The following is a 72089-nucleotide window of genomic DNA, read 5'->3' as shown; positions in this document are numbered from 1 at the left end:
AGTTTGACAGTCGATATCTCTGACATTTATAAATGTCACTTCTTGTTTTATTTTTATTGTGAAGATACATCCTTATTCTTTCAAATGCATGGTTTGGCTCATGATTACCTTTCAAATTTTTTTAGACCAATTTTTGTAAAACTATGGATAAGTCAAAAATTTGTAATATTTTCAAATATGAGTTCCATCGTGGGACCAAGGATGTGCAGATAGCTCAAAATATCGACGAATCTAAAAAAAACAAACTTGATATTGTAGAAGGAAATATCAGAACCGTGGTTACCAGAGACTGGGGAGGTGGGAGGAGAGGGGAAATGGGAGAGGTTGATCAACTGGTACAAAGTTACAATCAGAAAGAATAAGTTCTTGTGTTCTACTGCACAATAGAGTGATGACAGTTAATAGTACGATGGTTAATAGTACAATTTGTACACCATATTGTCACTTCTGATGAAAATTGATTCTTTTTGACAATCACAAGCATTCTGCAAAATGGTTGGATAAAGATGAAGTGCCAAAACACAGTGCAAAACCAAATATTCATCAAAAAAAAGCTAATGGTGTCTTTTTGGAGATCCAGCACTGGTATTATCCACTACGGCTTCATGAAACCTGGTCAATTGATCACAGCAGATGTCTACTGTAACCAATTGAATGAAATGATGAGGATGTTTGTGATTAAGTAGCTGAGACTAGTCAATAGAGACAGGCCAATCCTCATGCAAGACAAGGTTGGACATAAGTCTCACAACAACGCTGCTAAAACTACCGAAGCTGGACTTGGAAACTCTCTCTCATCCACTGTATTCACCAGACCTTGCACCAACTGCCTACCACTTCTTCCAGGCTTTGAACCACTTCTTGCAAGGAAAAATATTCAACTCTCAGTGAGCTGTGGGAAACGCCTTTTGGGATTTCATTGCTACTCACTCTCTAGGTTTCTAATGGCAAAACTGTGTTGATAGTTTAAGCTCATACTTTGATTAATTGTACTGCTTCTTGTTTGAGATATAATACACTAAACTTGTTATTTGAAATCAGATGTTTCATATTTAATGACCTAATAGCTAGTAGAGAGGCTTTTGAATGTCCTCACCACAAAGAAATGCTAAATGCATGAGGTAATGGTCATGCTAAATACCCTGATTTGGTCATTATACAACATAGGTAAACATCGTATTATACCCCATAAATATGCACAATTACAATGTTTCAATTCCAAAAAAAATTTTAAAGCATAGATATAAAACAAAACAAAAAATAAATAAAAATATATCTTTCCTTCAACCTAAAAAAAAAAGAATCTTTATTGTAGTGGTTGTTACATTGAACTACACGTGTGATCAAATTGCACAGATTTCCACACGCACAAGTGAGAACTTGTATAACTCATGAAATCAGTTTGTAGATTGTACCAGTGTCAATTTCCTGGTATTGACATTGTACCATAGTTATATAAAATGCTAAGGTTGTGGCAGGAAAGGTGAGGGGTACACAGAACCTCCCTGTACATTTCATTGCACCTCCTTGTAAATCGATAGTTATTTTAAAAATAAAAAGTTAAAGAAAAAAAGAAAAGAAAACCAATCCCTCTCCTCAACCTCATATGTATTTCCCAACTCTCCCTCTCTTAAAAAAAGAAATTTAAGGTAACTTCTTCAGTTTAAATATCAAAAAACACAGGCCCATTTTTTTCTTTGCTTATAGAGTTCTATTTAGGTTGAATTACATATTAAGTGAAAATATTCTATTAATATAACACTAGCGGAAATAAATTAGATCTATAAAACCATGTGGCCCAAGTTAAAATGCCTATAATTTACATACTCAAAGAAAGCAAAGCATCGCATAACACTGTTAGACAAATTAAAGTTTCTAATAGTCAGTTAAAAAAAAAGAGAGATTACATGGCAATCAACTGCTTCATTAGCTCTAATACTGCATACATTTAAATGTTTGCATATCATTTCCCAGTTTAATTTAAACCAATTTTTCACAATTTAAATATGCTTTCTCTGGATTTCAAAACTCTTCACTGGGTACACACAGTGAATTAGTTAAAATGTCAGAAAAAATTTTCTCCTTCCCTTAGCTCAAAGGAGTTAAGTGTCTACTTGGATTCATCTCCAACTGGAGAATTCAGGAAGCATTATTGACCTGTAAAATGCATTATAGATAAAGTCTGGTAGAAAACTCAGAAGTAAAAACATGCTGAAACCACAGGGAATTCTTCAAGAGTGGGTATTTGACTCAGAAAAGAGAGTTAGTGAGAAAGGAAAAAAGTTTGAGCTCCAAAGTAATGAATTCAGATGATGCAATGGGAATGAAGACATTTTAGGCTCCAACAGTGAATTATAAACATAAATACAGAATTCCCTAAAAGAGCTATGAAAATGAATTATGAAAACAAGACTGTTTGGAAGTGCTACTATTTGTAATTATCCCCTGGGCATTTTAATTTCCTTCACATAAACATTAGCATAGATCTTCATAAATTAGTAGTCTGTGCTCTCATCATTTATTCAGCACAATTAATTTTATTCCATCTTCTCAAGCTGTCATTTCCTGATGAATTTTTAGCACTCTTCTTTGTTTTCTACTCCCTTTCTTTAAACGAGTGGTTTTAAACCACTACCATTGTATTTCCTAGTGGAAAGAGAACCCTTTTACAGTTCTTTAAAGAAAGGGTATATGTATACCATGGAGTATTACTCAGCTATAAGAAATAACGGTGATATAGAATCTCTTATGTTCTCCTGGACAGAGCTGGAACCCATTCTACTAAGTGAAGTATCCCAAGAATGGAAAAATAAGCACCACATGTACTCACCAGCAAATTGGTTTCCCTGATCATCACCTAAGTGCACATTTGGGAATAACACCAATTGGGTGTCGGGGAGATGTGGGGGCGGGGGAGGGGATGGGGGTATACCTATATAATGAGTGCAATGCGCACTGTCTGGGGAATGAACACGCTTGAAGCTCTGACTGGGGGGGGGGCGGGGGGGATATGGGCAATATATATAACCTAAACTTTTGTACCCCCATAATATGCTGAAATAAAAATAAATAAATAAATAAATAAAAATAAAATTATAAGCATCCTAAAAAAAAAAAAAAGAAAGGCAAACTACCCCATAAACCTAAGCATAGGATCCTTGCACCCTATCTAAGTTGGACCCACATGATTAAACCTCCAGAGATCCAGGAACACGGAATTGGAACTAGCTCCCGAAATTTCAACCTCAAAGATGAAGAACAGCAACCACCTTTCCTCCCAGGAATCTATCTCTCTTTCCATGAAATTTCTCCCAGGAAAATCAAGGCCCCTCCCCGCCTGCTCCCATCTTCTCAGGAGAGTCACTCTCAGTAAATACTAGGTAAATTCCTGACCTCATCTTTACTGTGACAACCAAAGAAATAGAAGTTAATTTATGACAGCCCCTCCCACCAGTAATGTTCCTCAACGCAGGTGTGAAGATCGTCATGTGAAAAATGTCCACAGCACTATTTGCCCCCTACCCCTGCCAAGTCCCACCAACTTTAGTATCCACTGAGGTGTCAAATACACAATGACCAAGAAAGGGACTAGGAATTCGATACATTTCTAAGTTAATTTTTTTCATCACAGAATCACAGAATCCTTGTAAAATTCTGGTTAATTCATGCAGGAGGCCTATTATTTATCTAGTGCACAGCCAGGATGTGGTGTATGTATGCGCTGATGGAGTTCTTACAACGATTTTTCATCCTATATATGGGTTGGAAACCACTGCTCTGGGGAATGTCCCTAGAGCGAGTTGAATACTATTCCCTGTGACAGGAGCAAGTTAGTCTGGGATTTTACCTGTTGGCATGGCCATGGATAACGCATGGGAAATTTAAAATATCACAAAAGATAAAACCACGTACAAGTGATTTGGAAGTTTCACCGAGATGTCCCAGTGTCATTCACAGGAGCCAACTAGCCAGGTAGGTGCACCACACACAGGGTACTTGTGTCAAGACAAGTCTTTTCCAGCTCCTGGGGAGAACTTTATGCCACAATACCAATTTGGGTCTTACTCACTCTGTTTCTATTTCTTCTTTTATGTTTTGTTTCTGAGTGAGTTTGCATTGGCCGCCATTTTTTATGATATTCATAAAAAATAGCCTGGCTTTGATTATATAGTCTAACAACCTCGTCTCTTGTGAGTGGCAGATGACAGAATATGGTCGCGTTCAACGGAAGACGACAAGGAATTGGGTTGTGTCTTTGTGTTTGTCTTGAGGGTTCTGACATCTGGCTGTCTCCGTGTGATTTGTCTGTTGTGCACCGTCACGAAAAAAATCACTTAAGGGGAAAAAATATTGGTCCCACTAGAATGGACAGTAGATTATGAATCAAGGAACAGCCAACAGAGACCTGTTGTGTGTCCTTGTCTTCCTGTCACCCAGCTGCAACTAACCAGTGGGTTTCAATGGCCTGTGCTGCACTTGTGAAACGGAGGCTGGCAGGTCTCTTTGTGTCTATGTGTGCAAATGGAAAAGGCCTTTGCCTTGCTCCACAAAAGGAGGGTCATTAGCCTTTGTAAATAGTTTATGAATAATTGTACTTTATGTCCAGTAATAGTGCTCGCTGGCACTCTCTTGCTTTCTCGTTCTCTCTCTCTCTTTCGCTCAAAAATTTAGGAAATTAGCTGGGCACAGTGGGTTGCTCCTGTAGTCCCAGCTGCTTAGGAGGCTGAGCCAGGAAAGGTAGCTTGAGCCCAGGAATTCAAGACCAGCCCATGAAATATGTAGTGAGACCCCATCTTTAAAAAAAAATTAGGAAATTAATTGATTGTAAAACTCACAATATGAGCAGGAATTGTGCTCATCTGTATTGTGTGAACATGAACATCATTTCCAAAATCCCTAGTCAACTTTGTGACCTTTGACTAAAATTAAATTGAGAAATATTTGGTTACTTGAATAATCTTTAAAATATTAAAATTCATAGAAATAAAAAGAATATAAAATATCCAGCATAGTTTATATATATTACATGTATATACATATATACATACACACAACATACACATACATGCCCACACAAATATATACATATATTTCCTTATTTTTTTATACATTAGAGAGAAGCTATCAGCTTCAGGAGGAGGATGTACAGATACCTCTTGGGTTTATTAATATACCTGTTTTTTTTCCTACCTCGAGAAGGGTGCAATGAATGTCGGTGACCATGGGTAAATGTATAATACGTGTGCATGTGAGGCACAACAGCGCATACTGGAGTTCTCTTGCTCTGCTAAGGCCCTTCTATTGTCAGAATGTTTTCAGCTACCTGCTTCCCAGATGCCTTTATACTGGCTGGGGGGAAGTCAGTTACTTTGATTAAAGGCTGAAACCAATATAAGAGATTACGACTACACTAGGTACGATCATTTACAAAGTACGAATGCATTTGGAAAATAATGAATGTGGTTTGCCTGTTTATATAGTAAAAAGGAGATTAATTAATTTTGGCCTAAAACTGGATCCTACAAGAATGTGAAGAAATATTAAAAAATAAATTTTGAGGGCTTACAATACATTGTAGAAGGTCAGAGGGGAAATGAATTGTATTTTCCTTGGTTTGTAATATCTACAAAGAGTGAGCTTGAATGAAGTAATAAAAAGTGTTAAAATGTTTAATGAAATTGGCTTAATTTTGATAGATATATTAATAAGGTAGAATTCAGGGGCTGGCAAACTTTTTCCTATAAAGGGCCAAATAGTAAACACTTTCAGCTGCGTAGGGCACAAGGTCTCTGTTGCAACTATCCAACTTAAGAGGCCACAGATAATAAGTAAATGGGTGTGGCCTGATTTGGACCCTGAGCCCTAGTTTGTGGACCCCAGAGACAGATAAAAAATTTATGAATCCCTTAAAGAAAAGTATTACATCGGTGAAGTACAAAAAGAGTAAAACTAGAATTTAGTTTTCTTCCTGTGAAAATGGCAAATTGATCTTGGTGTAACAGTTTGCTGTTAGCAAGAAACAGTAAAAAGCATTCTATGCCTTCTCTTTACTCAGCAGCCTCTTAACTCTTTGTGCTTTCTTTGTTCATTCTTGAATCAATCTGAGCAAAAGTCCACTTTTGAAAAAGCTAGAATTTCAGATAATTATATGTAATAGGTACACACTGCTGTGGTCATTTTCTTTCTTTCTGAGATTAATCATTTTTTACCTTTATACACCCATAACTTAAGTTCATACCTTGGTTCCTCTGAAAGATAGTTTGCATATCACTTTGCCTAATGTAGGTCCCACATTCAAAATAATTTATCCTTTATAACCCAAACTAATCTTTGAGATTTTCCAGATTGAATAATTTCAAAGATTCCCCTTCACTTAATAAAAGGAGAATTACTAGAAATAATTGGATATATTTGAAAGTCTCCACATTTTTATCTACCTCCATACTATTTATCAGGGCCCACAGTAACGAAAGATCTGGCATATCAGAAGGCAGTATAACCTCCCTAAGTTAATTATATACATGTAAAATGTTGTTATGAAGATATTTTAGAATTTATTATCTCTCAGACTGAACAGAACATACTGATGGTCAGGTAAGACTGGCATAGTAACTTCCGAAAAACTGATTTTTTTAATTAAAATTTTGTTTCTAGGTTTAAATACTCTTGCTAATTAGGAATAATTATAAAAATTCACATGATGGTATGAATTAAAAGGCCCTGAAAATTTATCAGTGTCTACCCTGTCCACACTATATTTTTCCTCTAGGGGTAATCATGGATTAATGCCTTGTAAATTTCCTAATGTACTATCTCAACAGAGTACTCCACCAGCCCTCTTACTGATACTGCTACTTGTAATAAGTTAACCCAAGCCATTCAATCTTCTCATTGACAAATATTTTCTGATTTTTTTCTCAAACTTGCCTACTGGTTCCTACTACAAATTTCAGATCAGAAATCAAATCTTCTGGAAAAAATATCAAAAGAGACTCAGTAAGTCTCACGTTCTCTTAACTAGTGATGTTAATATTAAAGTAATAGACTAATGAGTGCAGGCTTGTCAGGGTAAGCTGACACTGTCATGACCAACAGACATCTGTCAGTCTGTACCAAGGACCTAGGTCAGTAATTCCAGGACTTATTTAGTCCAGAAGGAGATAAATTTATAAAAGTAAGTTGATAAATAAGATCAGCAAAAGAAGAATGAATTACATAGGAGGAAGTGAAATGACTCAGGTATGATTAATGACATATGTTTAGTGGACATATGAGACAGCCCTTTTATTTCTTCTTGATCTGTCTCTAACCCTCGATTTAATAGGCTATACATGTATTAAACTAGAATAAAATACTCTCCAAATGGTATCTTCAAACTAAACTCAGAATTCAGAAAAAATTCTACAAAAGCTTTTAAGCTTAAGATTATAAGCTAATAAATAATTAGAAAAAATCTGAGATTAATGATTCTATAAAAAGTGACATGATTGTTCTTTTCTACAAAAATCCTCAAAATAGGAATAACAATGGTTAAGTATTATGCAAAGTGCTTTTCTAAAATGTTTACTTTTCTTTTTTTTTTCAAATTTTATTGATAATCTTTGCATCTATATTCATAAGGGATATTGGCCTATAGTTTTCTTTTTTGTTGTGTCCTTTCCTGGATTTGGTACCAGAATGATACTGGCTTTGTAGAACAAGTTGGGAAGGATTCCTTCCTTCTTGATGTTATAAATTAATTTCTGCAGTATGGGTACCAATTCTTCTTTGGAAGTCTGATAAAATTTGGCCGTGAAACCATCTGGTTCGGGACTTCTTCTTGCTGGAAGATTTTTTATTGCTGCTTCAACTTCATTGCTCATTATTGGTCTGTTCAGGAGTTCGATTTCTTCTCGATTGAGCCTTGGAAGGTTATGTGTTTTCAAGAATTAGTCCATTTCCTCAATATTTTCAAGTTTATGTGTGTAGAGATTTTCATAGTATTCAGAGATGATATTTTGTATTTCTGAGGTATCAGTTATATCTCCGTTTTCATTTATGATTGAGCTTGTTTGAATCCTTTCTTTTCTATTTTTGGTTGATCTAGTGAGAGGTCTGTCAATTTTCTTTATCTTTTCAAAGAACCAACTTTTTGTTTCATTAGTCTTCTGTATAATTCTTTTGGGATCAGTTTCATTTAGTTATGCTCTGACCTTAGTTATTTCTTTTCTTCTGGTGGGTTTGAATTTGATTTGCTCTTCCTTTTCTAATGTTTTGAGATTAAGTTCATTAGATTATTAATGTCCTCCTTTACCTAGTAATTGTTCAGCAGTAGGTTGTATAATTTCCATGATTTTCTGTAGAGTCAAGTGTTCCTGATGGAGTTGATTTCTAATTTTATTCCGCTGTAGTATGAGAAGATACATGGTATAATTTCTATTTTTTTGAATTTGTTGAGACATGTTTTGTGGCCTAAGATGTGATCAATCTTAGAGAATGTTCCATGTGCTGATGATAAGAATGTATTCAGTAGTTTTGGGGTAGAATATTCTGTAATTATCTTTTTGGACTATTTGTTCTAGAGTCCCATTTAAGTCTAGTGTTTCTTTATTTATTTTCTGCTTGAAGGATCTGTCCAGTTCTGACAGTGGGGTGTTGAAGTCCCTGGCTATTATGATGCTGCTATTTATCACTTTGTTTAGATCCAGTAGGATATGTTTTATGAATCGGGGTGCACCTGTTTTAGGTGCATAAGTATCTAGCATTGTTATGTCTTCTTGTTGAATTGCTCCCTTTACGATTATATAATGACCATCTTTGCCTTTCTTTACTATTGTTGTTTTGAAGTCTATGTTATCTGATATGAGAATGGCTACACCAACTTTCTTTTGATTTCCATTTGCATGGAGTATTGTTTTCCATCCCGTCACCTTGAGTCTAAATGAGTCTTTGTGGGTTAGATGTGTTTCCTGGAGACAATAGATAACTTGGCTTCTATTTTTTATCCATTCAGCCAGCCTATGTCTCTTGAGTGGGGAAGTCAAGCCATTCACATTTATTGAAAGAATTGGTAAATGGGATGCATTTCTGTTCATCCTGTGGGTAGAACCTTATTGCTTTGTTTTACCTCTTGAGCCATTGTGGTATATGGGCTCCAAGCTTTAACTTTTGGATGATTTTATATTGGTGGATGTCTACTGTGCTGATTGATGTATACTACAGATCTGAGTACTTCCTGCAGGGTAGGTCTGGTCTTGACAAATTCTCTCAGTGTTTGCTTGTCTGAGAAAGTCTTTATTTTTCTCTCATATAGGAAACTTAGTTTTGCAGGATACTAAATTCTAGGCTGGCCATTATTCTGTTTAAGAAGACTGACAATGGGGCCCCAGTCCCTTCTAAGTTGTAAGGTATCAGTTGAGAATTTTGCAGTTAGTTTGATGGGTTTTCCTTTGTAAGTTACCTGAAGTTTTTGCCTTATGGCTCACAGGAGTTCCTCCTTAGTGTTAACTTTGGCCAGTCTGAGGACTATATGTCCATGGTGGTTGCCTCTTTGTGATGAGTCTTCAGGTGTTCGTTGAACTTCTTGTTATCCTGGATATCTAAATTTCTAACAAGACAAGGGAAGTTTTCCTCAATTATTCCCTCAATAGGTTTTCCAACCCTTGTGTGTTTTCTTCTTCACCTTCAGGAATGCATATGATTCTTATGTTTGGCCTCTTTAAATAATCCCATATTTTTTGTAGGCTTTGTTCATTCCTCCTATTTCTCTGTTCTTTATCTTTGACAGACTTGTTTAATTCAAAGGTGTTGTTTTCAAGCTCTGAGATTCTTTCTTCTGCCTAATCTATTCTTATCTAATCTAGTCTATTCTTAAGGCTTTCCACTGTGTTTTGTATTTCCTTGAATGCATTTTTCATTTCTAGAACTTCTGTCTGATTTTTTTTAATAATTAGGTTTCTTTAGTGAATTTTTCATTGATTTCCTGTATTGTTTTTGTGGGTTTTTTGTGTTGGTTTTCCATTTTCTCTTGTATTTTGTTGACCTTTTTTATAATCCATATTTGGAATTCTTTATCTGTCATTTCAATATTATCATTTGGTTGGTATCCATTGGTAAAGAGTTATTATTTTCTTTTAAGGGTATCTTTTCACTCTGATTTTTCATACTTTCAGAATCCCTTCACTGATTCCTTCTCATCTGGAGAAGCTGTTGCTTCTTAGTTTTGGATTTTCTTTTGTTTAGATGGGGCTTTTTCCCCTCCCCTCACTTATACAGTTGTGTTTATAGCATATGTTGATTAAGAACCTTTGGCCTTGCTCGTGGGACTTTGATGGCAATCTATGTTCCGGATGGATGCCTTGGTTATATATATCCTGGTGTGGTGGTTTTCTCAATTGCTAGTTATTTGTAGGCTGTAGGAATGGTGAGCCATGTGAGTGGGCAGATTCCCTACCTCTCTCTGATGAGGGAGTATGGAGGTCTTTGAAATCCTTTTTCCCCAGCCCTATGGTCTTCTTAACAGTGTTAAAAAATTATTACTTTTCATGATCGTGTTATTTACATAGATTTAATAACAATATGTCCTCCTTTCTACTGGAATATAATTGGAAAAATCAAATTTATAACCATGACTGTGCCAGAAATGTCACATGGAAAATCAAATCTCATTTAATTGGGTGTGATAAACCTATGATTAAGGAACAGGAACTGTATATCATATGTGAAAATGATACCTATAAATTTTCTACCAAAAAAATCTGGTCTGGCACCTGTTTTGTAGCTTATGAAGTCCTAGTGTAGTAAATAGTAAAGAATGTCATATCCTGGCTGGCCAGGAATGGGGGAAACTGTCGGAAGCCACTGTAATTATAGGTACTGCAGGTGAAACCTGGGAGAGGAGAATTGGACAGGTCTTGATTCCTGGTCTCAGTAGACAAGCTAATAAGGGCAATAAAAATACTTCTAGCCATAAAAAGAATAAAAACTCGACCCTGAAGGCTTTATAAGGCTTTCAGACAGAAACTAACTCCCAAGCCTTTGTACCCTATGGCTCTACTTTTATTAACCACATCACAATAAGCTATTTGTGCATTAATCAACATCCCTCGCTACACGTATGTTAGTACAACCAGCCAAATAAAAGAAAGCATCCAATTAATTATGTGAATCATAAAATTGCTAAGCAAACTTATATGATAAAATCAACACCTTTGGGGAAGGATTAAGGGCGAGGAGGGTCTGTGAAAGCAAAACAAATGCCTTGATGTGTCTCCTTTATGAGTAACTGCAAACCATGCCCCATGGCCAGAAAGTGCTTTGCACCTGAGAGCAACAATAACAACAGAACAAGAAACAAAATCAGGATTACTCTGTCTAGTTCTGCTTCTCAAAATAAATGAGACCTTGAGGTATTAAGTCATGGACTCCTTAAAAAAATGACAACAGCAGAAAACTTTATTCATCACTTCTGAAATCCTGATGTCTCAAGATAATTATTAATAATATGATCACCTTTGAGTATATGATAACCAAGTGAAAAAACTGCTGTTTGCCTCTGTGAACATACTACAGCAGTCTTGGTCATCTTGATTTCTTTTCTTGTAATAACTAATATATTCTATCTGGAGAGCAGTCTTTTAAAGGCTAGACTCCCTTGCAAAACCTCTTTGCAAATAAGCTCCTTTTCTTTTCCAAACGGTTTTGTCTCTGTGCCTTCCTTCCATGTTTAAAACCCTAACACTTCAACACGTAGCCCCTGAAAAGTAGTTTTGACAAATTCCTGTGAACCTGTCTCAGATACCTTGACCCTGGCTCGGTCCAGGCTACAACTAGCAGCCCTTTTACAGCCCGGGGACGTCTGTCTGAAGGTCCTAAGAAGCCTTGAACAGCCCTTAGCCTCTGTTGCCTGCGTCTAACACACAACCATCTCTCTGGCACCACCAGGTTATCACCCTTTTCAGGCCCACAAGAGTCTTTCAACATAAGTGCTTCCCTTCCATGTTCAGAAATGACCCTGAGAGGGAGCAAAGAGAAGGAAGGCTCGAGGAGGTCTTTGGTTATTAAATCAGCCCAAGCATGGAGAATCCACAGTGGATTAATCTCCCATTTCCTTTCCATTATGAGCCTGTCTATATGAATCAAGTCGCTCTGCCTCTCAGCGGTTATCTGCCTCTTCAAAATGTTAATGCAGCTTCCAATTAGATCTTTTTTTACCTCCTGTTAATCTTGGTTCCGAAACCAGACTACTGCTCTTCCTCTGCTGTCAGCCCTGTAAGCCAAGTCTCAATTAGCCAGCCTGGTGGTGATTACCATCTTGTCACTTTACTGTTCAGACATTCTTTAATTTCCTGGAGCATGCCAGCCCCCTTCCTCTCCTCTTCCCTCCCTCCAAAGCACTTTTGCTAAAACTGCAGCCCAAAAGGATATCTCAAGCTGTGTTATCTCTGCAGGGGACGGGGGCTGACAGGTAGGGACGCCTTTTCCAGTAGGTTGAAGCACACTTCCATGGTAGCAATCTTAGATGAGAGTTTTGTACTGGTGCTGCCAGGAGTCTATAACTCTCCTAGTGAGACCCTCTCATGAGCCTATGGGCCAAAGGAGTTTAGATTGAACTAATATAAAAAAAGAGAGAGAGAGAAGGAGAAGGATTCATGCCCTCCGTCTCAATAATGAAAGGGTCTTGGTTGAACCCACTTCTCAGTAACTCTTACAGCAGGCTGGGCATGGTGGCTCATGTCTATAATCCCAGCACCTTGAGAGGCTGAGGTGGGAGGATCACTTGAGGCCAGGAGTTCAAGACCAGTCTGGGCAACATAACATGACCCTGTCTCTACAAAAAATTAAAAATTAGCTAGCCATGGTGGTGCACACCTGTAGTTCCAGCTACTTGGGAGGCTGAGGTAGGAGGATCACTTGAGGCCAGGAGTTCAAGACCAGTCTGGGCAACATAACATGACCCTGTCTCTACAAAAAATTAAAAATTAGCTAGCCATGGTGGTGCACACCTGTAGTTCCAGCTACTTGGGAGGCCGAGGTAGGAGGATCACTTGAGCCTAGGAGTTCAAGGCTGCAGTGAGCTATGATCACACCACTGCACTCCAGCCTGGGCAAAAGAGCAAGACCCTATCTTTAAAAATAACTAAATATAAAATCTCATCTCAGAAACTAACTCAAAACTTTCAGAGTTCTGTTCCTGTCCTGCCGTTAACTGAATGCCCTTGAGTAGAGCCACATCACATTTTGGTAGTAGTTTGTTTGTTTGTAAGATTAGAAGTCTTCTATTTAACTTACAGTTCAAAATACAAATTTATTCTATTTATTCTATTCTGAAACCACACTACAACAAGCACATGAGAGAAGAGACAAAGAAATTAGGAAAAAACAGATAAGAGATGTCCACCAAATTTAGGAGCTGGAATATGAACTGAGGATTAGAAAAGATAAGAAAGTAAATACGAGGTGGCATCAGAGAGAGATGAGAGTAAGAACTGAGCCATTTTACACTGCAGACCCTCAGAAGGAGCCACAAGCTGGGGACACTGAGGACCACACAGGGTGAGGAAAAGGCAGGAGGCTGAAGGAGGGGAGAGGTATTACAAGTTGGCACAAGATTAAACCGCAGGCTCCCTTCCCCTGCCACTGCAGGACACTGGGGGCTTATTCTGGGGGAAGATTGAACCAGAGTGGCTCCAGCCCCCAGTGCACCAGGCAGAGCATAGATACCTACCGAAAACTGAGGATACCTGGACGGCTGCAGGTCTACTTACTGAGCCAGAAAACCACCAGCCACCTACTCAGCTTCAAAAATGCCCAGATAATCAGAGGACCGCCAGGCAGGAGGACATCAGTGGATTATTCTCTGGAGAAAGAAGAAAGCACACAGGGAAAGGAGTTATCTCAGAAATCCACTCACTCCCATCTCATTGACCACACATACCCACACGGGAGCCTGGGAACAGCTTTGTTGGATAAACACATCGCTGAACCTATACTGTAAGGATTCCACTAAACGGTGATCATGGAAGAGCAGGCAATGAGCAGTGTAATGAAAGATAGTCTCTGCCAAAAAGAGGGGGAAAACCAGGAAGACTGAGACACAGATGAGCTAACGTAACAGAGGGCCAATGGGAAGTCCCGGTTCGACAGTGCTATGTACGGCCCGAGGGAAACACCAGTCTAGGAGGAGGGTTCCAGGAGAGACATGTCTACGACTGGCTGGAATGCCTGATGAGGTTGGCCAGGTGCAAGTAGTTTTCAATTCTGTTGAATAATGTGATGGAAACCTAAGCAAAGCAACAAGTGTTGAACAAAGAAGGACATGTAATCATAGAATGTACCTTGGTTTATCAGTGAATAATACATTTTCATAATAGGGGGAACAATCAATGTATTTAATCAAAAATTATGAATATGTTTGTAAAATAGAAAGAGGGACAATAGAAGCATTGGATGTAGAAAAATTCTAACCCTTCACCTTTTATAATGGAAATTCATCAGATATATCTATTAACGAACATAATGAAATAAGAAATAATAGAAGCATAAGCATATCGTTTAAAGCTAGATACTCACATATGTGTATGTATTGACATATTAAATTTCTCGAGTTGAATTTAAAATCTGTACACCCAATAGACACAGTTCAGCCTATATTTGTCCATTCTCTGGCTTCTCCCTTTCTGTAGCAGCAACCTTTAGGGTCAATTCATCCACCTGCTTCTGTTGGAGATGAGTTCTTCTCTCCCACTCCCATCTCCCCACCTCCTGGGTTGACTCAGATGCCCTGGTAACCTCCTGCTACTGCAGCCGTGTCCTCCAGGGAGCAGGTGTGTGTCTACCCTTTCAATCCTGGTCGGCACCGTGTAGACGGCCTTAGCGGCTGGGCTGCTCTTGGCATCGTTGCTGAGCTTCTGCTTGCACCTCAGAAGTTTGTCTTGTATCAATAGTTGATCCTCAGGCTGGCAACTGGGTCACCCTTGGCTCCGCCAAAGACCCCATTCCTGACCGGGGTCCCCCAAAACAAACGTGCTTATTCTTTCTCTTGGCTTACCTCCATACCCCACCAGGAGACGGAGCAAACAACCGGATCTGTCTTTATGCTGTGGTGGGGCCTGGGGCTCCTCACTTGTCTATGTACCCTACGTCTCCACTTCTCTGGCTGTCACCCACGTGCGATGGCACAGAGGGAGCTGGCAGTCTTGGAGAGCCCCGTGGGAAACAGGGCACCTGTGGTCATTCACTCTCCGATCCCGCAAATGCTAAGGCCGGGTTTCCCTTGAGCCCAGGCCCCTGCCCCTTCCCTCCCGGGAAGGCTGGGATCGGCGGGGAGGGGGGCAGAGCACAGCCCTCACTCTTCCCTTCCCTCCAAACATCCAAACCCCAGAGAAAGGTGCTTTGTTTTTTTAACTTAAAATCTAAAGAATGAACCGTCTTTACCCCTGCTGTAAACTGTTCCTAATACCAATGCTCTCCAGCCAAAGACCACCAGGGACACAACCAAGAGGAACAAGCCGAGTTACCTGCTCGCTGCAGTGACGGAGCACAAACGCCGTGGGGAACTGTGGCACACCTGGTGAAAAGGGGTTAGCAAGGACTCATGGCAGGGCTTTGGCTTGTGTTCAGGGCGGGTGTTTGCAGGAAGGTTTAGGTAGTGGGCTATTCTTCTGAATGCTGTAGAAAAGTCGGGGGTAATTCTATCTCTGGGTATCCTAATAAATCTAATCTGGAAGGAGGGAAGACTAGACCAAGGGTGAAGCTACACTTGGTAAAGAACAGCAGTTACTCACAGTAGCCAGAAGAGGGATGTTTGGTACTTTGTGGTTTGGACAATGTCCATGTTTTGTCTGGAGTCAGACGTGGTGGTCTGTTTTTGTCCTGATCCATCACAAGCAGAGTGGCCCCTCTTGGTGTTGTACGCTGGGACGTTGTTCGTGTTCAATGGGAGAATACCAGGCCTGATTGGTAGGACAGGCCACAGCCCAGATGCCAGGGGCTGCTTTTCTTTTTCTTACTGGTCAGCTGGGAAATGGGAAAGGTCTGCATCTGGACTGTGTCAAGCAGGAAATGACACCTCGGTTATGATCTTGAAGACGACGACCCCACTAGGCCTAAGCTGATGCTGTAGTTTGTCCCTGATTTGATTCCTTGTGTCTGATCTCAATCAGCCAAAATGCAAAGAGAAGCAGACCTGAAATGGGCAGCCCCAGAACCCAATGCCTGGAGGAAACCTTGTGAACAAACGCAAGAACTAGTATTTGCGGTACAAAGCACCATATTAGGGCCGCACAGCCGGCTGGAGTGCACGTGGCCTTGGCCAGTGTCGGGACAGCAGCTGCACGTGGCTCTGGGTACTACAGACTCAGCCGAACAGGTGCCATGTGCCTGGGGAAGGGATCTTCATTGCAGCCAAGGCTCACCCCCCACAGCTGAAGCTTTAATAGCCAGGCTTTTTAGCCACAGGTGTAGGGAATAATTCTTACAATGATAACAATGTTTTCTGTTCTTTAACTGTGTCTCAGCCAGGACTGCTGCCAAGGTCTATAAACTGCAAAGGGCAGCTGAGTTCCCCGTGAGCCACAGAGTATGAATCTGACCTTTTAACCCTTGTTGCTGGCGTCAGGATGAGCCCGGAGACCAGCTGCCCCACATTATGCTTATCTTAGGCCTTCGGGACCTAGATGGGAATAGTAGAAGGATGAACTTCTGAGAAGCTGGAGTTACCTCCATCTGTCCCAAAAGTCACCCACATGAAACCACCACCACGAGGATGAGCTTTAGGGCCCTGGACTGTGGATTCAGCAGCAAGAAGTGGCAGCTTTTATCAATGGGCAAATGCAGAGGACCTGGGTAGCCTCACGAGACGGATGGAGTGGTTTATCACAGAGGAAATAAGTCATCTTCTTAGGATGAATGTCAGGGAAAAAAAGCCCCTGGAATTTATTTCAAACCCAGAGTCTTAGAAGGGAATTAAAAAGACTTTAGCAGGAACATGCTGTCTTTACAAATAAGGTTTACCCCGTGACTCAAGGGAGCATCCGATCAGCTTAAGAAACAAGTTGTAGTTTTTTTGGTCAGAACCCTGGCTGTGGGAAAAGGAAAGAAAAAGGAAAAAATAAAGTAAAAGTAAAAGACATACTGATTAAACTTCAGGGAGGAAAAGCTCACCTAAGGAGAAAAGTAGATCTCAGAGGCCAAGCCACACAGATTCGGAAGGAAAAGAAGCTGCACTCCAAAGTAACAGCTCATTACGCTGCCGTCAGGGACGAGTGGCACATTTTAGTTATTACCGCATCGGAGGGGGTGAAGGGCCGAGGGGGTCCAACGGAGGAATACCGGAGGACCGCAGAGACCAGAGGGAAGGATGGCCTGGGGACACCAAGGCTCAGGAAACTGTCGAGAGCCAGCCTCTCCATGCGGCAAGTGGCAAGTAACAAGAGCAATGGGGAAAGCACTCTAGAGTGATCGGGACACGTACAGGAGGTGTAAGGACAGAGGCACTGATTTGGGAGCAGAAGGCCAGGAAAGCCAGCATGAAACACTGCAGGAATTAGTAAGTGAACGTCGACATCTGGAGGCAGACACGGCCTACACAGTGAGACAATGCGCCTGAGAAATGCACAGGATGAGGTGTGGTGACAGAGAAGGTGGCAGGACAAAGAGCAGGCGGGCAGGATGACACCAGATGGAGTCCTGGCCTGGGCTAGAAGCAGGTCCTCTCGAAGGATACCTCCTGGGTGGAATTACCTGGCTCAGGAGGGAAGGTGGCAGGATTTGTTTAAACAATAGAGAACCACCCCACATGGGCCCCTGAAAGGCAGAAACTGAGCTGGTTTAAAAGGAAAGAAGCCCTTGTTGGCAGAAAGAAACATTTCAGCTCATCTTTATGTGTTTCCTAAACATGATGAGCCTGGGCTGGTGCCTTGAGAATCCTGTGGGTCCTACTGACTGCGTAGGACTAAGTCAACTTTGAAGAGGAGGGGGTCATTCTGGTGTGTGCCCAGGGTGTCAGGGCTGCAGAGGGAAGCCAGGCTTTGCAGAAGAGGTCCCTCTTGCTACAGAAGCAGCAACATAAGAAAGGGGTAATTGGGGTATTCATCTGTGAACTGCAATTAACAAGGCAAAGATTTTAGTTTTGGACTCTCTTTGGACTTTGAGAATGGAAGATAACTCATATTCAGATCTGAGACACTGACATACTGCTGCACTGTGTTATTTGAGCTACATTTAGGCTGACATTCAAGTTCATTGATTTATCTCTGTATTGAACTGCATGGCTGGACATAAATGGATTGGAGATATAGGAAAGGGAATGAATTTTGGGCCCAGGGTACAGTATTCTCTTGGAGCTGCCTTAAGTAAAGCCCCTTGTGACCCACATCAGAGAGCAAAATGGTTGGCCCCAGGTTTGGCTATTGGTGGATTAAGGAGTCTGACCCTCCCCGTCCCCAGCCAGATTCAGCCTCTGTCCTGCTTTGGGACAGCACTAGCTAATAATAGTCCTTTCTTTTTTAAAGTGTTGGGGAAAAAACAAAGAAAGAAGATGCTACAGAGATCAAGTATGACCTCCAAAGCCTAAAATATTTACTGTCTGGCCTTTACAGAAATAAACAAAAAAACTGCTGACCTGAGAGAAAACACTTTCCTTCTCTCCACGTCTCCACCTCAGCCCACTGGCACTGTCCTCTCTTTGAGAAGTGCTGGGGAAACAGCTTCAACCTCTTTGCCTCTCCTTCCCCTGGGAAAGGAATGGCTAAGGATTGGTGAGAAGTGCCATGTGTTGGGCCCTGTCCCATGTAATGAGAGCTGGGGTGACACTGCCTCAAATGGAGGTTCAACTGCTCTCCTGCCCTCTGTCTCCTCCTTGCCCTCTGTCTTCTCGCTGCCCCCCCCAAACATACACACCACTGTGCCTGGTGCACGGGTCCATGAGACTCCATGAGACGAGAGTCTGCCCTGCAGAGTCAGCCCTCTCCACTGGCAAGGCCCCCAGTGCAGACTCCTGGGGAGGAGAGAGCAGAGAACCACAGTTTGGGCCCTGAGTCTAAACTGAACTCTCCCTGCAAGTCCCACCCAGGAGCCCCAGCGAGGACTGTGCAAGCTCCCCGCCCATCGGTAAAGCTGATCTCAGGAGCCTAAGCTGGTGGCTCACGGCTTTCTGCATATGACTAGAACTTGGCTCGGTGGGCAGGCTCCATTCTCCAGTGGTTTTGTTCGTGTGCATGGGTCCTTGAAGTCCTTGCATAAATTAGAGAGAAAATCGAGGGAACTCCTTTTGGAGAGGCCTTATCTTTCTCTTAGAGATGCACCTTGTGATGAAGAACGTCATGAGTAAGCACTTAAGGCTCTAGAGAGTCAGGCACACTTGGGCTCAAGCACCAGCTTAGTCACTTACTAGCAGTACCAATCTTTGGAAAATTCCTTTAACTTCTCTGGGACCCAGTTTTCTAGTCTCTTAAATGGTATTAATAAAAGTACTTTAAGACTAGGGGGACTGCTAATATTTCCCTTCACCTGTCTTATTTACTTTAATGTACTTTAATGGATGCATGCTTTTAGCTATAATTTACCAAAAACCCAATTTAAAATGGCATAAACAATAAAACAGTTTATTGTATCCCATACCTAGCAGTCCAGAGGTTAGGCAGACTGCAGGGGTGGTTGATTCATCAGGGTCATCCAGGAGCTCTATTGTATTCATTTGCCTGCCTCACCATCAATAATGTTGGCTTCTTGCTAGAGCCCTTTCCCTTTCATGGTTAAACAACCATAGATGATAGCAAATAGTGCTGCTCCGGATCCTTCCTTCTCTGTCCTATAGAGATGGAGTCACTATACGAAGCTCCAGTAGGGACTCAGGACATCTGGATGGATGTGCATGAGGACCTTGGCCCCAGGTGCCCCTGAACCCTCCGGGCTGCAGAAGTGGCCCGCAGTCTGTAGCTAGAGGACAGCAGGGACAGACAGGTCTCTGTCTTTGCCAAAAGACCACACAGAGGCTTCACCTGAGGCTGATGCCTATAAGACACTCACTGTCATCAAGACTGTCCTCCCTCATGCTCCTAGACCTCAGAAGCCCGGAGAACATGGCTACAGATGAATCTTGAGGGTGCTAGACAAGGGCTGGGGGCAGATCAGAATGTAAGGCTGGGTAAAGGAGGTTTGTACTTCTGGCTCACACCTTTGGCCTCATGAAGATTCTCCAACCAGCTGATGGAAGAGGAAAAAATTCAGACCTGGTTCACAAATGAGATGGTTCAATTGCTGACGCTGCTGTCACATTGCAGCCCCCCTCAGGTGACCCTGAAAAACAGGTGAAGGGAAATATTAGCAGTATCCCTGGTCTTCAACTTAGTGTGAACAGGCATAAAGTTTGAAGAGATATGAACTTCTGGGGGTGGCAAGTAGCTTGCTGGTTGGTCAGGGGCCTGGAAGGAGAGAGTTAGATCAGAAACAAAGAGATCCAAAAAGAAGCATGTGGATGGACACATGGGAGTGGGCACAGGACGGTGCCCAGATCATCCTGTCTCCTACAAATGCCCTCCAGCAAGCACCCACCATTAAAGAGACTCTGAACAACCAGGGGAACTGAATGGCCTCTCTGGTGGAGGTCAGCCAGCTTCTGACCTCATTCCCTCCAGTACTTGTAAAATAAGCCCATAGACGGAGAAGCCATGTGGCAGGGATGAAGGCTATCCATGAGTCCCACAGGCTTGGTACCCCTTACCAGGGTGATCTGGCTAATGCTGCTGCTGAATATCTAACCTGTCAACAACAGAGACCAACTGAGCCCTCAGTGTGGCACCATCCCTCAAAGAGATGCTCCAGCCACCTGGAGCAGGTTGATCACATTGGAGCCCTTCAATCCTGGAGGGGAAGGGATTCTTCCTTCCTGGGGCCGACATGTATTCAAAGTACTCATTTTCTTGCCAAGACACAGAGTGTGTAAGTTACTGACATATGATACCACATAACATCACCTTGAACCAAGGGACTCACATTGCAGCAAAGGACATATGAAAATGGGCACATGGTCATAGGATCCTACCGTATACCGAATCACTCAGAAGCATCCAGCCTAATAGAGTGCTGGAATGGCCTCTTAATGATACAACTATGGCATTAGCTTAGGGATGGTGTCTGAGGTTTGGAGCTCTGTCCTTCAGAATGTGGCATATATTTTGAACTAAGAGCCTATCTATGGCTCCAAGTAGCTGAGAAGTAAAATATTTGGATCCAAGAACTAAGAAGAGAATGTAAGAGCAGCCGCTCTCACCACCATTCCGTGTGACCCATCAGGTTCTGCTGGACTGGAGGTTACAGTTCTAAGGAGCGGGACACATCTACCAGAGGACATAGTAAGGATTCCATTAAACATACAGCAGCTCCTGGTCATGTGGGACTTCTATGACAGCAGTTCCACAAGTGAGAGTAACATGTCAGCCTGAGCCACTGACCCTGATGACGAGGAGGAGTAAGGCTTTCTGCCGCACAGTAGCGGCTAACGCCCTGTGGCCTTCTTTGGTTCAGTGGCTGCCCCTGAAGCTTGCTAGTGATGACAGTAACTAGGCAACTATGGCAACCGCAGCCCAGCAAGGGCCCTCAGAGATGAAGGTCTGGGTTACCCACTGGTCATGTAACCCAGACCAGCTGGGCAAGGTGAGAGGAAATTTGGAATGGAGGAGAGAAGAGGGAGCTGATAAATACAGTTGCAGTCTCTGGACCAACTACTGCAACAGAGATGTAGATTGTCCTACTAATGCTCATGTGGCAAGTCCTTTTTTTTTTCGATTGGCACTACTGGCCACCTTGAAGAATTAATGATAGAATAAAGTAAACATAATGTGGAGCACTTAGAGGGGGAAAAGGGTGGACTGTAGCAGTCTTTGTCAATGCCTCGCCTACATCCTCTCACCCTTCCCATGTCAGGCCTCAGTGGCTCAACTTCCAACTGCCACACATGCACTGTTCTGCCTGAGAGCTTTCTTTGGCCTCCAGAGCCCGTATCAGGACAGAAGAGGCAGGGTTTTACACATCCATCAGCCTAGCTCCCTTAAAGGAAAACATGGAAGCATTCACACTAGCCCCCAGAGTTTCCCAGATGGCTTTAACACCTGTCACCCACTGTGCTAGCTGGCTTAATAATGTACCCTGTTTGGGCTGCCTCTCCCTCTGCATCTTCTCCATTCCACGTGCTGGTATCTCCTGTTTCCAGGTCCGATTTTGCCAGAACCCTTCTTAAGACAGTCACCTTCAGAGGCTGCTAGGGAACCAACTCATTACTTTCAAAAGTTGTAAACCAGGAAAAACAAGTATTCTTGCTGCCTAGCCTATATAAGATGAAGTTATCTTACCAAATATTTAACAAGAAAAAAAATCTTTTTATAGAAGCTAATAAATGAAGGGAAATGATTGCATTAAAATATCATTTGCAACTGTCAATGAATCATTGAATCTAGGCAATAATCATTGACTTCAAACCTTGAAGCAGAGAGACAGCTAGCCGTCATGATACAGCTCCAATTGTAAACACACACCACCACCTGTGATATAGTCTTGTCCCTCCAAATTCAATGCTGAATCTGATCAAACATCTATACCTAACTACCAATTTACAGAAAATGCAAGAAACAATATTAAATGCCACTCCAGGGAGGCAATCAGCAAAATCCAAACTGTGAGAATGCTACAGAACAAATCAACCAATTTCTTCTAAAAAAAAAAAATAGTAATTGCAAGAAAGAAAAAGGAAATGATGAGGAGATTCAGTAGGCTTAAGAGACATATTAACCAGCTGCAATGATGAACCTTTTTGGACCATCTGTAAAGGTGAGGGGTGGGGAAAAGTGAGAAGAGAAGGGGAGGGCAGAAGAACAGAGGGAGAGAGACAAGATCTGAGTCCCATTTTCAAGTAGCTTGTCCTTTACAGAAAAGACTATTCATTCAATGGGATTTACCTACTAATTGACTAGATGTCTAGTGAGACTGCTCCTTCCTATAAGAGAGGGAAAAAATAGATGAACAGCCTAAGTGGAATGGGAGACAGCTTTGCAAACGAGAAGGCAACTTTAAAGAGAATTCGGTATTCTATTTTAAAGTATGTTTAACTCTAGCCTAGAACCCCTGGAGCTTATAAAACTGGGGAGGGAAAAGGGGAAGGAGGGCATCTAATCCATATATTATTAAAACCTTCTTGTCTTTGCCCTTTCCTCTGCTTTCCTTCTTACTCCCTTCTTACAGAGAAAAGAGATGATTTCTCCCTTTTTCTGGGAGCTAAGCCTCCATTCATCTCTGTGGAAGCAGCACCTGTGCCCCAACAAACCTCACGGAGCTGAGACTTGAAGACCTCTTTTGACATCAGAGAGAGCTTGAATGTGAAAGGTTTCCAGCATGCTTATTTGAGAGGCAGCGTTTCTGAGTTGCAGACTTGCTTTCGAAGGCAAGAAAGGAGACTATGTTAGTTAGCATAAATACTTGCTTCAGCAGTTCCCCCATTTATTCCACCTGAGCAGGTGCACAGTCCTTTAATCCTAACCATCGAGAAAGGAAAGCTCGCAATTTCCATCATTGAAAAGAAAGACAAAGTAGAGGGAGAGGGAGCAAGGGGGAGGGAGAGAGAATGTGAGAAATGGACCCATATACTGAAAGATGGCATGGGGGGAAGTGGGTGGAGGGGAGAGAGAAGGAGGAAAAGAATAAACACGTGATTTTATATTTTTCTCTGGGCTTTTTGTGAATAATAGATAACTCCTTGGAGTATGGAAAGATGGTTTTAAAAGATATATCTTACAGACAAGATGGGAAGTTAAAGACCTTTCAGAATGTTCAAAAAAATTTAAAGGAAAAATATCCAGAAGCAAAGAATTAAATAAAATTACTAGTTATTTACATTCATCCCTCGTCAGCTTCTGAGGGAGGCGGATATTGTAGAGGACTCTTTTGGGGGGGGTGTGGAGGCTCAGCACATATAGGGATGCATTTTGGAGAAGTCCAGGGAGGGCTGAATTGCTTAACATAGGAAAAGATAGCAATGTGGAAGCATCTAGAGAGGAGGATCCACAAGGAAGTACCTGGAGGAGCACAGGAAGGTGTGGAGGTGTGAGAGAGGAATTGGGAAGAGAAAGAAGGTGGAGGGAATGACAGAAGTGGAATATCTGCTTTAGGAAGAGAAACATCAAAGAAAGGCAGAGATGGATAAAGAGAATGTTTAGAGATTTTGTTGCATGATACGCCACGTAAGATTTCCCTGCATCCCAACCCCCATTTCCTTCGAAATATTTTTAATTGAAGCTTTCACAAAAACAGAGGGAGAGAGAGAGAGAAGCTGAAACCTCAAGGCAGACCTGGATGAGAGCATGTCAGGATGTCAGAAACAAGCACTTTTGGTTTACAGGACTAAAGTGCAAAAACCCAAAGAGAGGGACCATGAAAACCTGTATAACTTGACCTCCAGCTAGGAAGATGTGACAAAACTTTCACTTGTCTCAGCATGCATAGACCAGAACATACTTTATCAGAACAAGAAGAGGAAAAGCCGTCCAGTGAGAAATCTGATTTCTTAGTGAGAAAGTCATTGGAATTCTCTGCTGTGCTCACTAAAACCCTTGAGGAAGCTGACTGGTTGGTTTTCAGCTTATCTTACCAATTATCAACATCAACACCAAAATTACAAAACCGCAATTCAGCCAGTGAGTCATCAGTGGGTTAGGCAGCTGCCTCTATGCATTCGGCTTCATACTTCAACTCACTTCCTGTAGTTTGACAGGGAGGGGTTTCTACTTGATTCGTCAAACACTTGAGTGATCAGGACTATATTACCCATTTGATAGGACATCTCCAGTACTCCAGTAAAAATAAAAAATAAAAAAAAATCAATACACAGAAAAGCAACTCTTTCTGTCATTTGTAACAGAAAAGTATTACTTTGTTTAACCTGGGTGTGATTTACATGGCTGTCAGGACAAGTAAGCTTTATTATAGCCCAATTGCTCGACACAACCTGCCAAAACCTTGCCTGACGCCTGGCATGCCCACTAAAATGTCCTTAATATTATTTGCTGTAATTTAACATCCTAAATCAAAAGAAATGAGGGTATTTTCGAAGTCCCTATGACTAATGTCTGTATCAAATAATCTACTTGGAAATATAATCACAAATATTTCTTCCACCATTTAGAAGGAATCATGCTACAGATAAGAGGACTCAGGAGAGCAAACAAAACAAACATAACAAATTGCTACTGAAGTGAAACATGTTAGAAACAGATACAAATCCAGTAGGAAAATCCTTCTAGAGAACAGGGAACTAAGCACAGTATAAGGTTTTATTTATTTTTATTTTACTGATGTCTGATCTACTTCCAAAAACTGTGTCAATGAGTTCAAAATAAGAACCAAACATACAAAAAAAAAAAAAAAAAAACACATTGTGTACAAAAAGAGACAACTTAAAATACTAAATATATAAGCTATTGTTGAACAACTGCATTGAATATTACATGTGATACTGGCAGCAAAGACAAAAAGAGAATAAGATAGCTTACAAGTTACTAATTTCCTAACACAAAAAACAAGCAATAAATAAATAAATCTTTACAAAAATATTAATAATGCAAGTTCCTCAGGAGGGGAGAACATTTTCCTTGTATAAAATTCTAAAAGATATTGACCTCATAATCCTCATACAAAGGGCATGAAAATATCTTTAGCATCTTTCTTGCTAGATCCAATGACTAAGAGAACTCACTACTACTCAGACATAAAACAAATTACTGAAATACCTATAATCCCCAAACTTACATTTTGGAAATTATGTCAAGCCTTCTTTTTGCAATAATATGAATTGCTCACTGATTTCAAAAATGATCAATTTCAGTTCTCCCACCCAGTTTTCTCCACCTTTTCATAGAGGGAATCCCAAAAAGTAGGACATGGCTCACAAACTGGGAGGCAAGGTGATCAGAGCAACACCACCAACAAGCAACAGAAACAACCCCAGGAACTTAGGTATTGCAAATACAAACTCCAACCCTCTACGGCAAAAAATGAGCTAAACATATTTAAAGGAACTTGTAATCCTAGAAACTCAATATTATCCCAATAGTAGAATCAAAGTATTAGAACTGATTTTTGGGTAGGGGGAGCAAGTATTCATTATCTTTTGTCATGGAAGTTCATGTGATAGAGCATGAACACCTTTTTATCTTTACCACTTCTGTATTCAGACACTGTTTAATTAGGTTAATAGAAACATTTAAGGTTTTGATAGTCTTTTAATTCACCTGCGCAAACAGGGACAGTTGGAATTCAATTTTGGAAAGAATGATACAGCCATTTGAAAAAGCTTTTCCTTTAATCTCTCTGAACACATTTTTGGCATCTTATTAACATTTTCCAAATTGAATGAATCTGTCTCTTTGTGTTAGCAGATAACTTAAGAATAGGGAGAAGCCAGCAGTCATTAGCAATTTATCGTCCTTACTGATAAATTGAAAGCTGGGCTGCCCAGAACATTAAGTTATAAGGGCAGCAGAGACATGTGAAGAGTCAATGATGCAGACCGAATGATACCACGGCACACTCCGCTTCCTCCGGGTCCATCAGCTGGCTGAGGACTTTCCTTCCACTCACTCAACTCTGGAGAAGTTGACAATCACATGCATTTTTCCCAGACAGCTCTGCAGAGCCATCCTGCCTTTACATGGTTGTAGTCTTAAATCATCCAAACAAAACAGGAGAAAATAGCTAGGAAAAACATCAAAGCAAAAAAACAAGAGAGGAAATATTTCCTAGACACATACAAAATGCATTCGCATGTACTAGAAAAGAACTTGTCACAAATAGAAAGTATTGAACATTTATTTCTTAGAGACTTTCCATGACCTTCTTATCTCTCCAGCTTCAGCTTCTACCCCAGTTCCCGCTGGTGCTTGTGCTTCAGCCACACTGGCCTCCCTCCTGCTCCTCCAGTGTGCCAAGGTTTCGCTACCAGGCAGGGACTTTGCACCCACTGTCCCTCTAGAGGGAACTTTATCCCTGCAGAGCTTCCCAGGGTGGCTCCTTCACATCCTTCCAGTCTCAGATTAGATGTCCCTTTTTAGAAAATCTACCCCTGAATCCCTTATTTCACCCTAATGATCTCACCTTAACTTTACCTCTATAAAGACTATTTCCAAATAAGGTCACATTCTGAGGTACTAGGAATGAGAACCTCAGCCTGTGAATTTTGGGAGGACACACTTCCAACTATAACAGCGCATCTTAAGTACCTTGAGGTCAGGAATGTGCCTCATTTGTTATTGTATTCTCAACATTTAGCAGAATTAATTAATTATTGAATTAATTAATTATTGACTTAATTAATAAGGTCTGTCCCAAGGGTCACTCATCTGTTATGTCAGATCTTGTGCTTTGATCTCAAATGTCTTTTTTTTTTTAATATTGAAAGCTTAGGTCCCTGGTAAAAGTTCAGACTTTTCAGAATATGAAATTTTACACACACTCTTATTCTAAAAAACATTGATAATTCCAGCGAAGCTGGGAAAGTTCAGTTATAACAACCTGGAACAAAATTTGGAATTCACAGGAGAAGTTTAACAAGAATCATAATTAAAATACCTGACATTTCCAAGGCAATTTTCTCATATATTATCACATCATGTCTTCACATCTTCCATTCATTCATCAAATAATTATCAAGTACCTATTATTTGACAGATGTGGCACTAAGCATGGCTATAACCCTGAACAAACTTCTGTTCCTTCCCTTAAGAGGGTCATAGTGAGGGAAGGAGGCAAACCAGTCAAGAAGCAATGTCAGGCCAGTGGAAAACCAGGACAGGTGTCATTATCCTATACAGAGACTAAAACACCTACACTATGTGTTCCTCTGGGGAGAATCACAGGATCATCTGCCCTTTCTACAAATGAGGAAACCTCCCAGGGGCAAAAATAGTGATTCCCCAAACATACAAGTGCATTATATTACAGGAGTAAAACTCAGCTCTGGTCCACACCATGCAGCTGTGCCAATTCCAAGGAGGGGAAGAGAAACAGCCTTCCCCCTGCTAGCGGCAGTAGCACAGCTCCTGTTCCCCACTGAGAGCTACCCCAGTAGTTCCATACCAAAATAATGCCTCACCTATCTACGTCCTACCAAAAAGGGGGACATAGTTTTCTTTGAAAGCTCTTATGGGTGTCAAAAAGCCAAAGTACTGAAGACTTAGTTTATAGGTCAGCCCCATAGATTCCCCTCAAAGCCAGTCCATCGATTTCACATGCTAAGAAACTTTGCATAACATTTATAAACTGTATCTTGACTCATCTCAGACCAGTGGAGAGAAAAAGGTGCTGTAAGAAAAGGGTACTTTCAGAATAACCTGCACTTGTTTCTCTAGTTGGAGAGAATGCACAGCAACACTTCTCGGAAACTCCTTTCTTCTCCTATTGGTTCTCTTACATACCACGGATGTCTTCATAACTCTCTCTCTTTCTTCAAAATGTTCATTAAAAAACAAACCAAAAAACTATGGCTTCCCCCCAAGTTTATGAAGGGAATCTAGAGACACAAAGTTAGCAGCACAAATCTACAAATGTTTATAGATCACTCACTGTGCGGACTGGGCTCGCTGACCCTCTCGGATTGGGGGAAAAGTGCAAAGCCTGGTGTCCACCCTCAAGGTTCTGTCATCCAGTAGCAGTTAAAGGCATGGACACCAGCCAGCATAGTTCGTGACAGAGGGGTACAAAACCTAAATGAGGCACCCTGTGGCATGCCTAAACTGAAGAGTTTGGAATCTTTTAAACAGCTCTCCCCTTCGACTGTTTGAGAAAATGATTTGTCACCAACTGATAAAAACACAGTTTCCATTTGTTCCTGTCAATACAAGGGATTTCACTCCACCAAAGCACACTTCTAATAAAGGAGGTGTCTACCAAAATTGTCTGACATAACTGTTATTACCAGCTCCTCTCGACAATCTGTTCATTTAAATGCCCACAGCCACAGTGGCATGGGTCCCCTGGCTGTCACTACCACTGCATGTAATCTGCAATCAGAGACAATGAATGTGATCCGTAGAGAACTCAAAACAGCAGGAGCCTGCCCTCAACTCCTGGCAACAAAAGAATGATGGAAGCTGGTAAGAGGCACAGCGGGGACAGAGTAGGCAGTGGCAAACTCTGGGCCGAACTGGTGGTTTCCTGAAGCAAAGCTGCCTGAAATGTGATCACGTTGCAGAAAACACTCCGTTTAAAAAATGAAGGTATTACAGCTGATGGTCCCTTTGTATCTGAAACAGACCATGTTGTAGGTATGAGTCAGAATCCAGGGCTAAGAGATCAGATAAGAAGTTTCAAAAGTGTTTTGGCCAATTTAAATGTTCCATGATTTAACAATTCTTTTTTCCCCAAAGCAGACACTCCACTGGGCACTGAGTATACATTTAAATAAAGTGACTGTGGAAGGTGCTCTTGTTATCTATTGCTGCATAACAAACCATCTCAAACTTAGTGGCTTAAAATAATTTATTGTTCTATTTCATGGTTCTGAGAGTTGACTGAGAGCTCAGCTGGCACTTCTTGTTTGAGGTCTGTATCAATCGGGGTTCTCCAGAAAAACAGACCAACAGGTGTATGTATGTATGTATATACATACAGAGAGAGATTTATTTTAAGGAATTGGCTTTTGCAATTGCAGAGCTTGGTACATTCAAAATCCGAAGTGGAGGCAGGCAGGCTGGAGACCCATGGAAGAGTTAGTCTAAGTTCAAAGGGCTCTGCTGGCAGAATTCACTCCTCTTCAGGCTTCCACAGTCATTTTCTTAAGACATTCAACTAATTGGATGAGGTCCGCCCACATTATGAAGGGTAATCTGCTTTACTTAAAGTCCACTGATTTAAATGTTAGTCTCATCCCCAAAATGCCATCACAGAAATGTCCAAAATAATGTTTGGCCAAACATCTGGGCCCTGTAATGCAGCCAAGTTGACACATGAAATTAACTGTCACAGGATCTCTCATGTGGTTGCAGTGAGGTGGCCGCTGGGGCTGGAGTCATGTCACTGCTCACCTGGGCTGGACTTCCAAGGTCTGCACAGCTGGCTGTCCTTGCCAGTGCTGGCCAGAGTCGTCCAAGGTGGTCGACTAGGGCACCTTTGCCGTCTGTTGATCGTGTGGTTTGGGCTCCCTCACAGCATGGTGCCCGTCGTGGGTCAACTTCTTACATGGCAGCTCAGGGCTCCGAGATGACAAGGCAGAACCTGCCAGTCCTCTCATAACTTTCACCATAATCCTTTTTTTAATTTTTATTTCAGCTTATTATGGGGGTACAAAAGTTCAGGTTATATATATTGCCCATCCCCCCGAGTCAGAGCTTCAAGCGTGTCCATTCCCCAGACAGTGCGCCTGGCACTCACCGTGTAGTTATACCCATCACTGAGGCCAGCCCAGATTCCAAGGGAGGGGATTAGACTGCAGCTCCTAGTGGGCAGAGGGGCAAAGAATTGGTGGTCATCTTTAATCTACCATAGAAGGCCTACGCTGAAATCTTAACCATGAGAAGTAGCCAGCAATGAGGACAATAATAAAAAACACTTTAGGCAGAGGCCTAGCCACGTTGCTGTGGGTGATGTTACCTGATGGGCATCAACCACATTGCACTTGCCCATTGCCCCAGTGAGAGACACCTAGGTTACCTGACTTCTGCTGCCGTAAACAAGGCTGCAATGAATATTGTCATGCTCTTATGGACAGTGTGACATTTTCTCTAAGATGACAGCCTCTCTGGGCCAGGGGGCAGATGGGGGGTAGATGCATGTACTTCAGTTGGCTGATGGCTGACAAACTGCCCTCCAGAATGGCTCTACTGGTCCGTACAACCACCAGCAGTGTACAAGAGTTCCTATAGCCCCACATCCCTACCCAAGTTTAGCTTTTCCCAGCTTTCCAGAATGATCGCATTTTCATTTGTGTTTTCCTAAACACTAATGAGTTTCTATATCTCCTCATAAGCATTTCAGCCATTTGGGGTTCATCTTCTAGAAATCGCATGTTCATAAGCTTTGCCCATTTTTTTAATAGAAAGATGAGAACATTTTCTGTTTTTTCTTGTTAATTTACAAAATTCTTTGTTTCAAACGTTAGTTTCCTATCAGTTTTAGATGTTGCCAATATCTTCTCTATATCAGTCATTTGTTAACATTGTTCATGGTTTTCTCCTTAGAGCAGAAATTCTTATGTTTAATATAATTAAGTTATGTACTTTTTGTCTTTTAGATTACCTTCTGGGGATCTAGTAGTTCATTCTCCAACCTGTAGATCATAAAGACATAACCTATATTATCTTCATAGCTTTATCCTCTGCTTAAAGTTAGAGAAATCTGGAGTTCAGATCTATGGTGTTAATTAGGATCCAGTTTTATTTTTTTCCACACAGTAAGCCAAGTTTCCTAACATGATTTATTAACAATAAATACTTCCCTATTGATTTTGTTGCGTATAATTCTTTTTTATTATTTTCTACTCCATTCTATCTGTAGTTATTTTTCCTTACATATTATGCACTTCAATCTTATCTGCTTTGTGTTTTCTTTGATCAAAGTTACTATATTCATTTACTTATTAATTCTTTCAAGGTAAGAGCTTTTGCTTTTGTTAATCTCTATCTTTATGTTGTTCTCTTGCTCACTGCTATTTACCTGTATTGTATCCTTCTTGGATTGGGGCTTTTGCTCTTTTTAAAAATACTTTTGAATTGAATTATTACTTTAGATTAGTTTAATGTTTTCCTTTCTGATAAAAATATTTAAAACCATAAATTACTCTGTAAATACTGCTCAGTCATGATCCCACGAATGTTGCAATGTAGTATTTTGATTGTCATTTAGTTTTATTCTGTCACTTTTTTATAATTCCTTTTGAATTGAAGGGTTATTTGGTAGTTGGTAACTTAGTTTCCAGTTACAAGAAATATTTTTGGTCAGTTTTCTTTACTAGTTTCTATTCTTCTTTTTTATGATCAACATAGGCTACATAATATTGATTCTTTGGATTTATAGTTCTCTGTGGCCTAGTACACACTCAGTATTGAAAAATTTTTTGTGTGAATTCAAAAAGGGTAAGTTTTCTCTGTTTTGTGGGTGTCAAGTTCATATATATATACTCTCAGCTTTTCATATTATTCAGATCCTGTATATCACTGTGTATCTGTCAGAAAACATATTATTGGAGCATCTATTTTTATCTGAGAGATTGTTTCTTGTAATTGTTAAGTGTATTAGTTTTCTGTGATTACTGTAAAAAATTAGCACAAGTTTGGTGGCTTAAAACTGTAGAAATTTATTCTTTTACAGTTCTGGAGGGCAGAAATTCAAAATCAGTTTCCCTGGGCCAAAATCAAGGTGTCAACAGGGCTATGCCCCCTGAGGCTCTACAGCAGAAACCATTCCTTGCCTCTTCCAGCTTCTGGCGGCTGCCAGCATTCCTTGGCTTGGGGCCACATCATTCCAGTCTCTGCCTCTCTGGTCACATTGCCTTCTCTCCTTCTGTCTTATTCAATCTCCCTCTACCTGTCTCATAAGGCCACTTACAATTGCACCTGGATGAGTGAGGATAATCTCATTTAATCACATCTACAATGTCTATTTTTGTGTTTATTTGTTGTCTTTTGTGGGTTTTCTTGCCAAATAAGATTACATTAACAGGATTCAAGGATTAGGATGTAGATATCTTTGGGGAGGAAGGTATTTTCCAGCCTACCTCAGTGAGTGTAACCCATATGGACTTATTTTAACTACCATGACATACCATGACTTTATGATTTATTTCTGTCCTCTCACTTCAAGATTTTCATTTACTGTACTTTATTCATATTTTCCAGTTACTATACTTTTCTTCTTTTTAGTAGATAGATGGAATTTTCTTTTGCTAATTTAATGATTACAAATCTATTTACATTCTTATGGTGATTGCCCTTGGAACTTTTACCATTAGAGTTATTAAGAATTAGCCTCAAGGAAGTTTGCCCATAAGCACAATTGCAGCCTGTCACTCGCAGAAGCACTGCCTGTCCAGAGCCTTCCTCTTCCCCTTTCTCCTTCTCCTCTAGACACTAGGAATAAGTCCCATTTGTTGAACTCTACTGTGCAGCAGGCACTGTGCCAGACCTTTAAACTTGTCACCTCATTTATCCTTATAACAAACCTTGTCAGTTAATATTAATGTCCCGTTTTTTCAAATGAGTAAACTGAGGGTTTAGAGAGGTTACAGAACTTGCCCAAAATCACAACACTTGCCCAAAGAGGCAGTGTTGGATTTCAAACCACTGAACAGCATTGATTCTATTTCAGCTTTGCACTTTGTTACAACAGTATGAGATGGAACTGCACACAAAGCCATGTTGAAAAGAGTTGTTTACTTTTCTTTTCACAAATGTAACTGGTTTGTAAATAAAAGCACACACCTGGTTCAAAGATGCCTAAAACAATCAATCTGGTACAGTTCTCTCTCTCTCTCTCTCTTGCTCTCTCTTGCTCTCTCTCGCTCTTTAAAGGCAGGGTCTTGCTCTGTCGCTCAGGCTGGAGTGCAGTAGCACGATCATAGTTCACTGCAATCTCGAACTCTCGAACTCCTGGGCTCAAGCAATCCTTCCACCTCAGCCTCCCAAGTTGTTAGGACTAAAGGCATGAGCCAACACACTGGGCTAAATTTTTTATTTTTTGTAGAGATGGGGTCTTGCTACCTTGCCCAGGCTGGTCTTGAACTGGAGGCCTCAAGCTATCCTCCCACTTTGGCCTCCCAATGTGTTGGAATTGTATGTGTGAGCCACCACACCCAGTGATTTTTCTATAACTATACAGTACAGCAGAGATATTATGTGCTTTGCAATCAAAAGACCTAAATTCGAAGTCAGCTCTGCCACTTCCTAGAGAATTGAATTTTAGACAAGTCACGTAAACTATCTAAGCCTCATTTTTTCATCTTTAAAATGAGGACAAGGACAGTATGTGCCTCATAGAGTTGTTGTGAAAGTACATTTATGGCCATGTTTTTTAAGTTTATATATGTATTTAAATCTTGGCTGTTTATTACTAAGCAGAATGAAGCATCAAAAATATACATGGATGTCCTTGATATATTGCATATATTGTCAGATTGACAATCAGGAAAACATGTGTTCTAATTTTATTTTTGCCTTAGTTTCCTTGTCAGTCAAATGAAGAAACTCAACTAAATGATTTTTAAGGCCTCTTCCAGCTCTAGTCCTCTTTGAATCTCTTCACACCGACTATGTAGAACAGGGCTGACAGTGCAGTTTTTGCTTTGTTTTAGTGCCCCCTAGAAAGAGGATATTTATGAAGATGAATAACCACAGTGGTATGTTGTGTTTTTGTCATGTTTTCCTTGATATCAGAATAATGGCCACAGTGAGATTTTGTGTTAAACTTTATTGTCAGGGTACCACACATTGATCAGAGAGCAACTCCCGGGAAAAGCACTGAGATTAGGGGAGCTGAAAGATTACCTTTTAGCTCAGCCAAACAAGCAAAATGGAAACGTCTTAACTTTTCATTGGAGTGATCTGTTATGCTTCTGTTCCCGGAGGCTGCAACAAAACTCAACAGTCAAGAATCTAAATCATAGTCTTTGGAACTGGCTTAAGAAGCACATGCAGTATTATATTGTAATTTTAGGTGAAAAAAAAGAAAAATATATACTCTTTTATAATACAATCAACAGAATCTTCTTGACTAGGTGCAGGGGGGAAGGTGAAAAGCAGAAGGTGCTTCATATCAGATTCAGGTAGATGCAGGAAGAGTGAAATTTTTATGATTATTACAGGGGAACATGAATTTAAAAGGTTGAGAAACACTACTTTAGAAAGATAAATTATTCTTTAAATGTTTTCTAGTTTTGGTTAGGTTTTTGACCCACCACAGATCCAAAACTGTGAAAAAGAGCATATACTCAGTAGGTACAATACTCAAGAAGGGTCCCTCAAACCAAACAGAGATACGCCTCAAAAACTCATGAATCAATTCATGAGAACATGAATCAAAGGCTCGATTATTAACAGTGCCCCCTCACCCCCTGCATCCAGAATCCATGCATTCCCCAGCATATTTGTGATTTCCTGTGTTGGAAATTTGTTTTCAATGTTTCCTTCCTTTCAGTGTTCAGAATGAGTCATACTGGGTACCTGAATAAAGGCCATTTGCAAACATTAAATTTCCATCTATCTTCTTGGCTGACCGTAACAGAACATTGTAAAGAGCTTGTCTCTTGATACCTGCATATTGTTTCTCAAGTTGCCACTTAACCATATTTATACTATGTAACCAGGCAGCTGGCCACTCCGTTCTTGTTGTGCCCTTTGATTACAATCATTTACTGCTATCCAAAGGTGAGGATAATTATTCTTAGTGTTTATACACTGCTTTGGGCAACAATAAACAGCTAGTTACTTTTCTGAGAAAAGAAAAAATCATGTCCTCTCTGTTTTCCAGCCCATGTTATGTTTTGAATCTTGAACAGAGTACACTGATTTCACAGTGTTTGGGACAATATGTACAATTTTGAAACTCAGCATCCCTGTCAACCACTATTTATCAAGCACACTTATCATGATTGAGATTCAGCTGACATTCGTGACATGCCTTCTTCAAGCCAGCACTTTCCTAACACTTTCACAATCATGGATCAGTACACTGACCGGACGTTCAGTGATCAACTTAGGTAGTTAGATTTGGACCCTGTCCAAGTAAGTGGACCTTGTTTTCGTGTATTGGTTCTAGTGTCTTTAAATCTACGTTATCACAGGCAAAATTTAGGAAATCTGAATAGTTCAAGTCCATTGTATCAATGTCAATATCCTAGTTGTGACATTGTACTATAGTTTAACAAAATGTTACCATTGGGGGAAACTGGATAAAGCGTGCACAGGGTTTCCCTGTATTATTCCTTACAACTGCGTATGAATTATCTAAGTAAAAATTTCACCTAAAATCCACATTGCTTACATGGTATTTACATGGCATTCATTGTGTGGTGCTTGCTAATACCCGTAGATAGAACAATCTTCCACTTTCTGAACATCTGTCTCTGAAGCTCTGGATGCTTCCACCATAAGAGAAGGTTATCTCTTATTTATTCCTACCTCCACATACCTAGCACTATCCCAACCACCATCCCTTAATTCCTTCTGCTGGAAAACCCTCATTGGCAGTCCATTGCTGACAGGCTTAGATATTGATTTCATTCAACAATAGACCCTAAAGCAAACTCAGGGTGATAAATATATCCCTGGACATAACTTGGTTGGATGATTTAACTGTGAAAGTTTATCATGATTGTATTGTATCATGATTTAGTTTTCTCTAAGGTCAATTTTGCTTTTTTTTTTATTGCTTCTGTTGCCATTTTAAATTCTATAAATGACACTGCTTCCTTAAATCATTTTCTTGCCCCTCTGGAAGCTCTTAGAATCCCATTTTAGGGATTTTTATGGAGCCTTTCTCACAAAGGCATGACCAATTATGAATCCAATCTCCAACTCCTCTCCCCTCCTCAGAGGATGGGAATGTGGTAGAAAGTTCCAAGCTTCTAATCATCATCTGGGATTTCCGGTGACTGGCCCCATCCTGAAGCTATCCAGGAGCCAACCAAGAGTCACCTTGTTAGAGCAAAAGATGCTCCTATCATCCAGGAAATTCCAAGAGATTTAGGAGCTTTGTGTAAGTTGCTCTTGTAACCCCTATCATTCAGAAAATTCCAAGGGTTTGGGGAGTTCTGTGTCAGGAACAGAGAACAGAGAAATATGCAGAAATATACAGGACCAAATATACAATTCTTACTATGTCATAGGCAGCAGTGTGGAATGCAATCTGGTTCAAGATGTCTTCCCTACTTTGGGGTTAACTGATTTTATTCCTAAGATGTCATTTTATACAATAGCCCTACAGGCTGTGAATGTTAACATTTTATAAAGTCATATGTGTTTTCCAAACATGGCCTCCTTAGCTGTTATTTGCCAACATTTGTAAAAACAGCTCTGAGTAAACTTTCTCCTTTACCAAGGACTAGCAAAATGAGGACACGATCTCTAAAGAAACAAACAAGACTCTTAACCAAGCCAAACTCTGCCAACTCGGATCTGTTTCCCTCTTCTGAAATACTTCTCCCCAACTTTTCTCCTTGTTAATTTCTAGGGGTCTTTCATGATCAGCTTACATACCTTTGCCTTAGAGATGCATTCACCAGTCATTCAATGAAATTGAAGTTTCCTTTTGTTAATTTCTATTAAAGGTCTCTGTTCTTTTCCTCTTTAGAATGTATGCTTTGGTTATGATATACTTATCTGGGTTATTTGCTTAATGCCAATCTGTCCCCTAGTCCATAATTTCCACGAGAGTATGGATCGTGTCTGTTTAGTTCACCACTGTCTACCTAGTGCCTGTCACAGTGTTAATACTTGGTAAACATTTGTGAAATGAATGAATAAACAAGCTATAAAACAAGAGACTCTGTTGTGTTTGGTGTCTTCTACATTTGCCTATTCCCAAAGTCCCAAGGGGAACAGATACCATTTGCTGTGCAGATGTTCACTATTATCATCACTATTTCATCTGAACTTTTGGAACAAGATCTCCCCCAAATTTAGAGACTGTCTGCATTTTATAATGTGTTTTGATCCAGAAACCACGTAAAGCCCTGTCTGTAGATGGGAAATCTGTATATGGTAGTACAAACCTGGAATTTATGTCCAAGAAACCTGAATGTGGATTTAGTCTAGCTTAATGTGGTTGGGCAATTATTTAAATAACCTTAGCTCCAGTATGCACAGCTGTAAGATATAATATCGCCTGCTTGAATCTTTGTTACAAGGATAAAATGAAATAAAAAATACTAGATGCCTAGTACTAGAATAACAAAGGGGTTCATCTTATGTCCAATTTAGACTAATTGATAGTGGCTTTCTGGAGTAGCATGCTGAGCAATGTGAGGTCTCATTGAGGTTCGGTGAAAGAGTACCATGGCTGATTAGCAGGGTCCGCCAAAGGCAAAGAAAAGAGAGTGGTGGGAAGTTTGCCCTGTGTTTACCAACGGAGGACTAGCAAATGGCAGATATTTAATGGTTGTTAGTTGCCTTCTTTCTTCGCTGCTACAAATTCTAAGTAAATCTGAAATAAAGATTACCATAAAACATCTCAAAACCTAAAGCAAAAAAGTAACGGTAATTGAAGACTTGTTAACATTAGGCTAGAATGAAAATATGACTTTTAGAACTACTTATGGGTTCTAATAATGTGTATTCACTGAAGTCCAGGTACAATTCAGCACAAGATTGTGTTCTGACAGTCAGCCTCCCTCACCCAGCGGAATGGTACAAGTGACTCAAATTGTCACCACCCCCGTCGCAAGCAGCACAAATCTGAACATCTGTCTTGTGACAAATGGAGCACAACACTCCAGGCTTTTAAAGGATTCAGCTTCCGTGAAGATAATTGATGGGTTTTTGTAAGTAGGTTAGTAAGTAGTACATTTGAACTTGGCACAGGTGTTTCATGCAAGCGTAGCGATGATCAGCCCAGATAAGGTGAGGGAGAAAGATATCATTTAGAAACAACGTTCAGCCCCTGCCACCAAGGGCAGCTGAACACAAAGCCAGCTTGGAGAGCAGAAGCAGATCATTTGGAGTCATGGGAAACACAAAACCATGGATGCAATTTTCAAAGGTGTTCTGGAGGGTTCCAAAGGACCCTGTACTAAACCAAATCTCAGTGTCTTAAAATACTGATTTTTATAATTATGCTCTTGCTCCAGCTTTTTCAAATAAACTCAACGTGAAAGAGGAAAACATTTGTTTTTCTTTCCTGAATCTTTCTGAGCATTTTCTAGGGTTAGTTACTAAAAAATTGTGCCATGACTGAATGAGAACAGTCATTTGGCATTTGGTTCTTCCAGGGAGGGCAGCCCACAGCCCCAGAAGACTCAGTCTGCCCCATCACACCCAAGCACCCTCTCTCACTCGATCCCAGCCCAACACCACCCTCCGGGAAGCTGTTGGCAGCAAACAGTTTGGCCACCACAATTTAGTGCTATTAATATTTATAACACTTTGTTACAATACCAAGCATAAGAAGTAATTTGAGGGTGATTCAGTGAATGGCACCCCTGAAATAAACTCCTTGTCTCCATCTGGTAAATCTACAAGGTACCAATTCAGAAAACTAAACAGGGTCCATTTTCATATCAAAGATCTAGCTGGTAGTGACTGGGCTAGAGAACCTAAATGCAAGCTTCCTGATGTTAATGCTATACTTGCCCTTTGTATCCTTCTGCTATAATCAAGTTTAGAAGAGCAGGACAGCCTCAGGCTTACAAAGGAGCCACCTACATTTCCAGTCCCAGCTCTGCCACTGTCTAGACTGTGTCAGGCAAGTCGCTTAATCTCTCTGGTTAATGAAAAGTTTAGGACAAGGTGATCTCTGATGTCCCTTCTAAATCAGACACTGTCTAGTCTATAAAGATTGAGCCAGGGCCAGGCACGGTGGCTCATGGCTGTAATCCTAGCACTCTTGGAGGCCGAGGCAGGCAGATCGTTTGAGCAAGAGTGAGACCTCGTCTCTACTAAAAAAAAAAGAAAGAAAGAAAGAAAGAAAGAAAGAAAGAAATTAGCTGTACAACTAAAAATATATAGAAAAAATTAGCCGGGCATGGTGGTGCATAACTGTAGTCCCAGCTACTTGGGAGGCTGAGACAGAAGGATTGCTTGAGCCCAGGAGTCTGAGGTTGCTGTGAGCTAGGCTGACGTCACAGCACTCTAGCCTGGGCAACAGAGTGAGACTCTATCTCAAAAAAAAAAAAAAAAAAAAGATTGATCCAGGTCTCCTGTTTCCTCCTTAATCTTTTAAGAGAGCTCTGCACCTTCCAGATACAGGTAGTTAAACAGTTCTTTGCTGTATGCAGTCTCAAAACAGCCACCCTTGAGGCAGCATTGCCTGAGTTCCTTGGAAGAAACAGTCCTGAAATTTACTGCTTGGACTTAACTTTTCTAGAGGCAAGTGAGCTTCCATCCAGAGCCTTCAAAGACAGCTCAGTAACCTACCAAGAGTGCTCCAGGGAACCTGACCTGCAGCGCCATTTCCTGCATTTTCTGCTTATACCTGTACATAGCGGGCAGTCTTTGTATTAGAAGTGCCCTTTGAATTTCCACAACATAGAGAGATGCTGTTTGGTTGAGTAGTGTCATTTGGGAGGCCTTCATAATGTCTTATTTGGTACTGCTGGAGGATTTTACTTTATGAATTTTAGGTAATATCCTACATGGCATCAGTGAACTGTCGATGCAGCAGTTTCAATCCCAAACAATACTTGTGAACTTGATGGACGTGTGGTCCATAATCCTGTATGCTCATCTAAGGCCTTTCTCACATGGAGTGACAACAGTGAGGGATGTGTGCATGACAAGTGTCCAGGTACTGTGTACTGTCAGGCTGGCAGAATGCTTATGTCGAGTTCTCCTTCAAGATAACCTCACAACAGGAAGCAGGTTTGTTGACTTCAAACTCTTATCAGACCTCAAAGCAATTCTTTCTTTTCTTTTGAAAACACAATGAGTACACTTCAAATCCAAGATGGAGAGAGAATGCAGTTGTTTGTCGCTGGTACATAGGAGAGGATTTTCACTTTCAAGGGAGGTCCAGCTTTGTGAGTTGCTAAAAGCTGATGCTATAATCATCTCCAGAAAGTTGATGCATGTAGAAGTGGTTTAACACCCAGTGCCCCAACGCCCCATGAGCACAATAGCATTGAATCTCAGCACCTGTCTGCATGCACAGAGAGCAATGCAGCCCCAGCGCGGAAGGCAGAGGTAGCTCTCCCCAGTTGAGTTCCTGATGGCCTAGCCACAGAAAGAATGAAAGACCCCAGCCAAAGCAGCAATATTTTCACAAGACCATTGTCCCACAGAGGTGGCCTTGATCCAGACCAGGTTCCAGTCCAGTGTACAAACCATGTCCTTACCAACCAGGGGCTATGCCGTATGAACCGTTAGTTCTGTTGCTGCCATGCACAGGTGAGTAATCACACCCCCACCTTCTGCTGTTCACTGTTGTGGCATATTTATCTCCTCTTTCTCAGGATCTCTGTGGAGAGAAGTACCTGTTGGCAGGACTGAAAAGGTTTGTGAGCCCAGCCACCATTTGGAGAAGACACTCCAGTGACAGCAGTTTTGTTTTTGTTTTTGTTTTTGTTTGTTTTTTTTTTTTGAGACAGAGTCTCACTCTGTTGCCCGGGCTAGAGGGAGTGCCGTGGCATCAGCCTAGCTCACAGCAACCTCAAACTCCTGGGCTTAAGCGATCCTACTGCCTCAGCCTCCCGAGTAGCTGGGACTATAGGCACACACCACCATGCCCGGCTAATTTTTTCTATAAATATTTTTAGTTGGCCAGATCATTTCTTTCTATTTTTAGTAGAGATGGGGTCTCGCTCTTGCTCAGGCTGGTCTCGAACTGCTGACCTCGAGTGATCCTCCCGCCTCGGCCTCCCAGAGTGCTAGGATTACAGGCATGAGCCACCCCGCCCGGCCCAGTGACAGCAGTTTTGAACTTGGCTGTCTCATTCATCTACTCTTACCCGGATGACCCCTAAATCTTTCTTGCTCACCCCCAACTTTCTGCTGTGCTCTAGATCACTATTTCCACCTGCTTGCCAAGCATTAACTCGATGTCCTATAGTCACATCAAAATCAAAGCTCCCCCCCTATACAGGCTTCACCCTCTGTGCTTGTCATCTTGGAGTACGGCACATGGCTAGAAAGCTCGCCCGACTCGCCCTGTCTTTTACCTTCACTTTCCATGAATCACTAAATCTGTTGAATCTATCCCCGAAAGGTCTCATGAGGTTGCTGCACTCACCCATCCCTTCTACTTCTCCAAATCATCATCAGTTCTTGCCTCTAACCTAATCTTCATGCTTCTGAGCTCACCGGTCCTCCAGGATGACCTTTCTGAAATGCAGCTCTAATCACGCACTCTCCTGCTGGAAAATTCTCACTGGCAGCCCACTGCTAACAGGCTTGGATGCTCATTTTGCTCAACAACATTGATCATTCCCAGTTCTTGCTCCTGATCTTTCTCCTTCCCTCACAATTTGCTTTACGCCTAGAATATGTTCAATAAATGTGCTGGCCAAACTTGGCCCATCTCTTAAAAATAAGTGGAAAGAGCGTATCTAGAGTGATGATCCCAAGGTGAATCTAAGAGGTTGCAGGTGCTAGGTTTTAAAGCCCAGGACAGGATATTTGAAATCCCTTCTCCCACCACCCATTGCTGGCTGGCTCTGCTTACTCAGTCCTCAGCCCTATGAGCCAGGGGCTTTATGTTCTCGTCCTAAAAGAAGTTTCCTGCTGAGGAAGAGCAGAAGAAATAGAGCTGGGATTAGAAGTTCCTAGACTGTGACAATAGAGAAGGCTGTTATTACCAAGTGTGCTAACCAAAAAATGCAAATTCTACTGCCTTGAATACTCAGCAACAAAGAAGTATGGGTTTGCTCCCAGATTATTTTCTAATGTTAACTATACACAGCCCTCCACTCCACTTGTCTTTCCACCTTACCACGTATTTCCTGTTTTTCTAGTCTGTATTCAGAAGGTATATCTGCAATATTCCAGGTTTGGAATCAACCTACACAATTATATTAAGAAACCCATTATCCAAATGTTGACATTTGAATAAGGGGTTATTGAAGAGAAGGATATACATTTCAAGACACCAGACAGAAAACTCAATAGAGACAGTTTTCCTCCTCTGGGAAAAGCATGTCCTATAAACTACAGGTTAGAGAAATCCCACAGCAGTCTCTCCAATGACAGACTCTTCCCCTGCTGGTGTGGAGGAGGATCTTAGGAAAGCAGGGGCAGCCTTTCAGCTTCTGGCCATGCTTATCATTAGCTCCTTTTAAAAATAAGGTGAAGGCTGGGTGCTATGGTTTGAACATGTCCCCCAACATTCGTGTGTTAGAAATGTAATCCCCAGTGCAAGTTGAGAAGTGGGACTTTACAGAGGTGATTAGGCCTCATGAATGAATTAATGCCATCATCACAGAAGTGGGTTTGTTGTCTTGTGAGTGGGTTCCTTATAAAAGGACAAGTTTGGCCCCCTTCCCTCTCTCTCACACATGTGCCCTTTGGCCTTTCTGCCCTGGGATGATGCGGCAAGAAGGCCCTCACAAGACAGCAGCACCTTGATCCTGGCCTTCCTAGCCTCCAGAAATGTGAGAAATAAATTTCCATTCTTCTTTTTTTTTTTTTAATTTTTTAATTTTTTTTTGAGACAGAGTCTCACTCTGTTGCCCAGGCTAGAGTGCCGTGGCATCAGCCTAGCTCATAGCAACCTCAAACTCCTGGGCTCAAGTGATCCAACTGCCTCAGCCTCCCGGGTAGCTGGGACTACAGGCATGCGCCACCATGCCCGGCTAATTTTTCTATATATATTTTTAGCTGTCCATATAATTTCTTTCTATTTTTTAGGAGAGACGGGGTCTCACTCTTGCTCAAGCTGGTCTCGGACTCCTGAGCTCAATCAATCCGCCCGCCTTGGCCTCCCTGAGTGCTAGGATTACAGGCGTGAGCCACCGCGCCAGGCCAAATTTCCATTCTTTATAGATTACCCAGCCACAGGTATTCTGTTAGAGCAGCACAAGATGGGTTAAGGCACTGGAGCTCAGGTTCAGCCCCTGGGGACATGCACATGGCCAGACAGGACAGGGTCCATTTGCTAATCGCACATAGCTACTATTCTGTTTCATCACAATTTGAACTAAAGGACCAAAAGCCAAATGGAATTTTGTGTTCCAATGACTGATTGGTCTTGATTTATGAAAAAAGAAGGACTCTGTGAGGACAAACAACAAGAATCAAATATATATCCTCGCCAGGGCTCATAAAATGAGATGTAATTGGTCTGGGCCTCTGTTATTTTAGTGCTCTAAGCAATCTTAATATCTTTAAGAAACTAAAAGCTTCTTTTATAAACCTGTTTGGGCTTAATTGATGATCTCAAGGTCAAAGTCAATATATTTATGTTTCATTTTCCCTTTTACAGACCAAACAACAGTGTAAGGTCAAGTGCTCACACATATATCAAATGCCAGATATAAAAACAGCATGTGAGTAACAACCTGGAGTATTAGTGGCTATGAGCAGGTGCGGAAGCTAAGTTCTCTGCCATGGATGTGCTCAGAGAAATGGGCCCAGGCCTATTCATATATCAAAATATGTATATTTCAATTTCCTTATCTTTAAAATTGACCTTATACAAAGTTACCACAGAATTACAGTGTATCTGCACTGACTCAGGGCTGGGTATTTTTTTTAAAATATAAATTTAATACTACTGCTAAGAAGTACCATGTGTACAAAAAAGTATCAAGACCATGTATACAAAATAGAGTCATAAATCTACCAACCTCCAGAAAATTTATAGCTCCTCTTTATGGGACCAAAAAGCTATATTCCCTATCTATGAAATCTTTGTTGAGCATCTACTATACACTAAGCATTCGCCAGACAGAACAGTAGACAAAACAGTCATGATCGCTACCTCAATGGAGCATACTTGCAAGTGAGTGCAATAATCCAAAAATTAAAGTAAGCAAACAAATAATCACAAGTTATGATAAGTGCCTCAAAAGAAACAAGGAAGGGATTCAGAAATCAGAAGCAACATACAGATCATTCTGTCCCTCTCTTGTATTCTACAGATAAGGAAACAGGTTTCTAGTCACAAAATGACTTGCCCAAGGCCACACAATGGCCGTCCAATCCTCTCACTTGACAGATAAGGCAATGTATCAAAACTACATCCCATCCAAACAGAATTTCATCACAAACCAAATTACTCACAGTTTTGATTCAAACACATTATAGTGGCATCCTTATGTAATTGTGACTCCAGTGCCTAGGAAATAGTCCTGGGCACTATCACCATCAATCAGTTGCATTTATGTAGCAGGCTGATGCTTGTTAATTGAACATCATAACCCTGATGGTGAGGACATTCTGACCACCAGGGCTTTCTTCTTTTCTCCTCTATGGAGGCCACCAAAAGGTCCAGCTTTCTGGGATGTATCTGGTTGGCATGTGCCAGATGCCTGCAGTTCACTACACTTGTTGAGAACTGGCTTCTTCTGTGGGAACAACCTCATTAGAGAGGGACAGTTTTCAGCCTTAGTGTATCTGTCACAGCCAGGACTAGGACACTGCCATAGTTTGCATGTTTGTCCCCCCAAACTGCACATTGAAATTTGATCCCCAATATTGGAGGTGGGTCATAATGGGAGATGTTTTAGTCATGGGGGCAGATCCCTCATGAATGGCTTGGTGCTGTCCTTGGTGTAATGAGTGATTCTTTCTCTACTAGTTCCCACAAGAACTGATTGTTGAAAAGAGCCTGGCACCCTGCCCCCCTTCTCTCTTTTGCTTCCTCTCTCACCATGTAATCTCTGCACACACCAGCTCCCCTTCACCTTCCACCAGGAGTGGAAGCAGACTCAGGCCCTCACCACTAGCAGATGCCGGTGCCATCTTTCTTGTACAACTTGCAGAACTATGAGCCAAATGAACCTCTTTATAAATTATCCAGCTTCAGGTATTCTTTTATAGCAATTTAAACTGGACAAAGACAGTCATCTACTATTTATATATTGTGTTAGAGTTTACATGTCACTCTCACATATATTACTCCATTTAAACATCACAACAACCTTGTGAGGAGAGACAGCCACCTGTTATTTGTATGTTGTTTTAGAGTTTACATGCCATTCTCATATATTACTCCATTTAAACATCATGACAACCTTGTGAGGAGAGCATTATTATCCTCATTCCACAAACAAGTAAACTGAAGCTCAGACATGTTAACTGATTTGCCCAAATTAATGAACAAACAAGTGCCAGGGTAATGATTAGAACCTAGAATTTCAAACTCTAAAATCTCTGTGTTTCCCTACCACAGCTACCTCTAAATCACAGTTGCCTAGGGGATGTCCTTTGCTACAGGGTTGAAGAATAGAACTGCTGTCTTTAGCCAGAAATCTGGCTTTATCCTACACTAGCTATCTTGCAGATGGGGGATGGGGGATGGATGATTGATAAAAAGCAACTCAAGAACAAGCAGGTGGAAAGAGCCATGGCTAGAAGCAACCTGCACAATCTGCCCACATAGTAGGGTGAGGAGTGCATGCATTCAGTTAAAAATGGCTACAATAGCTAACCCTCTGATAGCACTTACTTGGTAGGCACCCTATGCTTCACATATATTAACTCATCTAATCATCTTACAACAACTCTACGGAGTCAGTTCTATTACACCTATTATACAGGTGGAAAAACTAAGACATGGAGGGTTCTTAGGTGCTTTGCCTAAGGTACTTAGGGCAGAATAGGATGTCTGCTCCAGAGTCTCTGATCTTAGCCACTATACTATGTTACCTTGTCATCACTGTAGTGGATAGAATATCTGTTATTTTCAACTCTCTACATCCATCCACCTTCTGGTAAAAACACCACTCTAGGAAAAATTGCTCCTCTCCCATTGTATGCAGTCTTGATGAGACAGCCTGCCAAGTCATCCTTTAAAACTTAGCCAATCTGCTCCTTTCTCCCAAGAATTTGAATCTTGAGTGGAGGCAAAAAAAAAAAAAAAAAAAAAGATATGGGGAAATGATTGGATCATTTGTCCCACAGCAGAGCCCTGAAGGAATCGCATTTGTTCCTGCCACCTGGATTTCAGAGCACCCTGATCCCCAACTTTCTGAGCCTGGTTCTTCTGCTTTCCTTTTAATTCTAAGAGTTCTCCACATCCAGTACGTCCCCTTTTTGCTGAAGTCATACAGAGTCCATTTCTGTTGCTCCCTTCCTGAATCATCTGAGTTCTCTTCCCCTATTACAGACTATCCCTATGTCATTTCCCACCACAATCTGACACAATGCTGTCTGATACCACCAAATGCTGACAATCCCCACCTTACTCACACAGGCATGCTCATTCTTGCCTCTGAACTTCGCTCTACTCTCTGTTCCATAAATACCATCCCACATCTTCTCTTGCTTTTCAAGCTCCACTTCCTCTGCATTTTTCCCCGCTACCACAGTCCATGCTTGGTAGTCTATTTTTCTACACTTAATGCTTACATTTTGGCATTATTGCTTCCTTCCAAATTGTGTCACATGTGTCTATTTTGCATCTCCAACAATTTTGCTAGCAATTTCTAGCACATTCCACTCCTGTGGACTTCTTAAATTTCCCCCTATCTCCAACCCCCAGATGCAGAGGCTGGGCTGAAGAGACCCAAGCACAAGTTCAGATGAGAAACAATTTCCTTTAGTTCTTGAGTATAAAAGCAAAACTATTCAGGGACCAGCCTGCTCACCCCACAGGGGAGAGCATTTTAAATATCACATGTCATCTTGAAACTTAACCCAACAGCTACATCAGATGAGTCATCTTTGAAATACAAAGGAAAATTCAGTTGCTTCGTAGGGTGCCAAGGTCATTATGTTAACACCAGTGAGTCTCACAGGTCAGGGCTGGGAGCAACTATTCCTCAGTTTTCAAAGCTAGGCTCAGGCTCCTGGCTGCAGAGTCCAGGCACAGAGTGGAGATACACGTGATTGAAGAATGCCCTTGAAAGCAGCCAGCTATGCATGAAAAAAGCAAAAGGAGACATCCTCATCTTTGCTGAAACTTGCTCTGGAGGAACACAACACGCGTAATTGGGGCACTGTGGAGACAGACAGATCGTGCCTGGGGCTCGAGCCCTAATGCAATCTGCCCAGCTGGAGGAGCCACGAAGAGTTGTTAAGGCCCTAAATCTGATGCACCAGCAACGAGATGAACGCTCAGAACGCAGTGATCCCCGGAGGGTCTGCAGGCACCCGGGCCAAACAGACGGAACATGGTGCAGTCGTGAGAGGGCCTTAGAGACAAATGAGCATCACAGTTCCTGAAAAAGGAGCATTTTATGTCAACATCAGAGTCACTGCATCCTCAAAAAGATGTTAGTGTCACTTTGAGGTTTGTCTCATTCAAGAGAAGCAAAGAAATATACCATGGGTTGTAGCCCATTACTTTGAGGGGAAATGTATCCCAAACTATGGACCTTTCATCTCTCCTTCCTACCTAATTTCTGCTTACCATCTGTGTGCCTCTCTTGTGTCAAACAAAGAGAGAAGTCCTGGAGGCATCTGTGAGCACTTAGTAGGTTGACGGTCTCATCAGGGGACTGGCCACAGAGATATACTCTTTCTAACAGCTATCATCAGCTTAAGGGGAAAAGCTAAAACTGATACTACCTTGAAACTGAGTCATGGCAAACATATTCCCTCTGTGTTTATGTGTGGGGCATATTAGCAGTTTAAATCTTATTGAATTATAATTGATGGAAAGTAATTTATTTTAGAAACCTTCTAATTTAGGGAAATTAAAGAATGTCATTTTTTTCCTGTAACCTTTTTTTAAACAACTAAAAACAAATCCCTCTTGTGGATAAGCAACTGTTGAAGGGCACAAGAATGTCTACTGATGTGACAGAAATCACTCTGCAAAAAGTATTGTAAATTGCAAGTGGTGGCTTTCGGATGCTATGGCTCACAGACAAGGAATAGTCAGAGAATGGGGATGGGGGAAAATGGAAAAGGAATAAATTCCCATTTCAGTTTTAAATCTCTAGTTAACTAATATAAGAATTCTTTTAAAACAACGGTTAAAAAAAAGAAGCATAAAGAATTTTTATTCTATGCATCCATCTTTCAGGTTATGGTCCCCAATTCTTTATTCTTTCCATGTCAATTTGTAAGTCATAAAGACCAGATACATTTGGCAACAACAATCTTTCATTTATATACATTGTGGAGAAAAGTTTATAGGTAGTAATTGATCCTTTATCCTATGAGCCACAAAAATACATGCAGCAGGCGTAATCCCAGGAAGAACCTCAAAGTTGAGTGATGGTTCTGTCTAAAAGGCAAAATCTTATTTTAGCAATGGTCCATATGGTTCTACTTTGAGCTTTTAGTATTGACAGGCAGCTATGGGGAGCCAGATGGTGACATAGGTAGCATTCCAACATCGTAAATCATCTTAATTAAATTAAGTCTTCAAAGGAGAAACTTAGAAACTAAATATAATGGGATACAATTATCTTGTGAATCACACACATTGCTGTTTATTCTGTTTCTGTCCCTTTTTTTGGTATACAGTTATTAATTGGGATTGGGGAATACTTTAGATACAATCATATGAAGACTTGATAATATCAGTGGAATGTTAATTACCTATTTTATGATTATGAAATGGATTTCCCTGTGTTACGCAAACATAACTGAGGAACCAAACCATGACTTATTCAACTTGTACCAAGTGCTCCAAAAATACATCAGCTAATAGATCATTCATTTTACTACAGAAACATTTAGAATTTAACCCACTATCAGCAAGGAGGTTGGCCTCATTTGTACTGCTGTTCTCTAAAGCTGCAAGAGCCTTATGGCTGGACTTTCTCCAGGCTGCTGTTCAGGCAGATGCCTCTCAGTTCTCTCTGGGCTGCTCACTGTGGGGCTGAGTGGACATCTGGTGCTGACTGGCTAAGAGATGAGAGGCAGTGGGCACAGTACACTCAACCCTAATTTAGGAGAGAATATGCTTAACCTTAGAAGACCAGTATTTATTATGAAACTGAATAAAAATTGCTCATTATTGAACTCTTACAATATGCCTATACTACAGATACTGCACTCAGTACTTCCTATACATTACCTCATTTAATTCTCATAACTATCTTGTGAAGTAGGCGTTATAGGCCCCCACTTTACAAATAAAAGAAACACATTTCAGAGAGGCTAGTTTGCTCAAAGGCACACACATAGAAAATGGAAGAGCTGGGACTCAAATCCAGGTCATTTTTCACTCCAAATCCCAAACTATCACCCACTTCATGATCTTGTTTCCCAATAACAGTCTGGTCTTCTCTCTCTCTCTCTCTCTTTTTTTTTTTTCTTTGTAAATAGTAGAGTAGTTTTATGCAAAGATAAAGTTTTGGACCTTCAAAGCTATCACTCTAATAGAAACACTTATTTAATTAAACAAAACATCTTTAAAAATATTTTAACAAGGTACAAATACATTCACAACATAATCTGCTGATTAAAAGACTCCAACGAAGTTTACAGTAGGTACGTACAACAGAATTTACAGTTGCCTATAGTTTGTAGATTGGTTTAGTTTACAGTTAAATATATTGCTTCAAGAAATACCATTAATACAAAAGCATATATCCCATATAGCAAGAAAAAAAGATTCATAAAATGTGTTCTAGTCATTTATTATGCAAGTATTTAAAATGATTATTCTTATTATGACATAAGAATAATGCTCTTTTGGTGATAAAAGATAGATTTTATTAGCCCAAGGACTGCTGAAGAGCTTCCAGGAAGTTCCAAAGTAGAATCTGGCTATCTTTGCCATAAAATAAATAGAACAGCAGCAACCTCTGGGTATCCCTTAAACATAAACTATGAAGATTTCATTTATGTTAATTGGGACTTAAGAAAATGACTTGTCACAAATAAAAATAAACAAAATTTTAGAAACTAGGTAACACTACTAGCCCAAATTTGGTTTTTACTTGCTTGTGTATATCTAAGAAATTTCACCATGAAGTACATATTTTAATAATATAAGCCAAAGTGCTCACTCTTACCATGGAAACAAAACTTTCTTCTGAAAATTATCTATACAAATAATATGTAAACACATAGTGCTTGGTGATAAACTAAGAACATCCTCTTATGTTCTATGGATCAAAATGCAAATGTCTATTACATACATAAATGAACACAAACACTTTCATTAATTTGGGATATATTGATACCACATAACTATGCACATATGTACACCATAAAACAAATTTTAACAATGTTTCTGGTGACAACATACTTTCTAGCCCCAACTGCTGGGAAGAAAATAAAAACTTAATATGAAAATTACTTTTCTTTTTTTTTAAATAAAATTGTTAAGTGGAAAAACAAACCCAACACTCCTCGTTGCCACATGGACTAAGCTCTAAAAGGTTCAAAGTCAAGAATTTCTTTGGTTGTTCCCCAATGTAACAAAATTTATAAGCTTTCTCTCTTTATTCAGGAAGTCTGACCATCTCCAGCTTTTGTCTTAAAAACTGCTTTCCCAGATACGAGGTGGCCATGCTAGTGAAGTTCTTCCTGCTGCTCACTTTACACCTGATGTGACCATATAGTCACACCTTGGAGCACCACGCCCATCATAACCCCCACCAACCACTTTACTCTGAAGGAGAAGAGGGCACTAAAGGCAAATATCACCCACAGCACTGGGCTGGCAATACGTCCTAACGAAAAGGTTCTTGATTCAACCTCTGAAACAGTTCTATTCTCTTGAGGGGATGCCTTCCTGGACTCAAACACCCAATGACTCTTTCCATCTTCATCAATATAATTCCACCAACGTAGCCCAACCATTAGTCTACCTGTGACATTCTTCACTGCCCAAAAGTCATGTGACGACAACGAGATAATTGTTACCAGACAGGCAATAAAGCTGTTGCTGAGCAACTCACAGAGAAGACAGACAATAATTGCACTGACTCCAAAGAATAAATGGAAAAATGATGCCACTGGATGTCCAATTTTGGATTTTTTTTGGTTAGTTGTCTCCTCTTCTTCATCAAACAGTGAAATATCTTCAGTGTCATCATTACTGTCCTGATGCAACATGGAGACCCTGCACCAGCCCCCTGGTCTTCTCTCTTTGCCCTCTTTCTGATGAACATATCATCCGCTAAGAACCACATAAGCTAGTAGAATCTCACTGTGTGTCAGATATGGTCTGATCCTCTGAGCTGGGAATCAGTAACTTCTTAGCAGGGTCATGACCTACGATATCGGTGCTACTTTATGATATTTACAGTCCTTTACATTTGTGATCTCCTGAACTGAAAGCAAATTAAAGGTGACAACATCATGGAATCTCTCACCTCCCCCATCTTCCTGTCTTTAGTGAGAACATGAGTGATTATGATGATACATTGGAGAAGGGATGGAATATGTAGGAAGGGGATTGAGAAGTTGTTCTATAGCTCAAAGTCATGAGATTTTTGTAAAAAGAGTCATGTCTGGGGCAGGTTTGTCTCAGGACACTGCTTGACTCCGATGGTTTAGGGTTGACTATGTAGCCAATAGTTACGAGTCTGCCAAGCAATATCAGCCTCCTATTTTCTTATTTTTTTCAACTAAGGATCTTAGAGGCCATAGGTACAGGTATACTTCATGAGGCTGGATAGAAAGGAGTCTTGCTAGCTATAAAAATATGTACAGAAATATAGTTGAAGAGAATGATTTTTGTCCTGATCTAGTCCATGAGTCAGATTCTACAGAGTCTGGAATATTTTATAATTCTTCCTCTCACCTCCTCTGACATATGATAGATTTGCTAACAATGAGCCATGTGACCTCTGAACCTCTGAACGCTGAGTGGTTTCTTGACTCTAGTAACTTCTTTAGTTCTCTGTGTAATATTTATTCAGGTAGAAATTCTTCTATCCACCTTGCACGCAGCACCTCCTTTGGAAAACTGAAGGACACCAGTTGCTTCTAAGTACGTCCAAGTCAGTGGAGTTGAATTGCAGTGTGCTTGAAAATTTCAAACAACTTCAACTTAACTTCAATTTCTGGGAAAAACAAGAACAAATCATCCAAGATTCAATTGGCAGACACCTAGAAGACCCATTCCCAGAGCCCTTGTTCTAGCCATCTTCCAGTATCTTCTTATAGATGTCCTGGTGCTGACATTTGCGATAAAGTATGACTAGACAGTATCACCTCTAAATCTACCCTTCTGCAAATTGGAGTTGTATTGCATGTTGCCCATCTCTGAATGACAGAGGGAAGATTAACAAGGCACTTTTGGTAAATTTGTCTCAGAATTTGAAATGACAGCAAAGGAGGAGAGAAAATAGCTCAACAGACTCTTGTCACATACAAAAGAAAACCTTTTAAAAAATTCATCCACAGTCCAGATTCCAAGCTAGTTAAACACTAAAATACGTTAGACTCAGAAGAGTTGAATTCTTGGGCAATTATCTAAATGTCCTATGGCCATTTCCATCTTGATAAATGATAATATTGTCCTCGATATCTATTGTTATGTACTATTTCTCATCTCTTCATTTGTATTTCTTCCTAATCAGATTTGCCTGAGACTATTTTATCACCATTTTATTTTATTGTACGGTGTTGAATTCTGCAGTTCAGCATTCTGACCATTCTCTAGCAAACACCCTAGCTGCCTTGCCCTTTCTCCCTTTACTGAACTCACCTGGGAAAAATACCAACCCTGGTTACCTCAACAATCCACTTACTCCATGCCTGTGCCAAAATCACTCCTAAAAACTCAACTTACTTCCAATTTATAACCACAGATTTCAAATGGGCACCCTGTACTGCCATAGACTACCCTGTTACACTTCCTTAGTAAATTCATGTTCTCTGTCTCTGAGAGGATTATTTCACACCTGTTCTCTTTCCTCAAATCATCAAACACCCTCCCCATCTCTTTAGTTAATGATGTTATTTCACAGGAAAAATAGATAAACAGACAAAATCTACTTCATCTTGCCACTCCAAACTCCATCAACTAAACCATATTTTTAATATTGTGGTAAAATACACATAACATAAAATTTACCCTTTAACCATTTTTAAGTTACAGTAGCATTAAGTACATTCACTTTCTTGTGCAACCACACTACTATCCACTTTCAGAACTTTTTCATCTGCATTTATTTTTTAAAAGGAAATAATAACAGCTAACTTTTATTGATACTTACTATTTGCCAAGCATTGCTCTTAACAATTTATATGTATGAACTCACTTAATCCTTACAACTCCAGGAGGTAGATATCATTTTATCCATTTTATAGAGCTAAAGTTAAGGGGCAAAAAAAGTTGAATAATAGCTTCTGCACAGCCAAGGAAACTATCATGAGAGCAAATAGACAACCTACAGAATGAGAGAAAATATTCACATGTTACACAACCAATAAAGAGCTGATAACTAGAATGCACATAGAACTCAGGAAAATCAACAAGAAAAAATCAAAAGACTCCATTAAAATATGGGCAAAGGACATGAACAGAGACTTTTCAAAAGAAGACAGACTAATGGCCAATAAACACATGAAAAAATGCTCAACATCTCTAATCATCAAGAAAATGCAAATCAAAACCACAATGAGATATCATTTAACTCCAGTGAGAATGGCTTTTATCAAAAAGTCCCAAATCAACAAATGTTGGCAGTGTCATGAGGATAAACACATACATCAATATAATAGGCCTGAGACTACATAATACTGTCTTGATTACTGTGGCTTCACAGTAACTTTTAAAATTGGGTAGTGAGAGTCCTCCAACCTTGTCCTTTTTCAAGACTGTTTTGCTTATTCAGGATCCCTTCCATTTTCATATGGATTTTAGGATCAGCTTTTACATTTATGCAAAAAAAAAAATCCCTTTATTTTTAACCCAGCTGAGTCTCTTTATATAAAGTGGTTTGTTATAGACAACAACAACAAAAAAAAAAAAAAAAAGCAAATGTTGGCATGGATGCAGAGAGATGGGAACACTCATGCACTGCTGGTGGGACTGCAAACTAGTACAACCTCTATAGAAATTAATATGGAAATACCTCAAAGAACTCAAAGTAGAACTACCATTTGATCCAGCAATTCCACTACTGGGCATTTACCCAAAGGAAAAAAAGACATTCTATAAAAAAGACATCTGCACTCAGATGTTCATAGCAGCACAATTCATAATTGCAAAGATGTGGAAACAACCCAAGTGTCCATTAATACATGAGTGGATTAATGAATGTGATATACGTATAACATGGAGTACTATTCAGCCATAAAAGAAATGATGAACTAATATATTCCTTGTACTATCCTGGATGGAGATGGAACCCATTCTTCTAAGTACCACAAGAATGGAAAAATAAACACCACATGTACTCACCATCAAATTGATACTAATTGATCAACACTTATGTGCATATAGGGAAGTAACTTTCATAGGGCATCTGCCAGGTGGGGGGGGAGGGTATGGGTAAATTCACACCTAATGGGTATGGTGCATGATGTCTGGGGGCTGGGCACACTTGTAGCTCCGATTTGGGTGGTGCAAAGGCAATATATGTAACCAAAACATTTGTACTCCTGTAATATTCTGAAAAAGAAAATAATTTCTTGAAACAAGCAAAATTGGAAACACAACATGCCCAAACTTATGGGATACAATAACAGCAGTTCTAAGAGGGAAGTTTATAGCAATAAACACATATATTAAAAAAGAACAAAGACATCAAATTAACAACCTAATGTTGCATCTCAAGAAACTAGAAAAACAAGAATAAACCAAGGCCAAAGTTAGTAGAAGCAAGGAAATAATGAAGATCAGAGCATAAAGAAATTAGAGAGTAGGAAAGGAATAGAAAAAAACCAACAAAACTAAGAGTCAGTTTTTTGAAAAGATAAACAAAATTGACAAATGTTTAGCTATGCTAAGAAAAAAGGGAGAAGACTCAAATTATTATAATAAAATCAAAAATAAAGGAGACATTACAATTGATATAACATAAATACAAAGGATCATAAAAGACTATTTGAAAAATTATACATCAATAAATTGGATAACCTAGAAGAAATGGATAAATTCCTTGACACATATAACCTGTGAAGACTGAATTATGAAGAAGGAGAAAGTCTGAACAGACTAATAAAAAGTAAGGAGATTGAATCAGTAACAAAAAGTCTTCTAGTAAAGAAAGGTCCAGGACCTAATGGCTTCACTGCTGAATTCTATCAAACCTTTGAAGAACTAATGTCAATCCTTCTCAAATTCTTCCAAAAAATTGAAGAGGAAGGAATACTTCCAAACTCATTTTATAAGGCTAGCATCACCCTGACATCAAAGCCAGACAAAGACACTACCAAAAAGAAAGAAGAAAGAAAGAAAGAAAGAAAGAAAGAAGGAAAGAAGGAAAGAAAGAAAACTACAGGCCTATATCCCTGATGAAGATAGATGAAAAAAATCCTCAACAGATTACTAGCAAACAGAATTCAACAGCACATTAAAAAGACCATTCATCAAAATCAAGTGGAATTCATCCTAGAGATGCAAGATTGGTTCAACATACATAAATCAATAAATATGCACATCACATTAACATAATGAAGGACAAAAACCATATGATCATTTCAATAGTTGCAAAAATGTATCTGACAAAATGTAACAGCCTTTCATGATAAAAATGCTCAAGAAATTAGGTATAGAAGGACTGTACCTCAGGATCATAAAGACCGTATGTGACAAATCCGCAGCTAACACCATACTCAACAGGGAAAGCTCAAGGCTTTTTCTCTAAGATTTTGAACAAGACGAGGATGTTCACTCTGGTCACTTCTAGTCAATATAGGTCCTAGCCAGAGCAGTTAGGCAAGAGAAAAAAAATAAAGGCATCCAAATCAGAAAGAAAGAAGTTAAATTGTCCCTGTTTGCAGATGACATTATCAAATATATAGAAAACCCTAAAGACTACACCAAAACCTGTTAGAACTAATAAACAAATTTGGTGAAGTTTTAGGATACAAAATCAACATATAAAAATCAGTAGCATTTCTATATACTCACAGTGAACTACCTGAAAAAGATATCAAGAAAACAATACCATTTACAATAGCTACCAAAAAAAAAATTGCTTAGGAATAAATTTAACCAAAAAGGTGAAAGATCTCTACATTGAAAACAATAAAATGTTGAAGAAAGAAATTCAGAAAGGCACAAATACATGGAAAGATCCATGTTTATGGATTGGGAGAATTAATATTGTTAAAATGTCTGTATTACTCAAAGTGATGTAGAGATTCAAAGCAATCTCTAACACAATACTAATGACATTTTTCACAAAAATAGAAAAAACAATCCTAAAGTTTGTATGGAACCACAAAAGACCCTGAATAGCCAAAACAATTTGAACAAAAATAATAAAGCTGGTGGCACAAAACTATCTGACTTCAAAATATACTACAAAGCTACAGTAACCAAACAGTATGGTACTGGCATAAAAATAAACACATAGACCAATGGAACAAAATAGAGCTCCCAGAAATAAATCCACATGTTTACAACCAACCAATTTTCAACAAAGGAACCAAGAACACACAATGGGGGAAAGGACAGTCTCTTCAACAAATGCTATTAGGAAAACTGGATAGCCACATGCCAAGAATGAAATCAGACCCTTATCTCATGCCATATACAAAAATCAACTCAAAATGAATTATAGATTTAAATGTAAGACCCAAAAGTATAAAACTACTAGAAGAAAACATAAGAGAAAGAAGTTCCATGACATTGGTCTGGGCAATGGCTTTTTGAATATAACCCCAAAAGCAAAGGCAACAAAAGTAAAAATAGACAAGTGGGATTACATAAAACTAAAAAGTTTCTTTCTGTACAATAAAGGAAATAATCAACAGAATGAAGAGAAGAGCCCACAAAATGGAAGAAAATATTTGCAAACTATACATCTGATAAGGGGTTAATATCCACAATGTATAAGGAACTCAATTCAATAGCAATAAAACAAATAACCCAATTAAAAACTGGACAAAGGACCTGAACAGATATTTCACAAAAGAAGACAAACAATTGGCCAACAGGTAAGTAAAAAAATGTTCAACATCACTAATAACCAGGGAAATGCAAATTAAAACCACAACCACTTCACATCTGTTAGATTTCACCTCACCAAAGATAACAAGTGTTGGTGAGGAAGTAGAGAAAAGGGAACTCTTGTGCACTGTTGGTGGGAATGTAAATTACTACAGCCATTATGGAAAATAGTATGGATATTCCTCAAAAAGTCAAAATAAAACTATCACATGATCCAACAATCTCACTACAGGGTATATATCCAAAGGAAATGAAATCAGTATGCCAAAGAGATATCTGCACTTTCACATTTCTTACAGCATTGTTCACAATAGCCAAGATATAGAATGAACTTAAGTGTGCATCAGTGGATGAATGAATAAAGAAAATAGGGTATAAGTACACAATGGAGCAATATTCAGCCTTTAAAAGGAAGGAAATTCTATCATTTGTGACAACATGGATGAACCTGGAGGATTTTGCCTTAAGTCAAATAAACCAGACCACAAAAAGACACATACTGTGTGATCTCACTCATATGTGGAATCTAAAAAGTTGATCTCATAAAAGTAGAGACTAGAATGGTAGTTACCAGGGGCTGAGGTGGTTGGTCGGGGAAAGGGTTTGGGGAGATGTTAGTCAAAGGATACAATATTTCAGTTAGGCAGGAGGAGTAAGTTCAAGAGATCCATTGTACAACAAGGTGGCTATAGTTAATAATGTACTGTATTCTTGATGAATGCTAAGAGAGTGGATCTAAAGTGTTCTCACCAGGAAAATGATAACATGCGAGGTAATGCGTACGTTAATTTGATAGATTTAGTCATTCCACAGTGTACATATACTTCAAAACATCATGTTTTACATGGTAAAGACATACAATTTTATCAGTGTAAAAAATTTAATTTAATTTAGTTTAATTTAATTTAAAACTTTTTAAATTGCCAATGATCTAAACTTTCCTGATAGAGACTCAATTTATCACAATAAATCAGGCTTTTACCATGTGTATGGAATCAAATTCATCCAAACCAAAAAATATTTTCTATGTTATTAATGTTTTTTGTAATTTTTAAGAGCTTGTGAATTTGCACTACAAAGTTGAATAGATGTTCTTTATTTCTCCATGTAGGACAAACAGCTGAGAATAATTTCTGGTGTTTATTAGTATATTTTAAAGTAGTACCTTTCTTGGTGTAGGTTGAATCTGGCTCAGCTTTTCTTATTAGAGTTAGGTCAGGTCAGCTTTCTTTTGAGGCACTATTTAAGTTAGCATAATATGTGTGTTCTAGTCCCCAGTATACCCAATTGATACATGGAGCTCCTCTCTTCAGATTCCCTCTGAGCCTCTATGCTGGTTGCTATGCCCAATTTTTCTACCCTCTTGGGGAATGCTGGTGAGGGAACTCATACCATTCTTTGTGGTTTCCTCTCACTCGCTGATCCCTAGGAGCCAAGGATAACTTATGTGATTTGTGGAAGAGGAACAAATGTCACTCCTCATGTAGTACTTCCTTCCCACCATGCAGAAACAGGCCAGGCAAACTTTTTGGCTGCCTCACCTGCAAGTGGGAGGTTGTATTAGGGTTCTCCAGAAAAATAGAACCAGTAGGAGATCTATATCTATACCTATATCTATACATATATGTGATATATGTAGGGGGTATGTGTGTGTATACATATACACCAACAGAAAGAGGGAGGGGGGAGAGAGATAGAGATAGAGATGAGAAAGAGAGAGAGAGAGAGAGAGATTTATTATAAGCAATTGGCTCACACAATTACAGAGACTGAGAAGTCTCAAGATGTGCAGTCGGCAAACTGGGAACCCAGGAGAGCCAATTGTGTCGTTCCCGTCTGAAAGCCGGCAGGCTCAAGACCCAAGAAGAGCTGATGCTTCAGTTTGAGTCTAAAGGCAGTGTAAGTCTTCTGTCCCAGCTCAGAACAGCCAGACAGGAGTTCCTTCTTACTCACGGGAAGGTAAGCCTTTTTTTCTATTCACACCTTCAACCGATTATGAAGACACTCACATTAGAAAGGGCAATCTGCTTCATTCAGTCAAGTGAATCAAATCTCATTCAAAAACACTCTCACACACATAGCCAAAGTAATGTTTGACCAAATATCTGGATACCCTATGGCTCAGTCAAGTTGACACATAGAATTAACAATTACAGAAGTTAAATCAGTTCAGTTCAGGGAGGATATTGTGTAGAGAGCCCACTTTCACATTCAGTACAAACCACCTGTTCTAATACAGCTTCCCTACCGAACCCCAAGCTAGAGTAATGTGGCTAACACTTCATTTTTATCTTCTTGTGACAACTATGTCTCTCAAGTTGATCAAAACCCATAGTGGAAGACAGTTTGCTTAATTATCAAATCTCAGCAAGCATTTTTCTCTAACCATTACTGATAATTATTTTTCCTAATTTCTTCTGGTCTTTTCTTCCCACTTTCTGACTGGAGGATTCAAGGAGGGCTTTCCTATTCGCTCTGATTTTCTGTTGACTTCCAGCCCACTTTGAAACTTCTCCATCCCTTCTTGGCTCAGTTCAAATCCAGCTACATTTTCTGCAATTAGCCTGGTGATAAACAGACATTCAAATAATGCAATGCTCATCTACTTTTGTTCTATCAGCCACCATCTCACTTTCTAAACCTGAGAGCATGGAACAAGAGACACTGGCCTTCGGTTTGTAATTTTCTATACTACAATGAGCCTGATACCACACAATACCTCTTTGGCTTCAGGCACTGAATACATTCCCACTTTCCCTCAAAACTTAAAAAAAAAAAAAAACCTTAGAAGAACTGATATGCTACAATAAAAAAATATGCATCATCCACTAAATATTCTTACCAAAAAGTTTTCATCTGAATTTGTCAGTCAAACATCTAGATTTAACTTTCAGTTTTCAGGACATAACAGGAACTGGAGGAAGAAGTTAAATGTTCCCTGATGAAATATTAATAGAAAAAAGCAGAATCTAAGAGTCAGTCAGGCTGGACTTCTCAGAGAAACAAGGTCCTGAAAAGCTAAAGAGAAGTAACAACCCAATGCCATGCATGAATTTAGTATGGAACCTAATTTGATAATGGGTGGGGAGGAGAGCTGAAGTTTTAGTATGAACTGTAGTTTAATACTATAAAATTACCGTTAACTTCCTAAGGTAAGATAATTATAAAAAGAAAGTCCTAGCCGGGCATGGTGGCTCATGCCTGTAGTCCCAGCTACTCGGGAGGCTGAGGCAGTAGGATCGCTTAAGCCCAGGAGTCTGAGGTTGCTGTGAGCTAGGCTGATGCCACGGCACTCACTCTAGCCCGGGCAACAAAGTGAGACTCTGTCTCAAAAAAAAAAAAAGAAAGTCCTATTCATAGGAGAAGCATGTCAAAGTATTTAGGGATGAAGTGTTATGAGGCTTACAAATTACATTCAAACCTCGCACCAAAAATAATTCATGAAGATTAAGCAAATATGGCAAAATGTTAGTTAGCAATGGTTGAATCTGTACACAGGGTAGATGGGTGTTCACTATGCTATTCTTTAAACTTTCGTATGTTTGAAATTTATCATAATAAAAAGTTGAGGAAAAAAACACTCAGAAGGAGCCCAGTTTTTATCTGAATGTTCTAGCCACCTGCATAAAAATACTCCAGCCTTTGTGAGCTTCCCACACTTGCTCACTGCCCTTCCTGCTGGGTTCACGGCACATCACTTCTATCTCCTTCCCAAACCTGATCTGATCCTGCCCTAATCACAAGGAGCTGTTTGCACATCTGTCTCCTGGATCGATCTCTAGTCCTCTTCTGGATGGAGCCATCCCACTCAACTTTCATTCTCCCATAGCTTTGTCCATTGCCAGAGGAGCTCAATAAATAACTGTGGGATGAGTCAATAGCACTTCTCTTTTCTTCTAGTATCTTAAAATGCCATCTTAGAGCAAGAACAGTGGCTCATAAAAACATGTAGTATAAATTTGGCCCCTGTCCAGAACTTTTTTAAAGGAATTTATTAAGATCCTCCTCATCTCACAACCAACCCAAAATTCCACTCAGATAGTTACTGCTGCCATCCTAATTTCTAGGACTGCCTGTGGAACTGAGAAAGCAGAACGTGGAGCCTGCTGGGACTTACCATGATCCGTGTACTATTTCTCCCCTCCCAGCCTCTTAAATTGGACCATCATACCCACAGACCAATGCCAGAGCAATGTTTCCCATTGTGCAGTCTCTATGGAAAATTACAGATAGCTCGGCCCTTACTCAGGGATTCTGACTCAGTCAGTCTGAAGAGGGGTCTGGAAATCTAGTGCTCTTCTTTTCCCACAGGTGATTCTGATGTGAGGCCAGGTTTGAGAACCACTGCCCCAGAGAGCAAACATTTGTTCCAGGTGACCACACACACACACACACACACACACAATTTCCTTCTGATTTGCTTCTGCTTATTTCCTGCAACCTGGCACCATAGTCCTTTCCTGCCTCAGTTTTGAAATCCACCCTGACCCAGTGGGTTTGGGTTATCCTCCAGTCTGCCCTCTGGCTTGTTGGACCTCGGGCCCATCTATGAATTTGGTGGCTTTCCTTGTTCCTCTATTCTTCCCCCAGGGCCTCCCAACTCCAGCCTTTCTAGGTCTCTAAGGCAACACAGGTCTTAACCCCCACCCCCACCCCAGGCAGAGGAAGGCATTCAGACAGAGCTCATTAATGGCCTTACCAAAACTCCAGTGCCACAGCACAGGACTGTGTGCAACCTGAGGAAGCAGGGGGTGGACAGCAACCTCCTGCTGCCTCCTGCTATTTTGTATGAGGCCCAAGCCCCCCTCACCCTTTAGTAGTTCAAGCACGATCCCAGTTTAATTTTTTTTCATTACATAGGTAGAACATGAATGTAATTTTACTGTAAGATAACTTCAAACAGCACAGATAAACTAAAGCTATAATGCCCCATTTCCAGGCTCCTCCCCAGAAGTGACTGATAACAAATCAGTTTGTGTACATGTTTTCTCATCTTTCTGCATTTACATATATCAAGTAAAATAAGTAATTCTCAAAGGTAGGTGGAGAATTTTGTCCCTCAGAGGGTATTTGCAACGTCTGGAGACATTTTTAGTTTTTGCAACTTGGAAGTGATTCTAGCAGCTAGCAGGTAGAGGCCAGGGACATTGCTAAGCATCCTACATCCGCAGGACAGCTCCCACAACAGAGAGTTACACGGCCCGAATGGTAACGGTGCCATCACTGGGAAACCCTAAGTTAACCGACAGGAAACTGCCAATGACTGACCAATTTTGACCTTTAAAAAGGCCTTTTGTAAGGTATTACCTAATATATTTGTACACGTGGAAACGTATCATTTTGTTTGTGGCTGTTCTCCATAAAGATATTATACCATAGGTCTGATTCTACAACTTTCTTTTTCCCTTTAACGGCATGCTAGAAGATTCTCCCCTTGCAGAGCCAGAGCTGCACCCAATTCTCTCCTAGCTTCTGTGCGATATTCTTGCTGAGAAGGCTCCGTGTGGCCCTTTAGTCTCTCCCTGCTGGATGCTGGCATTTCCGGTTCTTTCCCATTACAAACCACACGGCAACGAGCACCCTGACCCACCCCTTCTCTCACGCTGGTCAGGTCCCGGGGGGGGGGGGGGGGGGGGGGGGGGGGGGGTCTGAACATGTCGGACACGGGAGGCCAGAGGGGAAGGGGCTGGTGATGGAGAAAGAACAGCCTGGACTTTGAGGGGGCAGAGACTCCTGCTCTCCCCAGCACGCTGCCTCCTTCCTTGGCCCTCCTCAGGCACTGGTTGCCACCAGCTCGCGGAACTGCCTGTCACCCAGCACAGCAGAGGCCATTTCGTTCCGTGAGTGTTTCCAACAGAGCAGTGGGAGTTCTGAAACCCGTTTGTCAGACTTTCCACCTTGCTGTCCTCGCGGGCTGAGTGAGGGGCTCAGGGACAGACTTACATCACTTGCTGCCATGGAGGCCTCTCCCGGAGTGCTGGGAGTCTCTGTCACACACCTCTTTGAAACCTACTCAAATGTCAACACATCACTCAGCAAAACAACCCCCTCCCCATTTTCTAAGCGTGCAGTATTGTTATAGCCAAAGAACCTGAGCCAGAAGAAACCTTTGCTTTTACAAATGGTTTAAGGGCTTTAATTATCATGGAAAACTACATGCAGATTATTCTGAGACAAAGACACCCCACCCCACATGTTCTGAGAGAATAGCGTATTGTCGTCTGAAAGAGTAATTTATTTCCACGTAATTGGCTCTATAAAGGGCATCTTCGGTGTCTAATTCTCTAAATAACTCGGGGCCTACTGTTGCCCATGCTGACCCCACGGGGGACGGAGAGCTGTAATTAATTGACTCATTTATGATTAATGCATTTCCAGCTTTCCTTTGCTGCCACTCTTCAAGGAGAAAAATTGCCCAGTCCTGTGACTCTATTTCCAACGACCTAATTCATTTAAAATAAATAAAGAAATCTTGATAACAAGCAAGAAGGTTGTTAATGGAAGACCCCTGAGGCCACACCTCCCCTCTGTGCCCCCATCCATCTCAGAAGTCCTTTTGGGAAAAGAACTTTGCTTGGCTCTCAGCAATAAGGTCCTTAATACACACTAGTAAATAAATGCCTGCTTTTTAAATTTTTTTGTTTGTTTCCTGGTTTATTTAACCACTGTGGTACCTAATGTAGGTAGGTAGATAAGTAGACAGGAATAGAGAAGGGAGGGAGGAAGGGAGAGAAGGAAGGGAAGAAAGGAAGACCTAGGCAAGCATGTCAAGTGGCCGCTACCTCCCCACGTAGTATAAAGGCCATCTAGGATCACCCCCAACCCATCTGCTCTTCGTGAGGAGAGACTATGATGCAACACAAGCTGCCAACATTTTTTTCTGGTTATTCATGGTGTTTTGTAAACATTCTATTGTGTCTTTTTAATTGTTCTTCTTTGAGCTCAAATTCATGGAAAAGAGTAACTCAGTAATTTGGGAACCCAAATATAGTTCTTCATTCATCCTGCACCATTTTTCACAGCAAAGCTAACTACCAGGTACTCACATTTCCCTTTTTACCCCTGTTTCTCCATCAAAACCAAGTTGCTGTATGTACCCCATACTCTCAGGCTTGTTAGATAATCAAATCCATATTTAGAATATTGTGCTGCCCATACCTCCCATAGATGAATTATATTCACCAATTGCAAGTTATGTTATTTTGAGGAGGTAATACATTAGTGTCTTTCATGGGGTACCCTGATAAATCCCCTGAATACTGTTATTCTATTGCTAAAGTCATCATTGTGCTCCCCTCCCAACCTGATTTTCTCAGGTCTTTGATGGCTGACTTGGACTGTTAGCTTTTATGACTTCCTTACACATCTTGGGCAATCCCAGTGTGGTCCCTGGATCCCCAGAAACAGCAGGTGGTGTCTTCATGTCAGTCTCATAGTTAGAACTCCTAAACATTCAGGATCTCCTAAACTAATGGCAACTTCCGAATGAACAGTAGTTCATGTCTTGGTTGGTGCTTACAGTAACCAGTGAGGAAAATGTCGGAGGGAAGGTCAGTCACAACCTACTTCAAGAAGTTTATTTAGATGTATTATTATTTACATTTTACAGATAAGAAAACTGGGGGTCCAGAGCATGTGCCTTCATAAAACCCCATCAATGACACAAATTCATAGCTCATTGGCCACCAAGTTTGTAATTCTTTTTTGTCATCTCTCTACAGCAAAAGCTTGCAAACCAAGGCTACACACAAGAATCACCTAGGGAGCTTTCAACAAATATAAATTCTCAAGTGATTCTGATTTAGTTTTTCTTGAGGAGGGCCCAGGCATTGGCATGAGTTGAACGATTCCCAGTGGTTCTCATGGTTAGCCAGGGTTGAGGACCACTGGTCCACAAGCAGCCCTGGCCCCCTGCTACCGAGAACGGTCAGGAGTGTTGCACAGTCTCTCCTCTCTGTCTCTCCTGGGGCCTGTCCTCTCAAGTTCCTTTTGACCATTTCTTCTATGAAGGCTTTCCAAAGTCACCTTCTCAAGATTCTTTCCAATTAATACATTTGAGCTTTTTAGCAGGGAATGGCGGGCAGGGAGAGGACTGTGAACAAAGGGAAATTTTGCATTATTACTTATCACTGTAAATTTATTTAGCACCCACAGTGTGCTGGAATAAAGGATTTCAAGATTGCCTTATCTGGTTTTCAGCTGCTATGAGCACAGTTAGTCATGTGGTTTTATATTCCTCTATTTAACTGCCTGTGAAGTTAATAGGTAGATGCAATGCTGGAGTTGAGCTGGTTCTAAAGAAACGAGCAATTGTTGCCTCTAAGATTGCAAAAATCCAATTAAGTATCACTTTCCCCTGCTGCTAGATGGACTTAGACCCTGGAAGTAATGTTAATGACACCACACGAACAGCCAGGACAATCGCCATGCCCCTTTTACTGAAATCACACAAGGCCAGCAATTAAACAGAAACTATGAGAATTTTAATGCAATCCCCTGGCTTTTAGTTGTCAAACAAAATGCTATAAGGGGTAGGGGGTGATGGGGGCCAGACAATAAATCAAAAAAGAAAAATGTGCCATTATTCTGTTTTCTTTTTCAAAGGAGAAGTATTCAAGGTCAGCAGAACAGATTACACAGATATTTTCCCCTTAGATGTGTCTTTGGGGATCCACTGCCCCAGCCTCTGTGCCCCTGCATGTGTTCTCCACTGTAATTAAGATATATGTGCCTTTCTGGGCTTTGGGAGTTGCTGACAGACAGCTCGGCTGCCAACCAAGTGTAAATTGCCAAAGGCAGATGCTCAATGTTAGATGGTGCCCCAGGCAATGCGAGGCTGTGCAGCTACACCTGGGGACCCAGGCAGACTACAAAGCAGGGTGTTAAACAGCTTCCAGACACACAAAAACTGGGATTTGATCTAGAGTGCCACCTTCCCTTTAAAAGATGGGGATAAACAGGTTTTCCCAAGACTGAGCAAACTCATCTGGTTCTTGCCTGCTGCCTCGCCAGGCCCTAGTAGACAGACCCCCAAACCCCTTCCTGGAACTCTTTCCTCCTCAGACTGACTTCAAACAGGCCTGATTCCTTTTCTGCTCCAAACCTGGGTCTGACTCCTCACATTGTGAGTAAAAGAAAATGAGGTGACTGTGATGGGCTGAATTGTGTGCCCCTAAAATCCATGTGTCAAAGCCCTAGGCCCAGTACCTTGGAAGGTGGTTGTATTTGGAGATAGGACCTTGAAAGAGATGATCACATTAAAAAGAGGCCATTAGAGTGGGTTCTAATCCAATCTGATTGGTGTCCTTATAGGAGGAAGAAACATGGACACACAAGAGACAGCAGGGATGTGTACACACAGAGAAAAGACCACATGAGCAACAGAAGGAAGCTGGCTGTCTGCAAACCAAGGAAAAGGCCTCAGGAGGAGCCAACCCCACTGACACCTTGATCTTGGGCTTCCAGCCTCCAGAACTGTGAGAAAATAAATATCTGTTGTTTATGAGCCACCCTGTTTGTGATATTTTATCATGGCAGCCCTAGCAAACTAACACAGTGGCCCCCACATCGACATAACTAAATATTGTACTGACATGTAAAGCTGAGGATACTAGTGTTTTCCGCTGTTGAGGAAGACTGAGTGAGCACGCTCCACCAGGCCCCTGTGTGCTACGCAGGCAGCGTCAGGCTTTAGCACCTAAGCTAGAAAGGAAGTTTGTAGGAGTTGCTGTCTGTGAGGAGGGCAGGGTGCCCTCAGTGACCTCTTGAGACACCCCTGCTCGTAAATACAGTAAGGAACCTCAGCCAGCCTTGGAAAGTGTTCTTGGATGTTTGCCAGACCTCGAAGGATTTAAACTCAATCACAAAAGTGACAGCTATGTCACAGACCAGGACAATGCTCCATCTGGGCTAGTGGGGGGCTGAGGAGGTGTCTCGTAATCCTCACTTCAAGAGCGGTTAAAAGCGAGATGTAGCTGACCATTTCTGAGAATGTTGAGACAAGGTACCCTCAGAAGAGTCTGTTGTCATCCCTGGAAGTCAAGAACAGCTTGAGGTGTGAGCAGCTGCAGCCCCGCGTGGTGAAGGACCCGCAGCACACACGAGCACGCCCAGGGGCCTGAAGGAGGAATCTCAGAGACCTGCCACACATGAGCCCATCCACATCCTGCCTCCAGAGGGGTCCCTCACCTCAGACCCTGAAGTCACTTCTGCAACACTAAAATTTTCTTACAAAACCTTATTATGCAGTAGGGCTAAGCCAGGAGTGATAGGAGGCGCCATCTGACTCAGATTTGTCCAGTGCCAGAGTAGAGATGAGGAGGGAGGGGTTGGGAAAGTCGGGGAGGGTCCCACATCAGCTCACCAGAGAGTCATCACCACATTTAATATCTCAATGTATTGCTTCATCAGATTTGCACAAACTGTCATTGCTGCTATAAGTGACAAGACTAAGAATTCACCAGGTTCACAGCTGGGCCAGAGTCCTGCCCATCTTAGTCTGTTCAGGACGCTATAACAAAATACCATAAACTGGAAAGCTTATAAACAACAGACATTTGTTGCACACAGTTCTGGAGCCTGGGAAGTTCAAGATCAAGGCACTAGAAGATTCAGTATCGGTTGAGGACCCATTTCCTGGTTCATAGATGGTGCCTTCTTGCTGTGTCCTCACGTGGCAGGAGGTGCAACAGCTCCCTTGGGCCCCTTTTATAAGAGCACTAATCCCACTCATAAGGGCTCAGCCCTCGTCAGCTAATTACCTCCCAAAGGCCCTCATCTTCTAATACCATCACCCCCGGTTAGGATTTCGACATAGGAATTTTGAGGGGACACAACATTCAGACCAAAGCACTACCATTGATGGTTCCATGTAGGTCTGTTATATAAGATATTTACTCTGAAAAGTAACTTTTTTTCAGTTTAAACAACTTCACAAACAACTTCAATTTATACAACTTCTACTGCTTAAAATACTCTGCATTAAATTATATTAAAATATAAGCTGCCCTCACTTTGTTCTATAATTTCTCTTTTCATTTTTCCTTGGATTCCCATTATAGCTTTATTCACAGTTTTGGTCAATCTTCAATTTATCATCACTTCTAAACTTCAGTTTTCAGTTTCTGTACTCCACATTACTGCCTACTCCCTAGACAAGAGGAAAATGAACTTTTGAACACAACAAAGAGGTCCTATTTAAAGAGTCCTTCTAGTTCACCTTAAAAGGTCATGTTGTGCTGTGCCTATTCACAGAGGTGTGTGTGCCCCATTCTACAGACTTTGAAAGTTGGCTTTTCTGTATACAAGTTTTCCTTAAAGTGGGAACCTTTTTGTATTCTCTTCCAGGAGGAAAAATGCTTCCTTCTTTAGCCATCTCAGAAATCAGTTTTTCTAAGAATACTTCCTTTGGGGGAGGCACCAAAATTCTATGAAAAATGTTTTTACGGATTAATCATGTCTTTCGGATTCATGCTATCTTTGCTTGTTTGGTGCCACAGGGTGGTACCTTGATTCTCTACTACTTTACAGTTAGACCACCACTGCCATATAGTCGGGCAGCAAAGAGAAAACTGTCGCTGCAAACATACCCCATCATCCACTTGATCTGATTTACTCTTTTGCAAGGATGGATTTTCTTAGATTTGTCCTCAGTTTCTAAAACTCTGTCCTTTGTTCGATCTTCCCAATAATCCATCTTCCTACTCCAGCCAAAGCTGCACCATCCATTACAGACCTTGTCAGTTGCACTAGACATATAATTTTTAAAAATTTCCTAGGCCGGGCTCGGTGGCTCACGCCTGTAATCCTAGCATTCTGGGAGGCCAAGGTGGGCGGATTGCTCGCGCTCAGGAGTTCGAGACCAGCCTGAGCAAGAGCGAGACCCTGTCTCTACTAAGAATAGAAAGAAATTATTTGGCCAACTAAAATATATATATAGAAAAAATTAGCCGGGCATAGTGGCGCATGCCTGTAGTCCCAGCTACTCAGGAAGCTGAGGCAGTAGGATCGCTTAAGCCCAGGAGTCTGAGGTTGCTGTGAGCTAGGCTGATGCCACGGCACTCACTCTAGCCTGGGCAACAAAGTGAGACTCTGACTCAAAAAAAAAAAAAAAAAATTTCCTAGACTTTATCATGTTAGTAGGAACAGCTATCCTATTTATCTGAGATATATAAAATCTTCACTCTGCTTTTCCTAAACACTCCCCAGCTGTGATAATTCGGGTACATGGTAAGGTTTATCTCACTTGAGCATTGCCACAAAAAACCAGTGGGCAGAGTACCATTATGATCATTCTATATGAGGTAACTGAGGGCTCAGAAAAGAGAATTCACTTTCCCAGGGTAGTGAAGCCAGAATTCAAATCCGGGCAGCGATACCAAAGCCTGCATCCTTAATCTCTAGCTTGGATACCATGACTGGGGAGAGCAGGGATGTCTAAGTGATCAGATCAACCATCGATATAAACTTAGGGACTGTTCAAACACCCAACACGACATCCACTCAAGGTGACCGAAGAGAGTCATAACTGAATAGTAACTGGACAAAGAAGCTGATATTCAGTAATTGTGTTGAACTCTGGAAAGAAAGAATATGCTGACAAAAAGTGGGTTGTTACGTATGCTTGTTATCAATAAAAAGAAGCCCAAAAGGAAAACACCATCAGTGTGTAGGCAGCGCTATCCAGAGGAGAGATGCCCAGGCCCATCTCCTCATGTTTATGATCGTGAGTGTGGCAGACAGACGCCGCAGTGGAAATGGACGCAGGCAGATGCCCCACACTGGCCCGGGAGCATTTCACGCCAGGCCTGACCACCCCAGGACCACCCCAGAGACAGGCAGCGCTGCTCCTGGAGGGGTGGGAGTCCTCAGGAAGTCCAAACCAGGAGTAGTTGTGTGAGTGGACCAGGTGCTGGCAAAAACACGACATATATTATTTCAGAATCGTTTCATAAACCCTATGAAGTACTATTATCCCCAAACTGGGGTGTAATTGCCTAAGTTCACACAGATAAGAAATAGCAGAAATTCTGTGCAGGAAGTAAATGCACTTTGGGGTTTTTTTCTTATGCTTGTGTATCTGCAGGAGAATCCTGAGCCCTCAATCTGCTGATTTCAGAGAATCCTGCGGTGTCTGAGAAATAGCTCAGGGCTCCTTGCTCAGCTCTGTGGGGGATCAGCGTGGAGACTGTCTCCAGAGAAAGCCAGAGACTTCGCATCCCACAAACAGGAGACTTAACATCAAGGCCAACTTGACTTGAATCACCCTTTTACTGATCTAGAGCTTTCGATAGGCCACCTGGGAAGCTTTCGAAAACACTGAGACATACTGAGAAAATCTCCTCCCCGGAGATTCTAATTTAATTTGCTCAGGGTGCAGCCAGAGCCTGGGGCATGTTTCAGAGCTCCCCAGGGGTTCTAATGTGCAGCCGCAGATGAGAAACACAAGGAGTCTTTCAGATTCCTTGATCAAGTTCAAGATTGGCCTCTATAAACTGAGAGAATGTTCTCAGTCAAGGGGCTCCAGGAGCTGGAAGGGGAGAAAGAGGTAGTGGGGCAGGGAGCTAAGCTAGTCAAGAACAAAAGTTCCATGTTGCAGAGCTATCATTTTCCTTCATTCTGAAATCTTAAGAGATGTGGCAAAAATATAGATTAAAGCAGAGATATTATGTTTGCTTAGCAAGTTGACAATGTTGTATGATCCTACCCATTGGCACTGGTGAGGGGACAACAGTGGTGAGGGCCCTCTCATGTACTGGAGACTGACAGGCAAACTCTACAGCCTTTAGGGAAGGAGACTTGGTGATATGTATCAAGAGCCTTAACAATGCCTTTTAGAACACATACAGTGAGAGGCATGGAAGGATATGCACCAAATTAACAGTGGGTTTTTTCTGGGTGGTGGGATTTCAGGTGAATTTTCTTCCTCTGTTTTCATATATCTATGCTTTCTATCTTTTGCACAATGAGTATGTATTGCTTCGCGGGGGAGGGGCAGGGAGATGAAATGTTAAATAGTATTTTGTTAAAAGTTTTGCATCTTTGACATGAATCTAACACTCATAGATTTTTCATCATTTCTTCGCCACCACTCCAATTTTGCTTTCGTAGGCTCATAAGTCATACACAACCACACCCAACTGTACACTGGTGCCCTAGAGAATGGAGCACAGAGCCCTGAGCTGTGTTTCTCAGATACTACAGGATTCTCTCAAACACGCAGATTTGGGGGTACCGGATTCTCCATTGCTCTGCCTACAGATACACATGAAAAAATTTTCAGCACATATAAT

At 40.9% G+C, this 72089-nt stretch overlaps 1 protein-coding gene across 1 annotated transcript; it reads right to left on the bottom strand.

The window, feature by feature from the left end:
• Positions 1 to 51260: 51260 nt before the first annotated feature.
• LOC123647115 (Golgi apparatus membrane protein TVP23 homolog B-like) lies at positions 51261 to 51779 on the bottom strand. Its single transcript, XM_045564347.1, has one exon. It carries the CDS (start codon positions 51777 to 51779, stop codon positions 51261 to 51263), a length of 519 nt encoding a protein of 172 aa, XP_045420303.1.
• Positions 51780 to 72089: the final 20310 nt, after the last annotated feature.

This window comes from Lemur catta, chromosome 11 (genome assembly GCF_020740605.2).
Source record: "Lemur catta isolate mLemCat1 chromosome 11, mLemCat1.pri, whole genome shotgun sequence".
NCBI lineage: Eukaryota > Metazoa > Chordata > Mammalia > Primates > Lemuridae > Lemur > Lemur catta.
Note: the sequence above shows the minus strand (reverse complement) of the source record. Positions and strands in the feature narration are given on the sequence as shown.

Bases quoted from the DNA above. Each gene is read 5' to 3' on its own strand.
- LOC123647115 (XM_045564347.1), bottom strand. From the start codon at position 51,779: ATGTTGCATCAGGACAGTAATGATGACACTGAAGATATTTCACTGTTT.